This window comes from Eleutherodactylus coqui, chromosome 10 (assembly GCF_035609145.1).
Source record: "Eleutherodactylus coqui strain aEleCoq1 chromosome 10, aEleCoq1.hap1, whole genome shotgun sequence".
NCBI lineage: Eukaryota > Metazoa > Chordata > Amphibia > Anura > Eleutherodactylidae > Eleutherodactylus > Eleutherodactylus coqui.
In genome coordinates, this window is record NC_089846.1 from 125,659,746 (window position 1) to 125,731,834 (window position 72,089).

Below are 72,089 nucleotides of genomic sequence, written 5' to 3' on the forward strand. Positions count from 1 at the left end.
ATTCTAGTTCTTGATCTTGTAGGTACAGATGGAACAACAAGGGTTCTTCCATGTGCTCCACCTACAGTACTTTCCCAAAAATGTCTAAAGGAATAAGATAGAGCTGAGAATATAAGTCCCTGTAGTAAGCAGTTACCCTCCATACCTGTCAAAGTGGCTGTCATAGTTCCCTGCCCAGCCAACAAGTTCTACTTATCACTTACCTTCTCCTCTGTTGGTTGCTACTTGCTGTATACTCTTCTCCTTTTAAACATTTTAAGGCCATGCACAAGAAATTTCAGTGCCTGTCCAACAAATAAGGCAAGCCTTCTCTTAATATTTTGGGTCCTGAAACCATTTTGGTGCCTGAAAAGGAAAAGTCACAGCATTTATGAACGTTTTCATAGATGGTCACATGATGAAGTCCTGCTGTAAGAGTATTAGGGCAGTGTTAGGGCAGTAAAAATTGTATCTTGTATCCATTTTATAACCTGTCATGTCATATTGCCGTCATTTTCCTTTAACAAGTTCTAAAGGACCTTGATGGTTTAGAACATTCCGTATAAAGAGATAAAGAAAGCAGACTCATGAGCTGGATGTTGGAGCAGCCTGTTTTCATGCTCCTAGATATCTTATTGTTTATACATTTCTGTACATTTTGCTTAAAGAAATCTTTTACCCATAATTCCAAACTGCTTGAGAGAAGGCTGCCTTGCAACTAAGATATTAATACTCTTGTTAAGTTTTATGAACTAATGATAATAAATGAATTATAATAAATTATAATTATTACAAGTGAGGCGTGTTCTAGCCTCATAGCAAATGTGTTTATATATATATTGCTGCTTGTTACTGGAATAAACAGATAACTTTTATTGAGATCCAATGCGTGTGTGGTCAGCAAGTTACTTAGAGCTTGAAAATAAAGAACTAATTTGGAACCCCAAATACGTTCCTTTTTAACAATCTTTATTGCTACCACTAACAGTGTGTTGATCGGACCTGTTTGTTGACTTTGGCAGTGGTATAGCTCCTATTTTAGAGGGACAATGGGTCCCCATTGCTACCTTAAGGCTTCTTGCACTGTCAGTCATTAAAGAATGAGCTCCTTATTTTCATTATGTGCCATGCAGTAGTGTGTGTATCTTTAATCGTCCTCCTTTGCCTCTTACGCTATGGTTCATCCTACTCTGAGGCACTCCAGTAAAGGAAACAGAGGCAGAGGATATGACAAGAAGATTCAGGGATAGAGGATACCGTGACAACATACGTACTGAGGCACTTGAAGAGACCAAAAACAGAGACAGGAGAGACTAGCTGGATGTCAAACAAAAGCCAGAATCAAAAAACTTAGTGAGACTGATAGGCACATATGATGATCATTCAAGAAATATGAACACAATTTTACAGAAATATTGGTATATTCTACTTAAGGAGAAGGATCTGGTGGAATGTCTGGGAAACAGGCCCTCTATTACATATCAAAGAGGGAGAAACCTGAGAGCCCACCTTGTTCACAGTCACCTCGCTCCAGAAATACCAAGAGATACCTGGTTGATCTCAAAGAAAATCAAGGGTACATATCCTTGCTCTGACTGTAAGGCTTGTGAGTTTATAAGGAGGGGACCCACTTTTGCGAGCATGAACACCGGAAGAACATACACGATTCGTGACTTTATTAACTGCAAGGCATCAGGAGGGGTTTATCTGGCAACTTGCCCATGCCCCTTGAAATATGTGGGCAAGACAAAGCAACAGTTAAGGAGGAGGATATTGGCCCATGTGGGGAATGTACAGAGGGGTGAGCATACAAGTCTGGTGAATCATATGAGAGACCACCATGACAATGACCTGAGTGTTCTGAAATTTCAAGGCATTGAACTGATTAGGTGCAACGGGAGAAGGGGAGATATTGATAGAAAACTACTACAGAAAGAATGCATGTGGATTCACAGGCTAAGGACTTGTTCACCTACTGGCCTGAACGAGCAGATATCCTACACCTCTTTCATTTGAATTAATCATGGGAGGATAACTATTGACTGAATTATCTCCCCAGCAACCAGAGGAGATAGGTTACTACCATCATGAAGCATTTGTTCTACTTTGTTTGGTGGGCAATAGCCAAAAGAGCCAGGGAGACTACTCTGCATTTTTCCAGGCTTTTCTGCCCCCCTCCCCCCCCCCCCCTTACACACACACACACACACACACACCTTTTGACCAAAGACTGAGGAACATACTCTTCTTTTTTTCTTTTTTTTTTCTTCCAACTTAACTAACTGAATTTATCCCTCTTGGGTATCTACCCCCCACTTGAAATAGAGCCAGAGACAAATCCGTTTGGAATATAGGATTTAATTACCTTACATTAAACTCCCCTATTGAACAAATGCCTTTAGAATACTTTACAGGGCTCTAGCAAGGAGGAGGGAGCTGTCCAGTGCTGATCCCTTCACTTATACACTACTGCCCTGCATCACGACAGCAGGGAGCTATCCAGTGCTGAAGTGTCTCAGCTAAGACTGCTATTCAGCACACATCGCGGGAGGACAGGGGGAAATGACTGAATCCCAACCTGGATTTGGGATTGGCTAGGATAAAAGAGGAAAGGAGGAGCTTTGCATGTATAAGCGCTGTCTGTATCAGATGCGCAGCTCTCACTATCAGGATGTTGCTCCCAATTACACTTTATAATTCATCTTGATGAAGCAGTGTATTTGTTAAAACACTGCAGAAACGCATCGATGACGTAGTTTAGTAAGTTAGTTCATCTTATTTCCAGATAGTCAGTCTTAGTGCAGTGTTAGCCGATACCATCTGTCGGGCTGCCGCACTGATGACGATTTAGTTTGTTCTTTATCACAGCGGTGATGTGTGAGGTAATAGGGATATTCAATTAGGTATTGAGCCTCCCGGAGAGGTTTAGGTCACCTGAACCATAGGAAAAGCTGGCAGCAGCACTTTAAAGCACATGGGCAATATTAACCCTTAGTGTGCTGGTTCAAAGCTGTAAAGGGGCAGTTACCTTTTGGTCTGTAGAAACCCATACTAGGGGGTTTGATTTGGGCCAAATGTGTGCTAATTGTAAGAGTTCATCAGTCACTATTTAACCCTTTTCTCTCTGTCTCTGGTCTACTAAACATCTAGTTTTAAAGGAAAAATTAAGGAGGAAAGCAATTGACTAGTTTCTCGAGGAGCCAGTTCACTTCTTTAACACCGCTGACCTCCTCTTACTCATATACATATGGCAACTATTAACCCCTTCCTATTATGCGCATTATTGGGGGTTTCCTTCGGGATAGTATTCCTTTTACCCTGGAAATACTAATCCCTGGTTCTTTAAAGTAGCCCTTACCTTCATTTAAGCCTTTCCTCTCTAATTGCACCCTCCTGTGATTAGTGGTTATTTCTAGCATCAGACATCAGCTAAGTTACCACACAACACAAAAATAATAAAGTAAAACCCAAGGAGCGAACATTGTGCACCTAAAACCCCCCTCTAAAGAATATGGATGGGGGACTTTATTCAAACTTATAAGGTGCAGTCCTGTGTAATCATAACACTCACAATATTTTTCTTTTTCCGTCTATCTGAAATCTTTGATTTACCCTGGAGTCCCTAAACTAGGGGAGCTCCTTGAATTTGTTATTATCAAAATAAAGGCTAAACCCTATCCGACCCAATAACTGTGTCTGATAAACGATGGAAGGTTATCATCCCAAGCATTGTTTACACATGAACTTAAGGGCTTGACACCAAATATCCATCAGTTAGCGGGATCATTGGTAAACGGATTATCTGATCGTGGAGGGAAGGGTTTTGTTTCTAACATTCCCAAAAGCTATCACTATCGTTATATATGTTCTGTTCTGTCCACCTTTGATTTTAAATTTCTTTAATAAAGTTAGTAATTTTTAATAGATTCTTCTTCAGTGACTATTTTCGGATTTATTTGAAGAATTACTGCCTCGGTGACAAGATACACACACAGATGCATGGCAAATAGTGGAAATAAGGAGCTTATTATGAAATGATTGAAAGTGCAGTGAGGACTTAGAGTGGAGAGAGAGGGACTTGTAGGGGCACAACGCAAAAACTATAATTGAGGGGTATTAAGAGGACATTATTACTTTGTGTGGCACAAAGGACACACTATAACTGGGGCACTAAGAGGGCACTATTGCATTGAAGTAGGTGCAAAGGATGTACTATTACCTTGTGAGGGAACAAAGAGCGATTATTACTTTGCACAAAAGAAGAGTACTATAATTTGGGGACACTTAGGAGCATTATAACTTTTGTGGGGATGCAGAGAAAGAATAAGAGCACAAAAGGAAATTTTTCTCTATATAGGATCACAAAGGCAACACCTATCACTTTGTTGATGAACAAAGGTGCTATTATTTCTGTGTGGAAGCATAAAGGATACAGTATTGCTATTGGGCAAAAACCAGGCATTATTATTTTGTGGTGGGCATGGTGAGAAAATTATTGTTCTGTGAGGACACTATTACTTTGTGGAGCACAAAAGGGGGCACTACTACTGTGTGGCACACAAAGGATGCACTATTACTGTGTTGGGGAACCACGATGGGTGGAGGTAGTAATAGGATAGGGAGTTTGTGCTCTGAGACAAGACATGACTTGAAGAAGACATAGTGATCTGAACTCGGATAGAGAAGAAAACCAAAATAGAGTGACTCAAAACAGAGAAGATCTCATCTGAGTCACTGGAGGTAACTACTGCAATCACTTTACATGGTGTATATCTGCTATCTATTATTGGTGGCTGCGTTATTCAGAGACATTGTCTCTGACCAGCGACTCAGGATCTACATGTGGCTTGCAACTCCCCACTGTGTGGCTCACAATAAGATCTCTGAGTAGTGACTGGCAACTTATGCACTGTCAACAATAACTTTGACAACATTAACAACATATCCTATACCAGGAATGGCACTAGTTTAGTGGTATAAAAGCATTGTGTCACATTTCAAAGAAATATCAATCAGCAATTTGAACATTTCATGTTTTTATGTTTCTCCATATCTATTAACATGTTTACAGCAGTGTGGTTCTCACCCATCATTCAAATTTATCTTTGTGGCTCTATATGTGAAAGTGATTGGGGACTTCTGATGTGCATCTGTAGAAGTGCCTCCTGAACTCTGAGTAACTGTTCACTTTATTTTCTATTTTGGACCTCATGGTCTATACTGACTACCTCTACTGTCATAAGAGAAACAGTCTTCTTTCTCTTTTCATTCTTCTTTGCACTTTTATTATCTGTAGTCTCAGTAGACATTTAGTTGCTATGAGCAACTACCTTAGTTTCAACGGAAACTACACTGGCAACACCTCCCTCTAGTTTGCCTTCACTTTGAGTCTTTTCATTATTTCTACTCTCTACTACTAGAGGCACATTTGAGCTAATTCCCACATAGGTGGTTTCTAAACTCCATGTAACAGCCTCTTCATACTCTGTATCCACCTGTGCAGGTTTGGGAATATTTTTTACAATTTCTAGACATTTCATACACAGAACAAAGCATTTCATAATCCTTCTCACATGAGGCTTCTGTGTCAATAGAAAGATTTTTCTCCAACACATTTCTATCAATACACTTTTTAAGTTTGAATAACACAGTCCCAACACTGATTTTAACTGTCTTGCTAGTCTCCCAACATGTCGTATGAAATGGCAGAAGCTCCAGCATGATCCTAGACACTGCTTGCTTGGGATGAAGTTTCACCAGTAGTGGGATTCCACCCACCAACAATTCTTATGTCCTTGCCAGCCTCCTGAGCATAGGACACTTGTGTGCACAGTGCTCCGTACTTTGACACCAACACAAAAAAGTCCACTGACTTGTTTATAGCCATCCTCTGCTGCACAAAACCCTCATTGTCTACAGGAAAACACTTTCTGGCCTCCTGACACTTTAATTTTCTGCTCTCTGCAGCAACACACACATTCAGCCTACCTGGCTCTTTACCTGCAACATGGCACTCTTTGTGACTGCAATTCCTACCATAGCATTCCCCACCAACTACGGTAACTTGGGGTTTAGTCACCAAATAAGATCACCATCTTTTCCACCAAAGATAGTATGTACCACTCTCACATAAACTTTAGACAACCGGACTTCTTGAAAACTCTGGCTTCTGCCCGGTTTACTGTAAAGGTTTACACTACATCAACACACTGCATATACACTGGAAAATAACACAGCTTCTGGATTCACAACCTGTAGTGTATTTGTTTCTATACCCAATCCATGGTGTCTAGGTGACGTCCTCCCCTGTCAGACTCGTGATAGACACAGTCTGGTCTGCACTGGACCTCAAGCTTGCAGCTTCTGTAGCTGCTTCAGCAGCCTCTTTCCCCAGCTTTCAGCTGCCTGCCCCTACAGCTCTATATAAATATAGATTTTTTTGGATGGATAGGCAAAAGCATGTCTTAAGATTTATGCTTAATACTTCAACAATACCTCTGGCTGCTAGTGCTGGATCAATGGTTCACTTAAAGGGACCCCTCACACCCAAAAGTATATAAAAATTACTCACAGTGGCCATACACTGCAGCATCTGACAGGTGATGTCACACCAGCCAGAAGACCTGGTGATGTCCCATAAACCTATCTTGTGGGTTTCTAATGTAGAGGTACCTAGAAGGTTTACAGGACATCAGTAAGGTCCCCATTGGGCTGCAGCGGTTATGTGGGTAAGCAGCCCATATTACTGCTGCAGAGCTTGTAAACAGATGACTGAAGCATGGCAAGTGGCAGTGGGGGACCATCACGGCAGCAAAAGGTGAGCATTCTGTTTATTTTTTTATATGTATATTACATCTTGCCATTGCTACCAATTCCATTCACTGCCATCAATAACTTGGACAATCCTTTTAAGAGATCCAGTAATGCAGCTAAAAGTTATGGATGAGCCATTGGTGACAATGAAGCAAAAATGTGGTGTAAAGGCAAGCTAAACATTCACACCAGGGCTCATTACCTTTTAGCTATGCCCATGGACCTTGGTAATGAAATACAGCTATCTTGACCTGTACTCAACATGCGATCAACCGTTTTCTGGCTTAATTCATACCTGTCTGGAAAAAAATTACAAATTCCATAACAAATTCTGTTCCATAAACTATTGGTCTGTCTAAAAAATTCTTCTTGCTTAAATACCATACGTCTAGATTTATTGCATCACCTCTGCCAGCTGTTACTATAGAAGGCTATCCAAGGAACAATAACATTATGATTCCCTCTAACAAAGTCTATGGGAAGGGGTGGGTTAAAGGCAAAGAACCAACTCTGCAATCTATTCTCGCTCTGTGCTAAATCCAACAGCAACTTACTTGGTCCCATTCAAAATAAAAAAATAAAGCATTTTAGCATCAATTCCATGTATTCCTAAAAGTAAAATTGTGTTGGATTTGAAAATATATCTTTTAACTAGAATCCATCTACAGCGCTTTATAATTTGTTGCTTTTATCAAGAACGTATCAACATTTCAACATAGAAATGATCAGTTTACCAAATTCTTAAAGGACAAATCAAGCGTGAAATAATTGGAGTCATTTCAAGCCATTAGAACAAACAAATCTTTTTCTCTAAATGTACCTTTTTGCTGCCTTCAGGAAGATATCATATCTTCAAGAACAACATGAAATGTATGATTAGGTGTTGTTTACAGTGGAAGCCTGGGTGATCTATATAGATTAATATGTCAAGAAGTGTCATATCATTTTACAGAAGTCACAATTAATTGACACTGTACAATATGTAGAAGTACATTTCTCTGTGGTTATTAGTGTTAAAGGACACCACATACTAAATCATTTTCTGCAAAACATGAACTATGTGAACCTCGGGAGCTTAAAGGTACACTCTAGTGACTACCTAAAGACTGATAAAGTCAATGCCCTTCAGGAAAATTGACTGTTTAAACAAGATTTTTGAAAGCTGCTAACCTACTTTTTAAAGCTGGATATCAGAATTAATAAAAAAGAACTACTACCAAACAAAGTACAGCATTACCTTTACCACATCATTTTAAGAAATAATAGCTCTGCTCTGTCATTCGCTGTGATGCCCTGTACAGAGGCTGCTGCAGCCTGCAAGCAACATGTCAGTTTGGAGTCTCTGAACTGTCAGTAGGGGACGTTCAGGGAGCCAATAGAGGTGAGAATAAGCTTGTTTGTTATTTTATGCCATGAAGAAGATGATTCTACAATAAAGATAGGTGAGACAACCCCTTCAGAATCTGTTTACTTAAAGGATCCAAATCCAACATTTAAGGCCCCTTTGTATGCAATGATTAATTATCACTAAAGTGCCTGAAAGACTGAATGATTTGACAACATTTTTGCATAAAATGACACATACAGATGATGGCTTGAATAATCTCTTTTTCACTAATTAGCTAAAGTAAACTCAGTATGTTTTGTTTGCTCTGGTGGGTGTGTGTTTATGGGAAGGATTATCTGGCCAGCAGGATTTCATTGTCTTCTCCTGGCATGAGTAAACAATGTATTCATTGTGTATGCAAGACAAACAAACACTTTCCCTTCAAGTCAGCAAGCCCCTCAAAAGAATTCCATTCAAGTGGACCGAATTTTGAGTGGCTTGACAACGGTTTTTATGCAGGCTAAAAACCAGCAGCAAACAATAAGTGAACAAATAGTGCATGATTGCCCATGTTTATACATAATGATATTGGCTCACTTTGAACAAATTTTGAGTGACAATTGTTGTGTGTAAAAGGGCCTTTAGCTTCTGATAGCACAACTAGAATGCAGATGCAAAACCCTATTGAAAAACTTGTGATAATGGGTATAATTGTTTCCACAGGCTGCCTAATCAGTTTAGCTCAAGAGAAGAAATATAGCAAGAGCAAGAAGAACATATAGATAAAAGACTCTATCTGAAACTTTGCTTCAGAGAGTTTTGAGGTAGCAGTTTCATCTGGCCCCTGGTGCCAGAGGATACCTCTTTTACCGCATTAAAAGCACCAGTATTATAAAAGGCACACAGTCGCAATGTTACATACATGTCTGTATTAGGGCTCAGAATCACCTTTGGGTTCTTAAAGAAGTTGTTCCTGGATGCCACACAATGGTCACCAGCTTGTGGAAACCCACCCTAGGATGGTAAAACCATATGTAGACCAGAAGAGGGAAGAGGCAGGACCATAGTGGGGCCATACTCGTGTGGAGCCTAAGGCTACACAATTTGATCCTGTTAGGCTGAATGGTAAGCCTGACAGGAACAAGCAGTATGGTCTTAGCTCTGTCCTACCCATTGCCATGCCCTGTCCCCCTTTCCTCTTTCTATTTACAGATGTCTTCTTCCATTCTAGGATGGGTTTTCAAAGGTTGAATAGATGTCTGCCATTTTGTGGCATTCTTGGATAATCCCTTTAAGATGCAAATCCAATCTGGGACATCATATGCCACATATATGACCTATGTGTATGCAAAGGTTTTTTAGGAAGATTCATCTTTCAGGAAATGTTACCTTCTATATAAGATAACTGTTAGGAATGCACAACACTGCCATTCTTATAATACTGCATCTGTATATTTCAAATACCCAAATCTTAACTTTCTAGGAGAGGGGCAAGGATGCCTGACACCTGGATGCCACACAGTTCTACTGAACTCAATGTAGATCACTATAGAGCACTATAGTGATATAAGTTCAATCAATAGCACTTCAAGGAGTGCAGGTGTTGTTCTCATAATACAGACAATATAACGCGGTCGTATTATGACCATGTAAAGCCTAACAGTAACAATTAGCCCACACAAGCTAGTGCTGGTTATTTTTCTCTTCCTTCACAGCGCTCTAGCATATGTTGCAGTTTAATTGAAAGGATTTTATGGGGTTGTTTCAAAAGTAACAGCTGCTCATGGCTGCACATTGATGGCCATTGGTAAATTAATAACTGATCTTGGAATATCACCAAGTTAAAAATTGTGGAAAATTGCAGTATGTGTGTACAATGCTATCCTAGCAGTCTGTTAGAACGTACTGAAGAAAATTATACAATATCTCATGTTAAGAGACAATGGGGTCATTATAAAAGCTGGTCCTACCTTATACTTTGTGTTTAAAATGGTATACACCCTACACCATATTTTAAAAGTATATTTGATAGTTACAGAACTGTTAATTTTACTAGAATAATGGATATATTAACATACAACTAGAAAACATAATGACGAATATCACCCAGCCACTAAGTGCCATATCATACACTCCTTTCATTGACTATGTTAAGCCATTTCTTCATTAAAGAAGCCACCTATATGTCATACTAGCTGATATACCCGGCTTCGCCCGAGTTAATTTGGTACTGGTGTTTATCTGGTGTTCACACGGAAAAGCTTATGAAGTCGTGGTTACTTTATAGATACTGAGGAAAAAAAATATGTTCACCATTTTGCATAGTTCTCTGCGTTACCCAGGAAATACCACGGGGAGGCAACCATGCGACGTTTCCTATAAAATGACATCAGAAAGTGAGAGAATTAGATTACATACGTAAAATTTGGACACTAATTCTTTTGCACTTAGAATTGAATAATCAAGTTGGGACACATTAGCTTTTCCTATTTATGACATAATCAATGCTCGTGCCAAATTTCCCGTTTCTATGACACCGGAAAGTGAAAAAATTACATTCCGCACGTAAAATTTTGACGCCAATTCTTTTGCGCTAGAATTGAATAATCGAGTTGGGACCAATTACCGTTTCCTATTTATGACATAATCAATGCTTGTGCCAAATTTCACGTGTCTATGACACCGGAAAGTGAAAAAATTACATTCCGTACGTAAAATTTCGACGCCAATTCTTTTGCGCTAGAATTTAATAATCGAGTTGGGACACATTAGCTTTTCCTATTTATGACATAATCAGTGCTTGTGCCAAATTTCCCGTTTCTATGACACCGGAAAGGGAAGAAATTACATTCCGTACGTAAAATTTGGACGCTAATTCTTTTGCGCATAGAATTGAATAATTGAGTTGGGACCCATTAGCTTTTCCTATTTATGACATAATCAGTGCTTGTGCCAAATTTCCCGTTTCTATGACACCGGAAAGGGAAGAAATTACATTCCGTACGTAAAATTTGGACGCTAATTCTTTTGCGCATAGAATTGAATAATTGAGTTGGGACCCATTAGCTTTTCCTATTTATGACATAATCAATGCTTGTGCCAAATTTCCCGTTTCTATGACACCGGAAAGTGAAAAAATTACATTCCGCACGTAAAATTTTGACGCCAATTCTTTTGCGCTAGAATTGAATAATCGAGTTGGGACCAATTACCGTTTCCTATTTATGACATAATCAATGCTTGTGCCAAATTTCACGTGTCTATGACACCGGAAAGTGAAAAAATTACATTCCGTACGTAAAATTTCGACGCCAATTCTTTTGCGCTAGAATTTAATAATCGAGTTGGGACACATTAGCTTTTCCTATTTATGACATAATCAGTGCTTGTGCCAAATTTCCCGTTTCTATGACACCGGAAAGTGAAAAAATTACATTCTGCACGTAAAATTTGGACGCTAATTCTTTTGCACATAGAATTGAATAATCGAGTTGGGACCCATTAGCTTTTCCTATTTATGACATAATCAATGCCCGTGCCAAATTTCCTGTTTCTATGACACCGGAAAGTGAAAAAATTACCTTCCGCATGTGAAATTTCGACGCCAATTCTTTTGGGCTAGAATTGAATAATCGAGTTGGGACCCATTCGCTCTTCCTATTTATGACATAATCAATGCTCGTGCCAAATTTCCCGTTTCTATAACACCGAAAAAATGAAAAAATTACATTCCGCACGTAAAATTTGGACGCCAATTCTTTTGCGCATAGAATTTAATAATCGAGTTGGGACCTAAGAACTTTTCCTATTTATGACATAATCAATGCTCGTGCCAAATTTCCTGTTTCTATGACACCAGAAAGTGAGAAAATTAGATTCCGTACGTAAACTTTTGACGCCAATTCTTTTGCGCATAGAATTGAATAATCGAGTTGGGACCCATTAGCTTTTCCTATTTATGTCATAATCAATGCCCGTGCCAAATTTCCCGTTTCTAAGGCATTGGGAAGTGACAGATTTAGATTATGTATGTTAAATTTCGACGCCAATTCTTTTGCGCTAGAATTGAACAATCGAGTTGGGAACCAATTACTTTTCCTATTTTGGAGATAATCTATGCTCGTGCCAAAATTCATGTTTCTACGATATCGGGAAGTTGGAGAACTTTTGGCGAGTCAGTCAGTGAGTCAGTCAGTGAGTCAGTGAGGGCTTTCAGCTTTATATATATAGATTCCTCCTTAAATTGTACTGTGCCAGACTACTCCTTATGCAAGACCATTTGCTGTATGTGTTAAACGACTCATTAATTAAAATAATATGTAAGCAGCCCAAAGGAAAGGATGACACAACTCTTGCTGGATGTTTGAAGATTCCCCAGATGGTTGAAGAACATCAGATGGAAAGATAGTGGTATACAAACACTTTATTTCAAAAACATCACAACATGTTTTCACTCTATACTAGAATCAAACCATAAATTGTGCCTTTGGGATGCATAAATTGATGTCTTCATGTTAACCACCTGGATGAACTGCTGATGCTGACAACAATGGCTCGAAGCTTGGAGCTTCCACACCCTCACAGTCTGGAGTTGTGCTTATGGTTTCACAACTAAACCATGTGAGATTGCATCCATTCATTTTCCTTGCTTCTATTTATTGGATTAGTTTGAGGTTTGGAATTAACTACGCTTAGATAACATTCTTAGTTCATTTTTCCTTTCTTCTGAGTGGTCCAGCTATTGTCAATTTAACTAAAATAATATATATCAACTGTTCATGCATAAATAACTCATTAAAATATTGCCATTTTGTTTAGTCCAACCCAGCGCTTGGTCTGGGACTTTAATCCTTCATAAATATAAATTGCAGATTTATAGCTTGTACCCCTGCAATCCTGCAGCAGCAGATCGGGTGTTTGGCTGTCAGAGATAGCCAAGGACCTGGAGTAGAAGACACAAGAGGTTTATAAGCGCTTCTGCCTTCTCTTGTCCAGCCTACATAGTGAGCACTGTGTAGAGAATAAAGTAATTGGCAGTAACATTTTCCCTGTTAGACACAGCCATCATGTTTGCTAGCCTTCCCTGGCATGGCAGAACCCGCTTTGTTATGTACTACTCTTACTGTAAGGGGATGATTTGCCCTGAGACTAGGGCTCCTATGAATGCCCCAGGTACAGTAGAAAACAATGAAATAAGAAAAAAAAATGACTTTCTAAATGTTCCCCAGAGGTCATACATGATATCATGCTGGGTATAGATGTATAAAAAATAGTTGCAAAAGTAGGTACAGAAAGTTTACAGAATTAAATTTATGTGTGTGTATTGTGGCGAGGGGGTACTCGCCTGCGGATTGCTGACCACAGCATCAGGGAAATGGCACACCACACATGTAGGTAGATTTCCGAACCAGAGATTTCTTTAAAATCTGACGCCTGCCAGCACTTATTCCAGTGCACAACATACAGCAAAACTTGAACAGCACGTCATACACAGTCCATAATTTTAGGATCCACAAACCCACTGGCCCACCCTCACTACCCCTTCTGGGGCATCTGGAGGGCATCCTCCTCTGTCAGATGCATCATGGTTCCCAAACAGATCCCCACAGGATCTCACTGGTCCAATTTGGACCACAGGCTAGCAGCCCTCCTTGCTCCACTGAGCTGGTACTCTCTGCCCTTGAGTGTTGCAAGACATGACACTTTTAACTTTTGTTTCTGCCACATCCACAGCTGTTAACCCTTTCTGCAGTAGCAGAACGCCTGTCTGTAACCCTACACAGACCATTCTGATACTCCAGGCCCACAATATATCTATATATATATAAAGGTGATGTCAGGTCTGGCGGCTCTGGGGGTCTCTGTGGCCGCACTAGCAGTCCTATTACCTGGCTGCAGGGGTGTGGCGCAGAGGAGCCCTGGTCTTGGTGACCTCCCCTGGCCGCTGTGATCCGGTACGCCAGGTCAGGGCGCAAACTTCCATGCTGCCGGATTGCTAGGAACGCACCAGGTTCCCTCCCCGCGCCGTGTCCCCATTGCCATGACACCCAGGTGTGCTTGCTCTGCACTCGTTGCTGGATGTCTGCTCTCTGCTCTGCACTCACTACTTGATGTCTGGGTCTCTGCTCTGCACTCGTTGTTTGAGGTCTGGGTCTCTACTCTGGACTCTCTGCTTAATGTCTGGGTCCTGCTGCTGTCAGGCTCCTCCCCCCAATCAGCTGCTCGGGCAGGAGTTCTGCTCAGTTCCTTCAGACCTTTGCCAGTATATGTTTGGTGTCCAGCTACACCCGCGTGTCCTGTGTTTGATTCCCTGCTGTGACTTGCTTGCTTCGGAACTGACCTTGCCTTTGCCTGACCCCTTTTACCTCGTTCTTGTCTGTTGCCGACCCAGATTGCCTTACCTGTCTTTGTGTTTGTTTGTCTCTTGTTTTTGTCTGTGTGTCTGGCTCCTGCCCCTCGCATCCCTAGCCAGTCTAGGGACTGTCGCCCAGTTGTCACCCTAGGGTTTAGCCTAGGGGGCAAAGAGGTAGGGACAGGGGTTGTGGGAAGTTTTCAGGGACTCCCAGTTTCCCAGACCCCAGTTCCCTGACATGTGAAAGCCCTCACTGACTGACTCTCCACTAATTCTTCAACTTCCCGGTGGCATACAAACATGAAATTTGGCACAAGCATTTATTAGGTCCTAAATAGAAAAAGTAAAGGGGTCGCAACACGATTATTTAATGCTAAGTTCAAAAGTATTGGCACCCCTGTGTAATGTATCTAATCTAATTCTCTTACTTTCCGGTGTCGTACAAACATAACATTTGGCACAACAATTTTTTAGGTCCTAAATACAAAAAGTAAAGGGATCACAAATCGATTATTCAATGCTAAATGCAAAAGTATTGGCATCCCTATGTAATGTACCTAATCTAATTCTCTAACTTCCTGGTGTCGTACAAACATTAAATGTGGCACAACTATTCTATGGGTCCTAAACAGGAAAAGTAAAGGGGTCACAACTTGATTATTCAATCCTAAGCACAGAAGTATTGGCACCCCTATGAAATGTACCTAATCTAATTCTCTAACTTCTCAGTGTCATACAAACATGAAACTTGGCACGACCATTCCTTAGGTCTTAAATAGAAAAAGTAAAGGAGCCACAACTCAATTATTCAGTTCTAAATGCAAAAGTATTGGCACCCCTATGTAATGTACCTTATCTAATTCTCTAACTTCCCGATGTCGTACAAGCATGAAATTTGGCACAGCTATTCTTTTGGTCCTAAATAGGAAAATTAAAGGGGTCACAACTAGGGATGAGCGAACGTGTCCGTTACGGACACATCCGCACCCGGACACCGGCTTTGCCGAACACTGCAGTGTTCGCGCGTAAGTGTCCGGGTGCCGCCGGGGGGCGGGGAGATGCGCGGCGGCGCGGGCGGCAGTAGCGGGGAACAGGGGGGAGCCCTCTCTCTCTCCCTCTCCCCCCCACTCCCCGCCGCACCCCCCGCGCTGCCACGGCGGCCCCCGAACTTTTTCGCCCGAACACTGAAGTGTTCGCAAAGTTCGGTGTTCGGGCGAAAAAGGGGCGGAGCCGAACGTGTTCGCTCATCTCTAGTCACAACTTGAATATTCAATACTAAGTGCAAAAGTACTGGCACCCCTATGTAATGTAACTTCCCAATGTTGTACAAATATGAAATTTGGTAGACCATTCTTTAGGTCCTAAATAGGATAAGTAAAGTCCTAAATAGGAAAAGTAAAGGGGTCACAACTCGATTATTCAATGCTAATTTTAAAAGTGCACCCCTATGTAATGTAACTTCCCGAGCTTGTACAAGCATGAAATTTGGCACAAGCATTCTTTAGGTCCTAAATGAGGAGCATAGAAGGAGTGGCACATTTTGGAGAAGGACATCAGTATATGCAGCCTGAGGAGAATCTAACGCTCCTTTATGTGTATCTATGTTTTATTCGTCAGTACCTCTAAAGTTACTTTAACTTGATAAAATTTTATGTGCGAACAACACGTAAAGACCTGTATAAAATTAACTCAGGTGAAGCCAGGCATATCAGCTAGTATATATATACATATATATGTTAAAGAAAACACTGCCCAAAACAACCTAAACTTTTGCCATAAAAGCCCAGTAATCTGAAACTATACACATTTATATAAAAACACCTGAAACAAAATGGGGCACCAATTTCTGTATTTTATTTTAGCATTAATGTACTAATTTAAAAATAAAGAATTATAACGTTACTTTGTTTAACATTTTGTACACATTACTCTTAATAAATCAAAAAAAGAACAAATTTAAGTGAAAAATTGTATTAAAATAACCTTATATGTCGTGAAAATAATCAAAAATTATTTGGGGAGCCCAGGCAAAGAAATACGGACATAAATTTGCTAAAAAAATGTCTGGTCCTTAAAGACCAAACGAAAAAAAGGTTTGGTACCATGCAAGCCAGTAGGGCAAAGTGTGATTTTTCTCAGTGAGAGAAACCAGGTAATTTTGTAGATATGATACCTTTTAATGGCGAACAAAAATACATGATGTTACCACAAGCTTTTGGGTCTTCTATCGATCCTTCATCAGGCTAGAATGGAACTGGTTTGGATGGGGCACATATATAATATAGAAATGCAGAGAGAATACCTCCTCTTGATTGAAATACAAATTTGAGACTGCTTTGAACTCAAAACTTAAAACCCCAGCAAACTGAGCTGAGACATAAATACTTGGTCAGTTTTATGATGTGTCTTATCTCTTTTTCAACCTGCACATAGAAGGAGATGCAGCACCACCTATTGGATGGCAACATTATTACAAGTCAAGTTCTGAATTTATATGAAGTTTTTTTTTTTTTTAAAAAGAATACTTTTGACTAATAAATTCACATCCTTATTTTAACAATGTTCAGGGCTCAAGAGCTTCAAAACTGATGACAGGTTCCCTTTAAGAAGCTCAATTAAAATAAAGGTCTAAACTATCCCAATTTGTCTTCACTAATCGAATTCCATTGGCTCAACTTCCAATACAGTAAAGAAAATATAATTTTGTGATAGACCTACACAGACATTTCCAAGAAGCCTGCTGTTATACTGCACACAACGCTGCTATAAAGCATAAGGCCAATACATAGATGTGCACCTGTTTAAAGATTAACAGGCTTGATTAACTAAATCAATATGTTAAGGACCTAAACAGTCTATAATTAATTTCTTTAACTGTGTTAGTACCTTGGGGATTTTTAGCAAATGTGCTACTTGTTTGAGAAAGCAGAGATAATTACACCTTTACAGCTAGAACTTGTTAGATATCTGTTTTCTCTGATAGGGCATGGTAATTGTTTCGGCTGCATCGGGTAAACACTTACGCATTTAATCTTAACAATTTGGTGGCTATTTATCTGTTTTCTTTATCCTGCTGCCCCATCAAACGCGGCAATATTCAATTCTAATTATGGAAATGAGGTGCTATTTGAAGATAATGTCATGCTTCATCCTATTCTATTCAGGTGTAATGCCAGATGGCAAAAGCATGGATCTCGTACAGCTAACCAAGTGAGATGATGCTAGTCATACTTGGTCTGAGGTGTATTTATTCTCTGCTTTGAGGTCTTGACATTCAGTATGTCCTTATGCTATCAGATTGTAAGGCAGCCAATATCCTCTTATCATCTATGTACAGACACTCAACTTTGACTGTAACAAAGACAGTTACTACTTCCAGGTACATTTAATGTATCGACAATTATTGCTACAAAGTTTACATTTTGATGACTACATATTAATCACATCTCTGATCTCCTTACTATTTAACACCTTGGTGAAAATATTAACCCCTTAATGACACGGCCTATTTTGGCGTTGAGGACCAAGCGATTTTTTGGTATTTTTCCATCTCCATTTTTCAAAAGCCATAACTTTTTTATTTTTCCGTGGACGCGGCCGTATAAGGGCTTGTTTTTTGCGTGGCGATCTGTAGTTTTTATCGGTGCCACTTTTGGGTATATAGACAATATCGTAAAATTTTTTTTTTTTTTTAATGATAACAGGGAGAGAAAACGCATCAATTCTGCCATAGATTGTTTTGTTTTTTTTACAGCGTTAATCATGCAGCATAAATGACACACTAAATTTTTTCTGCGGGTCGGTATGGTAACAACGATACCAAAATTGTTATATTTTTTTTAGGTTTTTACACTTTTTTGCAATAAAACCCCCTTTTTTTGGAAATCTTTTTTTTTTCTCTATAGCTGCATTCAAAGTCATGTAACTTTTTTATTTTTCTATGTACGGAGCTCTTTAAGGGCTTATTTTTTGCGAGACGAGCTGTAGTTTTTATTGGTACCATTTTGGGAAATGTACGGCTTTTTTGATCACTTTTATTGCATTTTTTGTAAAAAGCATGTTCAACTTTTTGTACACATCGTTACGGACGCGTCAATATCCAATATGTGGGGTTTTAGTTTTTTTTCCCTTTTTTTATGCTAATATTAGAAAAAGCATAAAAAAGGGGTTTTTTACTTTTTTTTTTTTACATTTTTCTTTTTTTTACACTTTTCTTTTCTTTTTTTTACACTATTTGAGTCCCTCTGAGGGACTTGCAGCACTGTGCCTATGATCGCTGTCATAAGGCATCGCAGAGCTACTGCTCTCCCATGCCTTATCGCTTGTACAGCGATTATAGGCACAGGTAATACAGGACGCCAGTGTCTGGCCATGGTGACAGGCCGGGCTCTCGCGATAACACACAGGGATCGCGATCCCTCTGTGAACTCTTTCCCTGCCGCGATCTACTTAGATTGCGGCAGGGAAGGGGTTAACAGCGGCGGGCGCATCTTCGATGCCCCCCCGCTGTTGGAGCGGAACGCCGGCTGTGACTGACAGCCGGCTCCCGCTGCGGGATAGCGCGGGATCTTATGTGATCCCGTGCTATCTCCAGGACGTACCAGGTACGTCATGTTGCGGGAAGTACCAGGCTGCCATGACGTACCAGGTACGTCCAGGAGCGGGAAGGGGTTAAATAACCTTCTCATTGTTAATATATACATTTTTCTGCATAATTTTAAAATGTATTTCCTAAAAAAAAAGGGAAAGTTAATAGTTTTTTTTATGTTAGTGTATACATCCTTTTATACATTGTTCGTAAAAAAAAAAAATCAAGCATATAGAAATAGTTGTCCTTTGCTGTGAAACTCAGCATGCAGATACGTCTCAGGCAGATATGCAAATGATTAGAGTTGTGGGGTGATTAGATGAACGGTCTTGCCAAGTGAGGCCCTAAAAGTGGTTCCACCCTTGGCCTATAAAAAGGCTTTCCAAAGGCTACTTGTATGTAGTCGACTTCCTTTTCCACGTGTGTAGAGCTTGTTGTCCACTACCCTGTTTCCCCGAAAATAAGACGCGTCTTATATTAATTTTTGCTCCCAAATATGCGCTACGTCTTATTTTCAGGGGGTGTCTTATTTCGCCGCGGCAAATCCGTCTGTGGCCGCTAATCCCTTAATTGGCCAGCTTTGTGGATGAAATTTCTCAGAAATCTTGTCCACATGGGACAGCAAATCTGTCACGGCAAAGCTGGGAGAAGCTGGTGTTGTGGTGCGGATTCACCGGCCACAGAAATGGAAAAGCGTGCAGCCAGGTCGCTTCAAAACGAGCGGCTGAGTGCCGTGGGTTTTGAAGCAGCGCTTTCCTGGCGGAAATCTCGCTGTTTATCGCTGTGGCCAAACCGCGACATTTCTGCTGGAAATACACTCTGTGAGAACCCAGCCTTAAGAATGACACACAGGTTGCGTGACTCACACACAGAGCCATAAAAAATAAGGGCTGTAAAGTAACGTACCTGTCTGCAGACAGAAGTTCCTGTACTACTTGTAAGCAGGGATGGTATTGCAGCTTCCGGCCACCAGGGGGAGCTCATCACAGCAGACATGTACAGCAGGAACAGAACGTACAGTATGGACTTTTCCAGCCAGCAAGGGGAGCTCACAACAGCACACTCGTACAGCACAGCAGGGACAGGATAACAGCAGACTGTCTGCAGATCTACCTATACATTTGGAGGTAGGAGACAACGGGGATGGCAGCAGGGGACAAGCCTCTTGACTTGCCTGCACACTTTACTATGCCTTACTATTGGGGGGTGCCTTATATTTGGGACTTCTGCAAATTTCAGGGGGTGCCTTATTTTCAGGGGTGTCTTATTTTCGCTGAAACACGGTAGATGCCTTTATGATGCAATAAAATAGATTTCAACCAGTAAACAGAGTTAGAGAGGGGCGCATTATTGGAATGGAAGAAGTCGGATGGCCACCTGGGCCGTTCTGACCAGACTGTTAGGAGATGCTGCTATGAGTGAGAACCATTCATGTTTGCGTTTATGACTTGTTAGTGCATATCCACAAATTGGATTTTTAAACTTCTTTTTTTTGCTGGTGCTGGACTTCTACCTTGCTATTACTTCAAGTTTCACCTAAGATCCGGCTCAGTGCATGTCCATGCATCAAGATGCACTCCCTGGATGGATGTTGTTTTAGAAACAGGCAGTGATCTGCATATTATTTTATATTTTTTCTTACATAAATACAGCACCATAACCAAATTCATATCATAAATGCAGAACTTGAACAAAAGTCAGAACATAGATGAAGCACCAGAACCAAGTCTGCAACATAAATACAGCACAAGAACCAAACTCATAACATAGATACAGCACAAAGCAACTTTTGTATATAGATACAATATTATACCTAAGGCCATAACATAAATACAGCCCCAAGCTCATAACAACTGTCGGCTAACCGTGGCATAGAGGAACATCCAAGGAGAAGAGACAGAGCCAAAAGGATTATTCATGTATCTTCATAAGATGCTGCTGCATAGAGGAAAAAGATCACCTGCCCAGGCGGACCTAAGGGGGTGATCGCTCCCAGCCTATACCCTTCTCCTACAAGCTGGTGGTCACTGTGCAATCACACAAGTGGCACGTATAGTAGCTAAAGTTGGCCATGCCAACCTTTGTTCATTTTCTTGCAGCAGTGACACACTGTCCATCTATGTGATCAGGCCTCTTCATGTATTCAGCACATCCCCACCAGGTGTACAATTCAGGCATAATTTACGCTAGTTTCCAGCGCAAATTATACAGAAGTCTGTCGGCCAGGGTAGCAATGCTCTCTCCCAACAAGCCATGTCGACTTTCACAAAAGGCGGGGGAGTAAAATTGCTAAATTTTTGAGCAAACATCCCTTGCAACAAATTTTTTGACTTTTCTATATCAGTTTTCTGGCGTAAAGCCTTCTTAAAAGTCTCCCTTGGTCCCTTTCTTTGAGAACAGAAAGACCTTTTCCAAAGCTTTGCCAATGATTTTCTGATCTCATAGTAGAGGATCTGATCACATCCTTGGCCCAAAGTAAGGCTCTTGCATAGGGCCATAAGACATACTCTATTTTTCTGAATTTGTTGGGGTTAAAGCCAAAAAGATCTGGGCTTTTTAAGGGTGGTTTCACACGGGCGAGAAAATCGTGTGATTTTCACCTGATGCAATAGTCAGTAAAAAAGCAGAATATGAAACTAATGATTTCCAATAGTTTCATTCCCATCTGCGATGTTTTCACTGATGCGATGTTGAGAGAACAAAAAATTGCGGCATGCTCTATCTTTCAGCGATGTGCGATTTTTTTGTCTACCATGTTTCCCTATGGGGGCTTTTTTCATTGCATTGCAACCCAACAAATGCATGTTCCGATGTAATTTTAAAATTAGAAAGTCCTATTGACTATTGCGAACAAAAATAGCGTGATTTTATCACGCTACCTTATTGTGCGTGGCAGCGATGCGAGATTATTCTATAAAAAAAAAAAGCATCGCTGACACTCAAAAATCGCAGAAACAAAGACGCAATCACCCGTGTGAAACTAGCCTAAGTAATAAATGCGTTTTTTTCCTTGGTATTCTTTTTCCCATAGAAGTGTCTAAAGAGAAATGACAGAAAAAGTGTCAAACTCGATGCTGCAATTTACAGAAAAAAGTGACAAAAATGGCACTACAATTTTTGTATAGTACTTCCTATTTTGCAGTTGACCAACCGCAAATATTTGGCATGTTTTTCCATTTGGCAAAAAAGACTATGAGGCAGATGTACTAACACTGTCTAATAATTAAACAGTGCAAGCTTAGAAAAACACTCTTACGGTGGCTTCACACAAGCATGTTTTTGTGCGTACATAGGTCCGTACACAAGTGCGCACCCATGTACGTGCAAAAACACGCATGAATGCAGGTCCGTGCACTGTCTTCAATAGAGCCGCGGCTGCTGCCGGTGGCTCAATTGAAGGCAATGGTCTGCTGGCACCCCCGAATGGTTTTTCAGGGAAGAATTTTACATATAAGCTCTTCCCTGAAAAACAAGAATTTTAGTGTAAAATAAAAAAAAAATACTTACCTGTCCACCGCTGCTATGTCCCCGCGGGGATGAAGAACACATCTAACGCATGCAGCATGTTTCCTTCATGCCTGCAAGGAAAAAGAATTCCCTGCTGCACCTGCCACATCTGTGACAGATGCAGCAAAGGAATTCTTCAACCTCGAGGGGAATAAAGAAATTCCTACCACAGCTGTCACAGATGACAGCTGCAGTAGGGGCTCCAGCTGCTGGCATCCTGTAATTGTTTTTCAGTGAAGGGCTTTAAATATAAGCCCTTCCCTGAAAAAAAAGAAAAAATGGTGATAGAAATAAGAAAAAATCTATAATCACCTTTCTTCAGCTGCCGGGGCTCAGCCGCCTCCAGCTGGCTCTTCTCCTGCCTTGCTGTGAGGAGTATTCAGCAGGCGTGGATTTAAAGCCCTTAAATAAGCCCTAGCTGCAGAAAAAAAACATCAATACATCACCTAGAAGCGCTGTTGGGCTCTGGCACATGTTCTCCCAGGGTCCGTGGGGCTCTTATTCATCATGTTCTTCTGGCTGTGATTGGTCAAAGCGCACAGCCAATCAGAGGCAGCACTTCCAGGAGGCTAAGGCTTCTTCTCTTGGTAGGGCTAATATTTCAAGCCACCCCCCCCCCCCCCAAACAAAAAAATCCCTGCGGAAGTTGACTTCATCCCATTGCTTTCAATGGGGCAGCAGTAGCATCGGCCCCATTGAAAGCAATGGGATAGCATTGCACTCCTCTGCCACAGCTGTAGCAGGGTATTCCTTCATCCCCGTGGGGAGTCCCATCATCACTGAACACTGTGACAGCACTGCCACAGCTGTGGCAGAGGAGCACTATCCTCTCCCTTTGTTTTCAATGGGGCTGGCACTAATGCTGCAGGCCCCATTAGCTACAAGGTGAAACCCCTTGATGTGACAACATCCAGGGGTTTTATATCCAAAGAATCTCCTGCTGCAGCTGTCACAGCCGCAGCAGGGGATAGCAATCCTCCCCCATTGCTTTCAATGGGGCCACACTATATGTGTGAATTTTACCTTTGTGTAACCGCACAGCAAGTGCAAATAACATTCGCATCCGATACTTCGGTCGCGTGTTTTGCATTTCGTTTTCACAGATCTATACATCTATGAAAAAAAGCTTGTGTGACTGAGCCCCTAAAATGTGTCCCATTTATCACAGTGGCTAATGCTGGATGATAAATGTGGCACATGGTTAGACTGTTTAGTCTAAGTTTATATCACCTATTAGATGGTTCGAATTTCCCCAAAATTCATCGCACAGTGTCCCATTTAGGCCACTTTCCGTTTCTCACTAAGCTTCTAAGCCCCTTTGTTGAATGGGGGGAAAAAAATGTCTAAAACACATGAGAAATGTACAAAACTTGTAAGACAATTTTCTGGTGCAATTTGTGCCATAAAACTGTCAAATTTCCAATAGTAAATCTATCTCAATATGTGAAATCAGCCTTTGGGCAGTCTGCACAAGCACTAAGTTAACTAGGGAATGATTTTTCATCTGTTCCATGTATGTTATTATAATGGGACAGGGTGAGATGGACACATCTGGGGGTCATTCCTATCAAAAGGGTGCAAAAGGGTTAAAAATCTATCCTGGAAATGCAAATCACGAAAAACAATCCCGTTCTTGCTGCTCTAATTCTTGCAGTCATACCATTATGTACATGAAGCACCACGACTAAGCGAAGCAAACGTGTCCATTTGCAAAAGACAAAATTATATAGAGCAAAACCATGTGCAGAAAAACAAAGCACAAGATCAATAGGTCCAAATACATTTGCATGGCACTGGAAGAAAAATGACCTTGGTGCTTATTAGTGATGCACTGTTGGGCCTGCCAGGAAATGTAATTTTCAATCTGCATTTTATGAGTAAATACTACTTTTGCGTATATTGCATATCTCCAGTTTTATATGCACCTTCTATAAATTTTAAAGGTATAGTATTTACATGGCCCTTAGGTATTGCCATTATTGCTCCCCAGATCCGTTGATGTTTATTGAAAAGAAGAGTGAATCATGTTCACACGCTTGAAATCTGAATTTTTCTTCTATAAATCCTATAATACGGCACATGAAAAGGCTTAGCTTGTAAAAATATTGGTTTTATAACTACATCTCATCTCATTCCATGTAGATGCTGTATTTGCTTTCATAGAAAGTCAATTGCAGAAAGCTGAATATAAGAATACATTGGTATTCCATGGGAAGATTTGTGAGCTAGAACAGGCAAAAGAAAAATGGAAATAAAAAGATAGCGATCCATTATCCTGAGTTAGTTCTTGTTCATAAATTCCCACAAATCCTCTGGCAGAAGATGATAGGTTATTATTACAGTCATTCATCACTAGAAACAACTAACTCTTATTGTTATGAAAAAATAAAAAAATCTCCATTGATCTGGAAAACAAAAAAATGTAAATAGGCAAAATGGATGTGTAGCAAAAAAGCCAGAAGAAACCGTAGATATCAGAGGAAAAAAGAATCCACCGACAGTCACAGACTCTGACATTATAGTGGGGCCATTTTGGGGAGTTGAGATTCCTTTATCCCTTTCCAATCCACTGTCTGGCGTCTTCCTACATTCTGATTGAAGCTTGTAGAGCTCCAATGTCAGAAGACGTCCAACAGGGTATTCTTACCGATTATTGTCAGCCACTCTGCTGTCGGAGCCTCTCTGGCACACACACACACACACACACACACACACACACAGGCTTTAGCCAGCAGATGGCATCATTGTATAACTGCAAAAAGAGAAAGCCTGAATCCAAAATGGAATTGGAAAGGGTTGAAGTTCTTCTCATTGCTCCTCCCCTCTAGGGCAAAATCAGGGGAGAAGAGGCAGGACATGGCAGTTTCAACTGCCACTGCTAGAGGATATTGTGTGATAGTAGGGATAGAAAACCTGCTACTGAGGATGGTGTCACACAGGCGTATGCGCAGGTATCCTTGTCTTAGCACAACGTATTCACACTATGAACGAGGTTGATTAACTTGTAGAGATGAGCGAGCACCAAAATGCTCGGGTGCTCGTTACTCGAGCCGAACTTTTTGTAATGCTCGAGAGCTCATTGCGAGTAACGAACCCCATTGAAGTCAATGGGAAACTTGAGCATTTTTCAAGGCGACCCATGCTCTGCATTATTTTCAATGGAGCCGTGCCTGCTGCCGGCTGCTCCATTGAAAACAATGGTCTGCCGGCACCCCTGAATTGTTTTTCATGGCAGGACACATAAGCCTTTCCCTGAACAACAATCATTTTAGTGTAAAAAAATAAATACATAAAAAATAAATGTACCTCTCCGCCGCTGCCGTGTCCCCCGCAGGGATGAAGAACACATCTGCTGCATGCGGCAGATGTTTTCTTCATCCCCGCTAGTAAAAAGAATTCCCTGCTGCTACATCTGCCACATCTGTGAATTCCCTGTCACACATGACAGCTGCGGTAGAGGATCCTGCTGCCTGCACCCCATCAATGGATTTCAGGGAAGGGCTTTAAATATAAGCCCTTTTCTGAAAAAACAGTAAAAGTAGTGTAAAAAGCAAAAAAAATACATACTCACCTCCCTTCAGCTGCCGGGGCTCAGCCACATCTTCTCCACTCTGTCCACAGCTCTGTAGTGCTGATCTATCAGCAGGCAGGGATTTTATATCCCCTCCTGCTGAAAGAGCTGATTGTGATTGGCTGAGGCACTCAGCCAATCACAGGCAGCTCTCGCCGCAAGGCCATTTCACACAGATCCGTTCCTTGGTTTAAAAGGCTATTTAGCCTAATGAGATCTAGATGCGTTCTTTAATAAATATTTTGCATTTGCTGCATATTAAGTGCATATTTGTGTACCTCCCATAGACCTCTAGGGAGATCTAGCTGGGTCTCGGCGAAGAGGCATGCATTGTGCAGCAACACCATCATCGGCGGCAGCTTCTTCATCTTATGGCTGCCCCAGCCAGGCCAGCCAATGAACTAATCTCCATTATTTAGTTGCACCATTGACGGTACTTTTATACTAGACGAACGTCAGGCACATAGGCAATCAACAGCTATTACACAGGAGCGATAATTACTCCCTGAATGATAGATGAATGACTGCCAATAGTTGATTGATTTTTAGGTAATTCAAAAACTGAGCGACTTCGACAAGTGAGTGATTGCGGCTCGCTTGCTCCATCGGGTCCCGTGTTTATATGGGTCGACAGACGCCCATAATCAGTCGTTTGATTGATTGTTCATGCAACTATTAACCTGTGTTAAAATATTCTAAGCTAGGAAATTGGGGCTATATAAGTATCCCCTGTCCTGCCCCTCTAATAAAGTGTAAAGGGCAATTTTTCACATGTGGTGAATTTGTGGAAAAATTAGTAGAAAAATTTGCAGCAACTCCACGTCAAAATCAGCACCAAATGGGTCTTGATGTGAATTTTCTACAGATTTGCTGAAGATTTTTCCACTGTAAAAAGTCAGCAGCAAATATATCACATGATACCCTTAAGGGAGCTTCACTTGTAGCGGATTTAGGACTTATCAACATCAATGTGTTTGCTTGCGATACGCAGAGAATCCATTTTTTTCAATGGGTTCATTCTCACTATTCTTTTCCCACGCATTTCGTTCACACGGAAAAAAAAAACGTGAAATGTTCTATTTTTGTGTACATTTACGCACCAAGGTCCCCATAGGAGTTTATGGGGGTGCGCAAATATGTACGTGCAGATATATGTAAAACACTGCGCATACCCATTAACCCCAGCACCTAATGTGGTTTAATAGCCTTTTAAGTCGGGGTGGAGTGATTCTCCCACCCATGTTGACAAGCAGTGCCTACATTAATGCGCACAGTATTTGCGCAGGCATGCACACAAAAAAGATTCCTTAACTGCACACACAGGGTGCGCAGGAGCAAGCATTTTTGCGCTTACACAAAGCATGGGAGATGCAGGGATTCCACAGCATTGCAGATGGAGAGGTTCCCCTGCAGGGAGATGAAGTGATTCCCCAGCATCATGGATGGAGGGGTTCCCTTTGCAAGGGAGATGGAGGGATTCCCTAGCACCATGGATAGAGGGGTTCCTCTGCAGGGGAGATGGAGAGATTCCCCAGCAACATGGATGGAGGGGTTCCTCTGCAGGGGAAGTGGAAGGATTTTCCAGCAGCTTGGATGGAGGGGTTCCTGTGCAGGAAAAATGGAGGGATTCCGCAGCATTGCAGATGGAGACGTTCCCCTGCATGGGCGATGGAGGGATTCCCTAGCAGCATGAATTGAGGGGCTTCCTTGCAGGGGAGATGAATGGATTCTCCAGCATTGTAGATGGAGGGGTTCCCCTGCAGAGTAGATGGAGGGATTACACAGCAGTGTGGATGGAAGGGTTTCTCTGCTGGGGTGATGGAGGGATTCCCCAGCATTGCAGATGGAGGGGTTCCCCTGCAGGAGAGATAAAGGGATTCCCCAGCAGCATGGATAGAGGGGCTCCCCTGAAGGGGAGATGGGTTTCCCAGCTGGGGAAAAAGAGAGTGCTTCTGGAATTGCTGGCAGCCTGAGAATATCTTTATCTGTATCCTTGGTGATTCAACAACTTTAAAACACAAAGTAGCACTTATCTCCTGTTAAAAAGAAAATGCCTCTTTTATTAGATGCTAGAAATCACTAGTACACAATTATAAACTACTGCGCTGTACTTCAGGACCACAAAACTCTTCCTCGGGCAGAGTCAGAATAACTAAGGTTAGTAATCATTTCCAAAGACTTATAAAAGAGGCTTTCTGCTCCTAAGACTGTAAATGGTATTTTATCTTGTACATATTGGCAAAACACTAAGAATATTAGAAGGAGGCATCCTCGCTTTCCTCCTCTGTCTACATAAAAAGAATTAGCCTCTGACTGTATGGCTTGTGTGCATTCATAACAGCAGAGTTTACAAGGAGATTAAAGAGGATCTGCATTTCTTCTGGTGACCCCAAAGGTACATCCTATGTATAGCAAAGACTTCTTCAATGCGATCAGTCTATTACATATACAAAGTTACATTTAGAGGGCCGGTTCCCACAGGACTAATTTAAGGTGCTTTTAGACGGAATGATTATCGTTCAAAAAAATTTGCTTAAACGAGAGAAAGTGAAAGATAATCATTCGGCTTAAAACCGAGCCAACGACTGAACGTCCAATGAGAATCATTCGCTTTTCACTTGTCATTCATTTTCTGAAGGCATAAAAGTCTGCATTGGCTCATTCACTTATTGCTGAGTTTAAACTGCACTCATTCAGTGTTTTGCATTTGTGCTGCGTCCAACCGGACATGCAATATCCAAAACAAACGAAAAGGCACACCTGTGCAAAAGAAACATGAAACTACGGGAAAACCTCTCCCTATAAACCCCTAACCCGGGAGGGGGCCCTGCCTATTCGGCGGGCCGATCGCTCCGATAGGTGCGGACCCGCACGCGTGCCTGGGCCACTGACAAGTCCCTATCAGGGAGCCCTAGAACAAAAGAAAGGGAAACAGAAAACCAAACAAAGCAGAAATAGGAACTTAGCTAGCACGGAGGAGCTTCAAGCAGGATGTGTTTCCTCAGCAGCTGTCCAGCGGCAACTGAAGCATTGACCAGCACAGGAGTCAATACTAGCACTGCCTAAATAGGAGCAGAGCTATTCAGCACCAGGTGAGGACTGACATTACTCTTGCAACCACCACACCCCTCAGCTCCAGGAGAGGTAGGAATACTGCTAAACCCTGGTCTGGCCTGAACGCAAGGTGGGAACCTCCGAACGGCTGCAACAATTTGCTTATACGTCACTGTGAAAGACTAAACGATACTGAACAATGCTCATGTGAATGAGCCAACAATGTATCTGCCTGTTAGACCAGTTGAATGAAAATGAATGAGACAGCGATGACATCACTCAACTGTTCACTCGTTCAAACAAGAATTGACTCATCTGAGAGCAACCTTAGGCTACATGCACATGGCGAGCATGATATAGGTCGAGAAACCCTACCCGATATCGAGCTTGTCAGCGTGTCACATTGATTTCAATGGGAAACATCACACCACACGGCATGAGATGTGTTTGACTGTCCCATTGAAAACATTTCTTTTAATTCACAGTATCACTGCGAGTGAAGACATCGCTCATGTATATGACTCCATTCAAAAGAATTAGTTCATATTTGCGCAAATTTTGTGTGTCCCGCAATGCACAAAACGTGTGTGAGATTCGCACTCATGCGAATATAGCCATACTATAAATCCATAGCCAATCTGCATAAATTCCTCAGCAGCAAAAACATACTAAAGTGTGTCCACGCACTGCGGAAATGCTGCGGTTCCACTGCAAAATTTTCGCTGCCGAAACGCAGCAAAACCGCAGGTTATAGTTACAGTACAGGTACAGAAGAAAATCTGCATCAGTTTTTCTTTTGTGTAAATGCGAACAGTATTTGCTTCAATCGTATTCACTTTAAGGCCGCTTCCATAAGGGCGATTTTCTCGCGTGATTTTGTTGCAATGTGACAGTGCTACACATCGCATGTATCTAGAGCCCATGCTTTTCTATGGGTTCTTCCACACGAGCGATGCTTTGTAGCCTGCGACATTGCGAGACTACAAAATCGCAGCATGCTCTATGCAGCCGCGATTTGCGATATTTTGTAGCCCATGTTTTCCTATGGAGCCTTCCTATGTGTTGCATCGCATAAAAATGCGGTTTTCATGCGGTGGGATGTAACTTTTACAGTAGGAAATTCTGCTGTAAAAACATTAAAATAAGCCCTAGCTGCATCAAAAAAACAAAAAAACATCACCTAAGAAGTGCTGCCCGCTCCGATATGTCTCCTCCTCAGTTCCCTGATGCAGCTGGGGCTTATTTTTCAGGGCAGGGGTTATATTTCAAGCCCCCCACCCGAAAATCCTCACACATGGTGCAACATAGTTGTGCGACTTTGTAGTGAAACAAAATTGCATTACTGCCGCAAGAAAATGCAGCAATATCTCACAGACCACCAGTGCAAAATTGCTCTGATTTTCTCGCATCCATATTGTGTCGCCCGCGTGGAAGTGGCTATTAGTAAAGGTTAACGCTACGGTTTTTCCGCAGAGTGTTCACTGCTTTTGCGCACACCACCCTAGGGCCTGTTCACATCTGTGTGCGGCACATCCCTGTCCTGATTAAAAAGGCTATTTAGCCTAATGCGGTCCAGATGTGTTCTGTTTTTAACAGAATTGCGCGGAGTACTGCACATGTTCTTGCATTTTGTACGCATTTGCACACCTTCCATAGACTTCTATGGGGAAATACGCAGGAAAATAGAGAAGCTCCTATTTTTTTGCGTGCACGCAAAATTCATTGATAAAAATGAACCCATTGACAACAACAGGTTCTATTCCCTGTGTATTGCCCGGGTTTATTTTGCGCATGCAAAAACGCACGCAAATATGCCCAAAAATCAGCATTTCCATCACATGGGAACATACCATAAGAGCTCTTTCATAGAGGCTAATTTCCTGCCCGGTAACAAGCGCTGATCGACACTTTAGCATGTTGATTGACGTTTGTTACTGCCATTGTCATGTCGCAGATAATCGAATGGGATGAATGATCTTTACAACAATTGTTCGTCCTCAAACAGTTTGCATTCGTCGGCAGCATATTTCCACGGAAATCCGTGCCTCCATTGAGCTGGCGTTATTTTGCCCGCACAAATGATGAGATCAGGCAACAAATGCGCAAGTTGGCTGACATTTCACATGAGCCAATGATCAGGAAATGAGCAATCATAAAGATGCAAAGAACTTTGTGGTTTTCCAGGTTCTCTGTGATCATTAATAATTTTCTCGTGTACATAAGCGTTTGATGTAATCCTGGGGCTGGGGAGCGCCGCTGATCCCTATGTAACCATCGGGGCTTTGCTTCCGGACACTCATTTTTAACCAGCAACACCGGAGGAAAAGTGTACAAAATATTAGTCTGCTTTACACGGCTGATCTTCAGTTCAGATCCGTCCCTGGTGAGGAGATTATCACTTGTTAGAAAACATTGCTTCCTTGGAGGTCAGTGTGAGGTTTTTCAGTAGCAGAAGGAAGGGTGGGAGGCTTAATAACTGCATTGGGAGTAAGACTTAGTACAATCTTGTGCTGCTATAAACATATTGAGCTCTACTCAACCCTTTCATCACCAGCGATGATTTAGGTTTTCATGTCCACATTTTCACCTTTTGGAATGAGACATTTTAAATTAGATTTTTATTTTATTTCTCACTCTACCCAATTTTTTCTGTTTTGTTACAGTGATCTGTATACACAGACATGCAGAGAAGATGCAGATTATGTCTTCTCCGTGTGCTTGCAAGCCTTTTTTTTGCACAGGGAATCCCTGTGATGTCATAGAGCGCTTCTGCATTCCGGGGGAAACAGCACTGAATAGGAGGAGCTGATTATTGTAATCAGTCAATGTTACAACCACTGGTGTAACTATAGGGGATGCAGTTGCACCCGGGCCCAGGAGCTTTGGGGGGGCCCATAAGGCCTCTCTTCTCCATATAGGTAACCCAGTACTATGAATAAACTTTATAGTTGGGGGCCCTGTTACAGGTTTTGCATTGGGGCCCAGAAGCTGCAAGTTACGCCTCTGGTTACAACTTGAGGCCTTAGTCACACGGGCGTTTTTTCACGCGATTTGCGAATCGCATGACGGATGCGCATGCGCAAATCGCGTGACCGGCGCCGAAAAATCGGCCGAAAAATCGCCCGAAAATCTGCTCCTAGCCGTGTTTCATTAGAAACGGGCCGGAGCTGTCCAGCGCATTGCATTCAATGGAGCCGGCAATACAGCCGGCTCCATTGAATGCAAGCGCTGCGGGCAAGTGTGGGATGAATTGTCGGGAAGGGGTTAAATATATAACCCCTTCCCTGCAATGCATCCTGAAAAGTGAAAAAATAAAAAAAATGTATGTACTTACCTGCTCCTGGCAGCTGGAGATCCCCGCGGCCGTCCTGCAGTGGGTGTGAAGGGGGTGTGACTCAGGCTTGCCCCTGATTGGCTCAGCGCTGAGCCAATCAGAGGCAAGTCTCAGTCACACCCATTCATGAATTCATGAATGGGTGTGACTGAGATCAGCCTCTGATTGGCTCAGGCTGAGCCAATCAGGGGCAAGCCTGAGTCACACCCCCTTCACACCCACTGCAGGACGGCCGCGGGGATCTCAGGCTGCCGGGAGCAGGTGAGTACATCCTTTTTTTTTATTTTTTCACTTTTCAGTATGCATTGCAGGGAAGGGGTTATATATTTAAGCCCTTCCCGACAATTCATCCCGCGCACGCCGGCAGCTCATTGCTTTCAATGGAGTCGGCTGTATTGCCGGCTCCATTGAATTCAATGGACAAACATCGTTCTTCTCTGCCACAGCTGTTCCAGCTGTGGCAGAGAAGAATGATTTGTCTTCTATATGTTCTCAATGGGGTCGGCGCTGCTGCCGCCGGCCCCATTGAGCGCATATAGAGAAGAGAACAGGAATCGCAGATCGCAGATAGGTGCGATCTGCGATTTCTGTTCTCTAATTTATCGGACGAGCGCATAAAAAGCGCTCATGTGTCCGATACCATTGCAAAGCAATGGTTTTAAAAAATCGCCGGACGCATGCGCAAATCGCGGCAATAAACGCCCGTGTGACTGAGCCCTGATCCTGCAAATGGTGCTGCAGGCAGGAGTGTGCAGCGCCATGGGAGGGAATGTGTAAATATTTTTTTCTTAACTCTTGATGGGGGCATGTTATTAATACAAAATACCAGAAGAAAATGTGCTGCATGCAATGCTTTTTCTTCTGGCGAAATCCTGGGCAGCTCAAAAAGAAAACAAAAACATTATAGTCAATTGGGTCCATTCGGCTCCATCATAAAACGGTCCTATTCGGCCGGAGGATTCCCTGGCCAAATGGGACCATTCCGAAGATGTGAAAGGAGCCTAAAGTATGCATAGTGGGCTTTGGATGGTTATGTAAGATATATTTTGGCAAAATTTGCTATAGTGACTATTCGGATGATAGTTGTCCAATGAAAAGCCCTCAAATGGAGGTGCAAACCAAGGTGTTCGGAAGCTTCAACTAAAACTTTTTTTTTATTTTCCTTGTTGGCAAGTTTCACCATTAATTTCTTGCTCTCCATGTTGGCTACCAGCCAGTTGTGCATTAAAGGAAATTACCTGCCATTTAGGGTGGCTTTAGACTAAAAGGCTATTGGGTATATAAGCACCCAACAATCGTCCCAACAATTATTGCTCTCATCCTTTCACACGGGAGGGATGGTCTTTCAGTGAATGGAGGCGGAAGATGCTGGAGATCCCTACCAGCCACCCGCCTCATTCACTGTGAACAGGCAGTCATTCATAGGTGAATGACTGCCTGTTTACCCTGAGTGATAGTTGCTCACTAGATGCTTTGTCTCAATGAGCTGAAACAAAATGACTGACAACTACTGAGCACTTTCTCGATGAGTACCCTAGTCGGGTCCCATGTTTATATGGGACTACCACTGAAAATCACTTGTTTGAGCCATCCTTAGCAGATGGTTGTTAACCAAATAGTGCATCATGTAGAATCCCCCATTTCTGTGAACTTGTCCTTAGCTGTGGAAGTCATCTCCACATTATCCTGCAGAGCTCTCTTAGTTTTAGCAACAACCCCTGTGATATCCTGCTTTCCAAATCAATAACAGGATACAACTATATACCAGTTAATGAAGAAGTCAAAATTAGTGAGTCACATTGAGAGACGTAGATGCATGGATCAAAGTGGTTTTGCTTTGCAACACCGAACCAGAGAGGAGGCCAGCAATTTTTTATTTCTTGATTACATACAGATTTCGGGAAGAGTTAGGTCTTTTGTGTTCATATAGTCAGACAACAGCATACCATAAGTTGAATTCAGTAATGTGATCTTAATCAACTTGCCAACACCTTCTGTGGCTGCTGTTCTGCCATGTCAGCCATATAGGTAATTACACTGCCTGTAGAGAGGAGCAAAAAAAAAACAAAGCAAAGCCTAAAAAACCGGCAAATTAACCCCTTTATGCAACAGGATGTAAACTTATGTCCTGTGGATATCCTGAGCTTAACTCTGCCCCTGCCTGGCCCCTCCCATTGCAAATAGCTGGCTGCTGCATTTATATCTGATCCAGCCCAGTGTGGGCTTACTAAGGGTGCCGCTAGTACATTGGTTCATTGAGTGCTGGCTCTGATTGGCTGAGCCGCAGCACTCGAGGACCAATCACAGACAGCGCTTCCTGGAGGTGGGGTTTTTCAAACTCCTGACCAGAAAGCCTTGCCTGAACACTGAAAATTAGTGGCAGAGATGCAGAGAAGACTTGTGCCGGAGCCGGACAGTGCTGTTTTGGTGATGTATTTGTTTTTTTGTGCAGCTAGGGCTTATTTTAGGGTTTTTACAGTAGAATTTCCTACTGTAAAGTTGCATCACACTGCAGGAAAACTGCATTTTTGTGCAATGCGTTGCAACAGAAAGGAAGGCTCCATAGGGAAACATGGGCTACAAAAAATCGCGGCTGCATAGAGCAATCCATGATTCTGAATTCTAGCAATGTCGCAAGCTACAAAACATCACTAATGTGAAAGAACCTATTTAAAACAATGGGCTTCTCATACATTCTTTTGTAGCGCTGTCTCATTGCTACAAAATCGCACGATTTTGTATAGCTCGTCTAAAAACAGCCTTCTGCTTATGTTATACTTACGTTAACATGTTTTTTCAGTTCCTGATTTTTTAAAAATGCTGTCGGTGAATTGAAATATTCTGCTTTCCTTTCAGAGGCTGAAAATGTGTTCTGACAGCTTTTTAAAGCACTGTAAGCAATCCTCTGTGAGATTAACACACCCGTGGCACAAATCTATTTCTTGTCGCAGACTGCAGCTCAACAGTTCTTATTTAAACTGATAGATTGTAACAAACCCTCAGCTGTGAGTGAGCGAGACAGACAAGTGACAGAAAGGAAAGATCCCGAATCCTGATGGGAAGACATTGAAAGACAAAGTATATTAGAAAGTTGCAAACTTTTCTACTACGCAAAGTTTTTTTTTTTCTTTCCATAGGGCTGATCAACTGCCTAACACATAATCAATACCAGAATGCAAGATACTTTTAACTATTTTTCCTTGGACCCCACATTCCCGTGTCCAATATTTGGAGCAGCTTGGCCCTTATTGTTATAGGATGAACCCACCATAATGAAATTTCGCATTTCAAAATTGCCTTTGCGTTCTTCCTTCTAACATTGTTATTACCCTTTTATTGAACAGATAAGGCGCTTAGCATCTGCTCAGATAGGAGATAATTACAAAAATTAACATTTTTTTCTTATTGCCAGGCTTTATGTCTTGATTCAGATTATAATACGACATACATTGGTCTCTATTACGCTATGCAAATGCCCTTTTATTGATTATTAAACAGCTATCTAAATGTTTGTTCTGCATATTATAATGTTGGAAAAGTGCTTTTTCTTTCAAGGCATAAAAACAGTGTTTAATAAGTAACAAAACGAAAAGAAAATACATGTGAGAATCAAATTTGTAACATAATGTCGATGACTCCCTGCGGCAATACAGTCTGTTATGTGGACATATAGTAGCTGTAATGCGCTTTTAAGGAATTATAAAATGAAGAAATAAAGAGGTTCTCTGGGACTTTTCCTATTGATCTACTATGGAGGAGAAAAACTGAGTGGCACAACCTTGATTTAATGCCTAGCAATTATAGGTGGCTCGATGTCCATGAGAGGAAAATAGAGGGGAAGTTAGAATGGAGATGCTGCCAACCAGGTAGACCTGGTCTTACCCAATGGGGTAGGAAGGGAAATTGCATAGAACAACCGTAAGAAGCCTGGCACGTCTCGTGAAGAACTCTTGACCAGTAGATAAAGGGTAATAACTTTATTACTAAGGATGAGCGAGTATATTCACTAAAGGCGATTGCTCGAGCGAGCATTGCCTTTAGCGAGTATCTCCCGGCTCGAGACTGAAGGTTCGGGTGCCGACACTGGGGAGCGGTGAGTAGCGGTACGCAGCAGGAGGGAGCGGGGGGGAGAGAGGGAGAGAGAGAGATCTCCCCTCCGTTCCGCCCCGCTCTCCCCCGCAACTCCCCGCCCGCCACCGGCACCTAAACCTTCAGTCTCGAGCGGGGAGATACTCACTAAAGGCAATGCTCGCTCGAGCAATTGCCTTTAGCGAGTATACTCACTCATCTCTATTTATTACATAAAGTACCAGCAAAGAAACACGTTTCAAGGCCAAGGGTCTCTTCCTCAGTCAAGATAGAATACAAACATAATGGACTGCAATTTAGTACATGGTTTGGTTAGACTGAAAATAGTGGGTCAATCATCCATTACAGTAGTTGTGACTGTTGTAGTTTGAGGAATACTGGCAGGAACAACATCACTTGATGAAATTGTGCAGAGGTACAACACTCCAATATGACTGTCAGTTAGCAGCAGACATCCTAGACGGTAAGGCAGAATCCTCCATATACAGATAGTCAGCCTAAGAAAAAAGTAGAGGCTAAACAGGATGCGAGGCAGGGGACCTCAATTTGGAATGCAGGGCTTTATTAGCAATGTGTTTCTGTGCTGAAATAGCGCCTTCATCTGGCCTTTAATTACAAGTAAAGAGTAGCAGAGAATTTTTTTTAAAGCCAAGGACCAAGTTGGGGGCGATGTTATTAAAGGCCAGATGAAGGTGCCGATTCAGTACAGAAGCACATTTCTAATATCCTGTATTCCAAATTAGGGTCTGCTGTCCAGAGTGCCGTTCATCATCTACTCTTCTTCTCAGTCTGATTATCCTTTGGATAGGTCATCAATATCTGGGGTCCACTGTTTGGGATCCCCACTGGCCTCCTGATTCTCAGCACTGCTGTCAGTGTGGAAAGCGCAGGAAGTAGATTGTGCTGTGTATATTGCACTGGCCCTGCTTGGTACTGCAAGCACAGCTCCCATTGAATTCAATGTTAACTATGCCTGCAGTACCAAACCAATGTTGACAGCCCTATCTGCTTCCAACACTTTCCACATCGAAAACAAGCCTGGAGATCAGTTGTTCGATTGGGATCCTGTTGCAAAAAGATGTGCTAAATGTATTCCAAGGCATGTGCATCTTTATAAGTTTGTCACATCTTACTTCGGAAAACACTTAATATTAAGACAGATGTAATAAACTTATTAACTGAGAAAATACAATTAAACTAAATCAACCCTGACACTGACAAATGTTGGCTGCGTACTCTGATTGGCTCATGGGCCGTAAATCGATGAATTGGTGGCAATTATATTCTTGGTGCCTCCCTGTAGTTTTACGCTGCAGGAACAATAGTGCTTGATGTCCTGAATTTCCTTAAAGAGATTAGTTTTCAATAAGGAATTAAACACAAGATTTTATAAGCCCTAAGGGACAATTATTTTGTGGTTTGTTAAACTCTAATTGTGTGCTTAATTGAAACCCTGAATGACACATTCTGCAGCAAAAGTCATCCAACAGCTTTTAACTTACAGTTTTCCTGTTATCACCTTAATAGACAATCCTAGACCTGCTTTTAAGCCCAGGATTTTTTTTTTCCCCGAAGGATTATTAATGGGTATCAATTTGACTCCTAGATAGCATTCAGAATAAAGGAATAACCATATGGACAGTTTTTAGTTTTACTGAGCTCTGACTGACATCATGATTCCTCTTCTTCAATAAAGCCAGTCAAGCTAAAAGCTAAAATTCTCAAAAAGAGTTAGAAAGATAATTCTAGGCTCAAGACAACTCTTAGGATGAGTTTAAGAAAATGTACCGCAGTAAGTTTTTGCCTATACTATTCCACTGAGTACCAATGCCCATCATCTCCTGCAATATTGATATGGCTTGCCTACTGTGTCAGATTAAGTCTGGGTGAAGTCCTGGCATTAGCCCCGACCCATGTGATCTACATGCTGGTGCATACTCAGTGTCATTTCGGCATTGGACGCTGAGATTAAGACTTTTCTACTGGTGTGTTTATGGATTGTCACCTGGGAGATGTGTGTCCCAACCAGCCAATCAGTGTGTTCCTCATTTTATCAGCAGCTCCAGTCCTGTTCCCCTATCAGATAAGTCAGTTTATTGTTATCGGTTAATGGGGTCTTGTAACATCTTTTTCTTGATTATTAACTCTTTATACTTTTGGTAAACTTTTGGTAACTTTAGGTTTTAGTGTGCAACTTTATATCTTTACCGCATGTATTGTTATTTAATGTAGCATACATTTCCCTGTTTCTATCTAGGGAGAGTCAGAACTGTCTTATGTTTCTGTCATGGGGTTGCCCTCATCAGGTTGAGTGCTCCACTTGTAGGTAAGCTCTCACTGTATTTATAGGCTAGGGTCAGATTTCCCTTTTCCCTATTTTTCAGTTTCATTATTTATATTTTGTGTTCTGTGTGTTAGTATATTGTGTGTATATTCACCCTTTAGGCATCATAATTACATCCGATCAGACAAGGTGATCTTGTGTCCAGCATAGACATAACAAATATACTGTACAGTATGACCCACACTCATTTACCTACTACCTTGCAAGGTGATCCCCAAAATCTCAAAGAGGTTGTCTTCCAGGGAAGTTTCACTGTATTTTCCTTTTTATAGAATTATCATGCTCAACTTCTACTTTTTACGCTAATTATGTTGGAAATTAGGAAACGAAGCAAGTCCAGAACTATAATTGCTAGTGTATCTGCAGTTGCTGTATGCTGTTATCACCAATGCATTTGCTTACTGCTTATTTATGCTGATACTATAAGATTCATTCAGTACATTTCCTGTACTTACATATTCAATACATACTTTCTTTGTATGACTGTGATTGTTGGATTGTTTTAGTAGACATTGGTGGTGAAATTAGAATTCTACGTAGTTTACACCAGATGTTTGCAAAGTTTTCTATTATAAAAGGCAGTAAGAACATACAGTTGATCTGCATACTTTGAATTTTATTTACCACAGTAAAAAGCCATATGCACACATTTCTTAAATAGACGTCCCGCTGAGAACTTTAATTTAAATTTGCATTTATATTTCAACATAAAGGATGAAATATTGTTTCCTGTTCATTTTCGTTTTGCATGATAATGTTAAGCCTTTCACGGTGGAGTAAACATTCCATAAGTCCTGATGATTGGAAAAGACGTAGGACATGTAAAAATAAAAAAAATATATAAAATACATAAATAACAATTCCCCTAATCTCTATTTTGTGTGGCAGCCAACCATTTGGACACATGCCATTAATGTTTCAATTGGGAATAAAGTTTTATTGCAGCCCTTTGGAGTGGTTCAATCTAAACATTTGTCCCTCAGACTAGAAAAGGTTCTCAGTACAACAGAAGGTAGTAGTAAGTCTTGGGGTTGGTAATGAACTAAAATACACTCCAGAAGAGCACACAAGAACTTCTGTTCTGCTACACATATAAAGCAGACCATATATACTATATCTTTATTTTTTTGTATTGGAAGGGGGGATAGCTATCTTCCCTGAACTCTCCATTAACCCTTTCCAATCCACTGTCTGACATCTGAAGACATTTCTGTTTGAAGGCTGTACAGCTCCGATGTCGGAAGACGTCAGTCGGGGTATTCTTACTGTTGATTACTGGCCGCTCTGTTGTCGGGGGGCCTTTCCAGCATGTCCCATTGCGCAGTACTGGCTCTAGCCACAGACGGCGCCATTGTATAATGGCAGAAAGAGAAAGCCCCCTAGGAAACCCTGAATCCGAAATTGGATTGCAAAGGGTTAAGAAAATAAACACCTCTCTTGTATGGGCATTTATGTTAAATTGTCAACAGATCTGGCTAATTTTGACACTAATGTAATACTTAAGAAGAGCTGCTGCCATGTCGGATAAATGAAGAGGGGTACCCCAAGAGAAGTGGATTGGCTAACAAAGTGGGAGAAAAGAAGGCACGGGGTAATATAAATACCCCCTCTAGTCCCTGGGGCTGAAGATTTGCTTTAATTGATTATGTCTTAAAACCCCTATCCATAACTAGCATGGAAAGACTCCAACAAAGAGTGGCTCCAACTCTGGCGATTCTGCAGATTAAAGGTCCCCAGCCTTTCATAACTTATAAGCCACTTTCAATTTAGAATGATGGTTGGGAGCCATGAGGATGTGAAAAATATTAACATAATAAATGTAGAGAAAAACAAAATCATGAACTTTTAATTTGTAGATTAATAGTTCAGTTTGAAATCCAGTAAATCAGTACTATTCTTTGATATGTTGATAATATTGTTAATATGAATGTAGTCAGTGCTTATGGTCAAAATTCATAGATCCTGGTATGCCACTCAGCGAGGGGTGAGAAGCCACATGTAGCTCCAAAATCACTGCATTAAGACCAGTGCTCGAGTCTAAAGCAAGGTGGCTCAAGGTCATGTGTGTACCTTGAATCAGTTGTAGGCAGTTCTAATCGAGGCAAAGCATATATTTTCTAGTCACCTTAGTAGCATAGTCAGTAAGGATGAAACTAGACATAAGACCATACAGTTTAATGCATTATACATGACTGATACAGAAGAAGATTCACTTCTGAGTGCAATATAGGCAGTTGACATTTGCTGCCAAGACATCAGAAGCAGATCGTTTAATTTCTGAAAGTTGTGAGGTGGTGTCTCCAAAAATCAAAAACGTGGAATACTTCAGCAGTGCTGATAGCACTTGCAGCTTCGTGAGAACATAGGAAACTCACAAAGAATCACTCTTTATGCAGTTCAGGTCATTGTAACCCTTAGCCATGGCATATAGGTCAATATACAGGTGGTTTAAAACAGATAAATCCAGTGTCGGCTTAAGCTTAGGTGCTACAGTGTGCAGAATTTCTTTTCGTTCCTTGTTCTCGTAGAACAAGACGGAAAAATAAGGGAATGATTTGCATGTTTCAAGTCTCACAAACCAAGTTCTTACTCTTGCCATTACCAACCACATGCCTCTGGTTAAAAACAAACCACATCTACACATATGGTGAATATCAATCAATCTGACCTCTAATCTACAGTGTGGTATACTAGAGCAAGCTAACGCAAAACATCAATAAATGTAAAGTACATCTGAACAGTAATTCAAACCACCAGGATAGTGACTGTTCAGAACAATTACCCAGAAGGCTTCTCTAGTTCTCAATTTTGCCTCCTAGTCACCACCTCTATGAGGCTTGTTAATAGAGATGAGCGAGCCTACTTGGCCACGCCCCTTTTTCGCCCGAGCGCCGCGATTTTAGAGTACTTCCGTACTAGGGTGAAAAGATTCGGAGGGCGCCGTGGGTGAGTGGGGGGTTGCAGCGGGGAGTGGGGGGGAGAGGGAGAGAGAGAGGGCTCACCCCTGTTCCCCGCTGCTACCCCCACTCTGCCACGCCTCCCCTTGCCCCCCAGCGCCCCCCGAATCTTTTCACCCGAGTACAGAAGTACTCGAAAATCGCAGTGCTCGATCGAGTAATTGCTCGAAAAGAGTATACTCGCTCATCTCTACTTGTTAACCCTCTCAAGACTCAGAACCTGAAATGATGTGAAATTTCCCAAGTTCACAGATAAATAAAGTGTTGCGAAACTGCAGAGATTCTTCAGTTACCAACATGAGAGGAATCATATACATGCTCTGCAATACATATTTTTAGTGGTCTTCTGGTTGATCCCATGTATTGTAATTCACATGTGGAACAACTGATGACATACACTGCATGTGAAGTGGAACAGTTAATAAAAGAGAAGATTTTAAAATCCTTTTTTTAACATTAGAAGAACACATCTTACTGGACAACATATCCTTGTAACATTCACAAGTGGACATGCCCCATTAATATGAACCTTAGATTGTTAGTCATGTGTTCACTTTAGATCTTGTTTCCATATCTGAATGAGAAACAATATTTTCTATGGCCATACCTTTCTGGCAAAAAAATTACATCTTGCCGGTAATATCATCTTGAGCTTATCATCCGTGTGCAGGGTAGGTAAATATTGTGTAATTATAGAGACAACTCTCTTGTTGTTCACCTTGCCTACACGAACACAATCTATTTAGGGATGGAGGAAAAGGATATAGGGAGATACACACAATTGGATACCGTTCACACCGAACATAAACTGAACATGGACGTAACAAAGGAAAACATCCTACACCACACCAAGTGGCCAAATACTTACCAAAGTACTAGAACAACAAGACAGATGGAAATATCAATTAGTATGAGGTGATAGTTAATATTTTGGCCAAAGTGTATAAGCTCACAAATCCACGACAAGGGTCCTCATTGTCTTGTGAGTCCCTACATTAACAAGACAACTAAACCCAGTGAAAGGAATCCTGCCTACAAGTGGAGTAGTTGTCTTAGTAAGGACGGCCCCACGCTGGAACCTAGGGACCACCTCTGTCAACCTAGATTGGAATAGGCAGGCAGGAACACCAGACGAGGATATAACACACAACAGGCATCTGCGCACCTACAGATGCAGGGGATCACCAACACAAGACCTAATACACACCAGGTATCTGCACACCTACAGACACAGGGAATTCTAACATACAGCATAACACACATCAGTGGTCTGCACACCTACAGGCATACACCGAACAAGATATCCTTCACACCAAATGTCTGCACACCAAATAACAGACACTGAAGAAGTCATTGTTCACATCAAGTATCTGCACACCTACAAACAGACACTGAACAAGATCATAGTTCACACCAGACACAGGGGAATCCCACACAGAAATTCAAGCATGCATACATACACTGAAACAGACATAATTTAAACATACACAGCCGCACACAAAAGGGGCAGAACGTTAGACATCACCTATCCGACGGAGAAGGGACAAGGCATCAGACATCACCCATCTAACAGCACAAAGAACATCTAATGTCTGAAACCACACCTAACAGGGGCAACAGGGGACCCTCAAAACATGTGAACTAGGGAATCAGGTGTCCAGACCATATTCAGGGAGTGTGTGGGAGAACAACTCAAACTAGCCGTACAGCGTGCATGAATCCAAATACCACAGTTTTGAGAGGGAAGGATGAGGGATAGATAATGACCAGCACCCTCTAGCAAGAGGAGCTGGTATTTATATATACAGATGAATGGAGATTGTCTGGTTGCAGAACTCCACACCATCACATCAGCCAGCCAAATCAACCATACCTGCAGCAGTATGCTTGTGGAAACCCATAGTACAGCAGATTCCAGGAGCACAACGTGACAGTTGTAATCTGTGAAATATTATGCTGTAAACATTGGCGATACCTCACTCATGTAATCTATTCTTCTTTCCTGCAGATGATTGTAATTGACCCTTACTGTAATTTTCCAATGCGGTATGCTGTCCATGTTGGATCAAAAGATCCAAATATCCTCTATTCTACAATCATCTAGCAATGTAATGACTTTCCTGTGTATACTCCTTGTCATCACTATACAAACTCCTTGTCCATGTAAATTTCCCCACAGCCAGGTTCTTTACAATCTGAACTGGATGACTACTTTTCGCGTGTAACCAAGAATTTCTAGTAACCGATTTTCTGTATAACTTTGTTGAAATTGTATCTCATTGAACATTGCTGTTAGTAACAAATCAAGAAAAGTGAAACCTTCTGCTGACATATTATATGTATAATGGAGATTCATATCATTGCTGTTCATGTGGGAAATTAGGTCCTATACAGCAGACAAGCGACCTCCCCTCCCAAAATAAATAAGAGGTCGTCTATGTATCTCGCATACCAGACAATGTCCCCCATATGGACAGCACCATCCAAATATATGGAAAACCCCTCCCTCACTGCAACATACAGATTGGCCAGGGGAGATAAGATAGAAGAGCTCATAGGACATATTATATGTATAATGGAGATTCATATCATTGCTGTTCATGTGGGAAATTAAGTCCTATACAGCAGACAAGCGACCTCCCCTCCCAAAATAAATAAGAGGTCGTCTATGTATCTCGCATACCAGACAATGTCCCCCATATGGACAGCACTATCCAAATATATGGAAAACCCCTCCCTCACTGCAATATGCAGATTGGCCAGGGAGGATAAGATAGAAGAGCCCATAGGACAGCCGCATACCTGGAGGTAAAACTTCCAATCAAACATAGGAAAATTATTCTGTAACAAAAAAGTGACAGAAATGAGATTTTCTTTCAACTCATTTGAAAAAGTGATATACTTGTTTAGGAATGTGACATAGCAGACGATGCCCTGTCATGGAGTATTGACTTATATAATGCTGAAATATCATAAGTAACTCACACATAAATGCTATATTATGTTCTGCAAGCTGTTAAAAAGATCAAAGGAGTTCCCAATAAATACAGGCAGCTTCTTTACTATGACTTGCAGAAAACCATCCAATCACATGGATAATCTCTCAAGGAAAGACGGCATGTAGGAAACTATGTGCTTCGTTAGAGGAAGGAATTTGGGTTTATGTAATCTCAGCAATGCATGAAAAATGGGAATAGATGGACATTCTAGAGAAAATCATTTTGTTTCAGTGTTTAAAAAAAACACATTCAGTCCCTCCTCTAGTAGGACCCAAAGCTTAGATTGAACTATCGGGGAGGGGTCTTCCCATAAGCACCAATATAAAGAGGTATCATTCAACATATTGTGGAGATGCAGTGTGTAAAAGTCCCAATCCAGAATAGCAATCGATCCACCCTTGTCTGCAGGGCGGAGAGTAATAAAGTTGATCTATTGTACTCTTGCACAGCTATTTGTTCTTTTCTGGACAGTTTATCATGCCTATTGTGTTTAGCATTGCATAAACAGTAAAATTTACATTCCAGATTATTTTGGTTATCCTCCATGACCGTTATGTCATGTTTCTTCCCCCTCCTTCCATGAAGATGGTCTAAACACCTGATCTCCCCCGTCTACATGTTTTGTGGGCCCATGTTCCCTTCCCTTTTATCAGGTGCGGCCTCCAGACATCCAATGTCCTGTACGTTGTCAGGTGGGTGATATCTGACATGTTCCTTTTATGTCAGTTTGATGTCCGACACTCTTGTCCCTTTCTCATTGGGTGAACAAATAAACTAGCTTTTGTTTAATCTATGTAATATAATAAATCACGGTTGCATCTCACAACCAGCAGCACACTCTCTGCCGCACAATCAATCCAAAAATAATAGATCAGCACGCAAAGCTTCCATAAAAAAACTTCTCTAGATTTTATTCATTACAATTAAAAAGATGTTTCAATACAACAGAGATCAGTCTCCAATGTGCAGCAGACAGGGGAAGGAAGGCATACAACAAGTTCATAGAATTAAATATATGCTCAAAAAATGCATGTATGCAAAATTATATATCAAAAAAACATTTAATTCTATAAAATGGCACATCAAGCATACAAAGCATTGAATCTATACATATAAGCAGCAGTACATAATGTATAATGTCTTTTTCTGTGTGGTGGTCATTTTATGTTACAGTTAGAGATGAGCGAGTATATTCGCTAAAGGCAATTGCTCGAGCGAGCATTGCCTTTAGCGAGTACCTGCCCGCTCGAGACAGAAGGTTTGGGTGCCGTTTTGGGGGGGCGGTGAGTAGCGGCAGTCAGAAGGAGGGAGCGGGGGGAAGAGAGGGAGAGAGAGATCTCCCCTCCGCTCCGCCCCGCTCTCCCCCTCCGCTCCCTGCCCGCCGCCGGCACCCGAACCTTCTGTCTCGATCAGGCAGGTACTCGCCAAAGGCAATGCTCGCTCGACCAATTGCCTTTAGTGAGTATACTCGCTCATCTTTAGTTACAGTCACTTAGCATGAACAAGGATGTGTTCTGGCTGTCTGTAGGTGTTGACTACTAATAAACTGTCCTGTATGTTGTGTTTTCCTCTAGAGGGGATGGTACAAATCAAAACCTCTGGTACAAAGTTTAATCCTTTTTTGAGTAATTTAATTTGTAAATCAGTTATTGTGTTCCGCAGTTTCTTTTTCAAAATAGACCTAGGTAAGCTCAACAGGATATTACATGCAGGTTGTAATTATTTTTTTTTTGCAAAGAGAGGTATGACCATAGGAAATGTCCTTTCTCTTTCAGTTATGGAAGCATGGTCTAATGTGAACACATGCTAAATATCAAAGGTTCGTACAAATGCGGCATGTCCATTTATGGATGTTGCAAGAACATGTCGTCCAGTAAGATGTGTTCTTCTAAAGCTAACAAAAAGGTTTTTAAAATCTTATCTTTTATTAACCCTTCCACTACACATGCAGTGCATGTCATCAGTTGTGCTTGTAAGTGAAGCAGTCTTCAAGCTAAAATTCAGTTATTGTGCAGCCTGTCAACCTTGATCAATTGTGCTTAACCTAAGCTGATGAATACAGATATTAGTAGAAATTGCAATGATGTGCTGTAGCATTACCCAAATAACATAATCATGGCACCAACCTCTGATGAAAGAAATTGACTTACATACCGACAAACTGAAGAGTCAAGAGTTATCGCATTAGGTCAATTTCATTAACATGGCCTGTCACACATACAGTATCATGAGTCATATGGTTGTATTATTTAGTTGTCATGAAACATTAAATGGATTTTTTCACTGTAAAACTTCAAGAAATATCGATAGGAACGAGGTAGAGGTCATAGTGATGCCTCCTCTGCAAATGAGAACCCATTTTTGGATTTACTGAAACCCAATTTTTGGGATTAACCTTTACCAATCCACTGTCTGACCTCTGAAGACATTATGATTTAAGGCTGTACAGGTCCGATGTGGGAAGACATTTGTCAGGGTTCTCTTACTGTATATTGCCAGCCTCTCTACTGTCGGAGCCTATCCAACGTGTCACCTCATGCAGTACTGGCTTTAGCCAGCAGATAGCGCTGTTGTATAACAGCAGAAACAGAGTAAGCCCCCTAGGAAACAAATTGGATTGGAAAGGGTTTTAATGTGCCATGAATGTTTGGCAAAACATGTGAAACTTTTTATAGGACCCAAGATTGAATTATAGCAGAGCAGATTGGCCATATTGGCACAAGAGCAGTCCCAAGGGGTCTATGGTTTAAGTGTAAACCATGTATACAGTAAAGCCTTGTGATAAAATATGGTTTTGGCGCTTACTCATAATTTTTTTGTGTGCAAATTACTGCATTGTGTTTTTGGTTATTTGCTGTTGAAATACATGTTGGAAACAATAAAATGAAAATTATAGAGAAATTACCATTTGGGTCTGCTGGTTAAACTGCACTAACAGTCTTATTACCATAATATATGTATCCCAAAATATACATATGTTGCCGTTCTACTGTTTAGCTTATGTGTGAGGCATCATTGCATATATTCTATTAACTGAGGATAAATTTTTATGGTTACTAACTAAAGAGCTCTCCATATGGCCGTATACTATCTGCAGATTATGAAGATGTCTGGTTAACGTTGATATTTATTTCCTACCTTTTTTTACTGCATATTTTCAAAAGTATGTCAGAAATGATCTTTTGTTAGTATTGGAAAAGTATCAATGTACCATTTACATTGCATTGACAAACATAGTAACATAGTAACATAGTATTTAAAGGGGTTGTCCCGCGCCAAAACTGTTTTTTTTTTTTTTTCAACCTCCCCCCCCCCCCGTTCGGCGCGAGACAACCCCGATGCAGGGACCTAAAGAAAAATCCACACAGCGCTTACCTGAATCCCCGCGCTCCGGTGACTTCTTACTTACCGGCTGAAGATGGCCGCCGGCATCTTCTCCCTCCGTGGACCGCAGGGCTTCTGTGCGGTCCATTGCCGATTCCAGCCTCCTGATTGGCTGGAATCGGCACGTGACGGGGCGGAGCTACACGGAGCCCCATTGAGAACAGAAGAAGACCCGGACTGCGCAAGCGCGGCTAATTTGGCCATTAGAAGGCGAAAATTAGTCGGCTCCATGGGAACGAGGACGCTAGCAACGGAGCAGGTAAGTGAAAAACTTCTTATAACTTCTGTATGGCTCATAATTAATGCACAATGTACATTACAAAGTGCATTAATATGGCCATACAGAAGTGTATAGACCCACTTGCTGCCGCGGGACAACCCCTTTAAGGCTGAATGAATATAATGTCCATCTAGTCCAGCCTGTCTATCCTCCTGTGTTGATCCAGAGGAAGGCAAAAAACCCCAAGGGCAGAAGCCAATTTAGCCCTTTTGGGGAAAAAAATCCTTCCCGACTCCCTAATGGCAATCAGACTGTTCCCTGGATCAACCCCTAATAGTTCCTACCTGTCTGTATATTCAGACAAGGTATTGAGAAACCCACCAGTCCTGTGTTTTCAAGCAAAGGGGATATGCAATTTGGATGTGTGAGCAGTAGGTATAAAGGAGAGTATATCCCAGTACAGAAACCATCAGATTTCTCTGTGGGGGAGAGTTGGCAGTCTTCCAGTGGGATATGGTAGTGGGATGTCACCTGAGCAACCAATCAGTACGGGACTTTGCAGCACTTTTGGAGCTTTCGAAGTCCACTATCGGCAATGTCATTCAGAAGTGGAAAACATTGGGTGTTGCTTCATCCTTATGTCATTTGTGTGTACAAAAAAATGTTAATGATGCAAGGATGGCTTGGGTTCTGGAGTTACGCACGTGCCATCCACAGCCGGTGTAAGCAGTAATTTACAGCTAATACCCAGCTGCAATGTCTTGGATTGGTAATACGTGAAATCCCAGCTGTTTAATCCTATAGATAGCAATAACAACAGCATCTACCATATTTTTCAGACTATAAAACGCACTTGATTATAGGATGTGTCTCAGATTTAGGCAACAGAAAATAAAAACAAATATATTTCATACTAAGTAAAACTTCCAGGAAAAAAACTGCAGTTGCCTATTCTGGCTTAGTAACACTGCCAAGTAGACTGGCACAGGACCCTGATGCTCATGGCTGCTATAGTCAATAGTTAAGTATAGAAAATACACCTGGATAATAACAGTGACAGGTTGAAATGAAGCATGGAGAATCTCATTTGCAATAGTTCAACAAATTAGCCCAGTTATCCACTTTGGACATATATCAAACTCTTGGATTTTAAGGTTCAATCAAAACATGACTTTTAGAGCCAAATCCCCAGAATATGCTATAGTCAGTACATCAGTTTGAAACCAGGGAGAGAGAACTGGCACATTTCGTATGTACATCATGAATTCACAATGGTAAAAGATGGAAACTCACATGCATGCATTTATGCTTGCTTTACATTTTCAGATTTGTTTTATACTTTCAAGGAGACAGAAAGAATAAGCAATTAAGGCTTTCGAAATGTGGTGGGAAAAAAATCTATTAAAAAATGAAAAAAGAAGCTGCTTCAATAAAGTGTTATTGCTATTACAGAAAGTTAGCCCCTATACACAAGATATGGGTTAACTTGTTGACCGGTTAGTTATGACCTTTGGGGCCCCCACTAAGTCAAAAAAATCAAAAATCAAATCATGGTATTTGTATAGCGCCAACTTATTCCGCAGCGCACCACACGAGGCTCATTTCAATGATTTCAAGTCCATGATTTCAGTCCCGATGCCTCCCGAAGTTCTGGCAGTGGAGGCAAATCATGTGTGCCTGCACTCCGTTCACTTTAGTGGGAGTCATGAGAGACTGAGTTCATTTGCCCGGCTATGTCTGGTGCTCCCATTGAAGTGAATGGAGCAGAGGCATGCATATGTGCTGCCCACACCTTGGGGCACACTGGGGCTGAAAACTCAGGATCAGTGGGAGTCCCAGCAATTGGATCCCCACCAATCAGCAAGTTATCCTCTATCCTGTGGATAAGGGATAACCTGTTATGATGAGAATACTCCTTTAAAGCCTAATCAGGGCCAAGACCTCTGGCCCTAATCAGGGCTAGGATGCATTTTGTCCAGGATTATTGGACACATCTGCACTGGAAGCTGCAAACAGAGCATTCAGCGCAGATATGCATAGAGCTTTAGCTGTAGCAGCCACATCTATGTGAGTCTGTCTCTCTCTCTCTTTGCAGCAGCCTCCTCCCCCTCCCATCTCTATGGACATATATATGCACCATGAGTCATCCTTCGCCTCTGTTTCCTATGTTCCACCTTAGTTTCTCTGTTGCTAGAGACAGCACTCTTCGACGCTCTCATTGAGATGAATGCAGCGCTGTGCACCTGGCTGACCTGTGCTTCCTCACTGCATGATCTGTGCTTTCTTCATTCAGGGACCGACCAGGCTCTCGTTCTCATGATCAGTGGCAGTCCCAGTGGTCAGACCCCAACCAATCAGCATAGCTACATAGGATAACTTATTGGAACCAAAATACCCCTTTAGCTGTTAACAGTCATTTAGTACTTTTAGTATAAAAATGATTCATAGGATAACATTTTTCAATATTTTAATGATAAGCTTGCATAGACCTGTGTGTTCTGACACCTTTGTGTCAAAGCTATCATCCTATGCTGCTGGTTTACCAATTGTCCTTCCTTGGACCACTTTTATTAGGTACTGTAGTAACACTGCAAAACATTAAAGACACCCAGTTCCTTACTGTTACCCATTTTTTCCTGCTTCCAGCATATCAACTTCAAGAACCGACTGTTCGCTTGCTGCCTAATATATCTGAATCCCTTGACAGGTGTCATTGTAACAAGATAGTTAATGTTATTCACTTCACCAGGTTTAATGTTGCAGCTGATTTGTGTGTGTATGTGTATTTCTTTTATGTTTGTTTATTTATTTTACTTTTTTATGCTTGCATACAGAACACAAAAAGTCAATATATGTTGCAAAAACAATTTTCAAGTTGTTTTTTTTTTTTCCCACATAGGTGACTCACCAGACTGAGGATGCAGAGAGGGGAGCTTTGTATTTCAGCCTGTGCTCATTATGCATTATTCAAGACAGGTGTATGCAAGTATGGTTCTAGAATTTATTTATGACTTATTAACAATTGTGTTTTCTCTTATTCATTAATAATATAATTATTTAATTCTTACATAAAAATATTAATTTAGTACAAATTACTAAAATTAATATTCATTTAGCACAAATGTCTATGACCAAACTTTAAATATGAGGCTATGGGAAAGGATAAAACATTTTTCCTCAAGTCTCAATTCTAATTTCCAGCCCAGGTTTATTATCCCATAAAGCTACTGCACAAGCCATAAGGAGAATGTTCAGAAAAAGTATTTTTTTAACATATTCACAATTATACATAGAAATGTCCCTGTACAACAAGATGATTACTAAAGGAAGGCAAGTAGAATCAGATTCCGCTACCCAACCAAATCTTTAGATCCTCTGAATGTCATCTAAAAAGCGGAATGCTGCATTACTGCAGAGAATATTGTTTTAGGCCTCATGTCCATGGGCAAATTATGAATTAAAATCCGGAGCACTTTTCCTGCACGCAGATACGCGCCCCATAGGGATGCATTAGACACCCGCAGGTAGTTAAATACCTGCGGATGTCATTTTTCCCTGCAGGCGCGGGTCCCGCGTGCAGGAAAAAATCCGAACATGCTCCATTTAGGTGCGGGTCTCCCGCGGGGAAAACGGCTCCCGCACCAGAATTTAACTCACCTGCTCCGGACGGTACGGATTTTCCCTTCTTCGCGGCTGGATCTTCTTTCTTCGGCCCGGTGGATGTGCCCGGCGCATGCACGCGGCACGCAGCTGGCGTGCCGAGCACATCCGCCGGGCCGAAGAAAGGAGATCCAGCCGCGACGGAGAGAAGATCCGGAGCGTGCGGAGAGGTGAGTAATTCCTATTTTCAGCCCTCATGTCCGCGGGACAGGAGGGACCCGCTACAGATTCTTGATGGAGAATCCGTAGTGGGCCTGATTTTCCCCGTGGACATGAGGCCTTAGGGATATTTTGGTATGAGCCTCATTTTTGTGAGCTTCTTTATTAGTTTATGGATGATTACTGTTTTTCTTCCTCTTTTTTTCCTTTTATTTGCTTTGAGCCTTCATTTTAGTCACTGTTTTCTATATTACTTTTACAACAATATCACTTTGATATGGATATGCCTGTCTCATAGCGTGGCTTGTATTCAGAACAAATATGAAATTTTGATGAAAACGTTGTATTTTCATTCTTTCATTCCTATTGATTCTGCTTTGATGTGATGTTGTATCTGTGTTTCTTCTTAAATATAAATAAGATCATATTAATAACATACTTTCATTTCCATTTCTGACCATTTGTGTCCAGTATAAGAATATGTTTCTTATAGAAGAGATTTAGTTTGAGCTAGGGTTGCTTTACAAGGGGCAACTATCATCTAAATCAGTGATGGGCAACCTTTTGAACTCGGTGTGCCAAAATTCGCCAAAAAAACGAGCATAACTCGGGTGGTGTGTCACTTCGAGAAAAAACCCACTTTCACTGCTGGGACGTACAGCGGCCCAGCAGCGACAGCACCCCCCACAGTGGCCCCACAGCAGCGACAGCACCCCCCACAGCGGGCCACCAGCAATGACAGCGGACCCCCAGCAGCAACAGTGCCCCCCCCCATAGCAGCGACAGTGCCCACCACAGCGACTCCCAGCAGTGATAGTGTGCCCCACAGCACCCCCCCCCCAGCAGTGACAGCGGCCCCCCAGCAGTGACAGCGGCCCCCCCCCTAGCAATGACAGCGGCCCCCGCAGTAGTGAAATTGCCCCCCCAGCAGTGAAAGTGGCCCCCCACGCAGCCTCGCCAGCAGTGACTGTGGCCCCCGAGACCCACGTACTTACCCCATCCACATCCTGGAAGGTCTGCAACTCCGCTGGCCTCCGCGCTGCTAGCAGCGATGATCTCCGGCGCACACTGACGTCAGTGTGCTGCTGTACTCCTCTTCCCCCGGACGCTCCTACGGAACCAAGTGGTAAGAGACGTCGGGGGAGGGGGGAGGAGGATCCTGACTGCACACTGACACAGTGTGTTCCGGGATCAGCGTTGCTACCTGTAGTAGCGCTGGTTAGTGAATACCAGCAGGGGAGCCGCGGCCCCTGCTAGTATTCACTAACGGGGTGAACGGCCGACAGTGGCCGCGTGTCAGCGACTATGGCCATGCGTGTCAGTGCTGACACGTGTGTCATAGGTTCGCCATCATGGATCTAAATAGTTGTGGGAAATAGTCAGTAAATCATACAAATGTGCTTTTACATAGAGCGATTGTTTCCTTTTTCTTCAATTTTGTGATCACTGAACAAATTGTTGAAAGCAGTTATACTGGCTAAATTATCGTTTGTCAAATAGTTAGGAGGCTGGAGGTTCTTTGTTGGGTGTATGTTTTAAATTTTGGCCCCTTCCCAAAGCACATAAATTGGTTCTGAGTACACTGAATGTGCCTAAATGCATGCGCCCGATCTTTGAGTAAACACTTTCTCATTCTTTTTGAATGCAAGGACACTTTTTTGGTTTGAGCCTTGGTTCATTGGAGGATCACACGCATGTATTTACATTATTTTCACGAAGCGATGAACGTTAGGTGGAATGGCAAAAAGTTCAAAAAAAGGCAGGAGCCAAACATTGTTCTGTGGGAGGCACACGCTGCCACAAGCACATACCTCCCTGCAAAGTTGTTGGCTATTCAGTGAAAGAAAACAATTACCTGTTTACACCACATAATAATTAATCAATCAGTAGCTGTTTATTAAGGCCCATTTGGACACAACGATTATCACTCAAAATTTGCTCAAAAGCCATCTGTGTCTAAATGGGCTGCCATCGTCTACTTTTCATGCACTATTCGTTTATTGCAGATTTTTAGCAAGCTAAAAGTCAGCAATAACTCTTATCAGCGCCGCATGCTGAGTTCTCAGCGCTGATAGCATTCTTTCAGCTGGTATCCCGCTCGGACTTCTCAGCAGGATACCAGCTGAAAGCTCTGAGAACAAAGCAGCTGTTTGCATATACTTTACAAAGCAGCTGCATCTCTCAGAGCTGTCAGCAGTGCCCTGCTCCGTCTTCATTTAACTCTTAAGTAGCTAATTAGCTACTTAAGAGTTTATGCAAAGATGATCGCTCACAATTGTCACTCAAACAATCGTTTGAGCAATTTTTGAGCGATCATCTTTCAGTGTAAATGGGGCATTAGGTGAGCTGAAACAAACTGACTATTACCTGTCTCACAAAGTGAATGTAAACCAATAATGGCAGAATTGAGTGCATAACTCCGCCATTTGTGGCTGGGAAATTGATCATCTATGAGAAATGTCACTGGTGCCGATCATATGACCCTCTGTTGGCATCTTACGAGACAATCACGTAATCAGCAGTTGTGATGTTTGTCACAGGTGGCCAATCCCCTAACCATAAACAGCAGAGTGAGACACTCAATGCCACCACTATCATCTGTATTCTCTTCCTGAGAAAGACTATAGTGACTAGTGAATGAATTATCACTTGTCATTTGATTGATGGCCATGTTTACATGGAACATATGTGCTTACATTCAGGCTATTGAGTGACTATTCAGACAATAGTTGTCACATATAAAGCCACCTTTATATGTAAAAAGTTCATTTGGCTTACCTTCTCAAACGGGACCTCCAGCTGCCTGATGCAGATCCTCCCCAGAGCTCAGACTTAAGCCTCCAACTTCAGCAGGGCAAGCAATGTGCAAAAAAAGTTTCAGTAAAAGTCGGCTTCACGTGGGATAATCTTCTTTGTTAACGTTACTTTTAAAATAGAGACATGACAACCTCCAAAGTGCTAAACACTAGAACTTTGGAGGTTGTCATGTCTCTGTTTTAAAAGTAACATTAACAAAGAAGATTACTCCATGTGAAGCCGACTTTCACTGAAACTTTTTTTTTTGCACATGTTTAGATGTGTTTTGTAGTCCAGCTTCTTCAGAGGGTCCCCAAGAAGTGATGAATCTTTAGATGACAATAGATTTTAGAGGAAAATCATTTTCTTTATTATACCTTCTCACTTAATTGTAGGGTGGAGTCGGCAAAGATACAGCAGCTCGTTTAGTCCAAATACAAGTCTGAATAACTTAATTTTTGTAATTTTCAGCAATAGCAAGGAAATCCATTGGAGAGACAGAGCCACTGGCAGCACATACACTTAGTGCTCAGTACATTGACTTTGTGCTATAAAAATAACAAACGCTTGCTCGTCAAGGCACTAACTCAACAGTAGTTTCCTCACTCACTACTAACACAGTGGCTTAGCGCCACTACACATCACTATAATGTCCATACACTTACCCAACTGGGTGTCAGTCTGGGGGCATCCTTCCCCATCAGACTCATGGCCATACCACAGTCTGGTCTACCATAGACATCAGGCTTTCAGCCTCCTCTTAGCTTCCCTCTCAGGGATTAGTTCCAGCTCTCTCTCCGAGACTTGCCTAGCTCCAGCTCTTTAGGAACAGCTCTGGTCTCTCTCAGCAATAGTTCTACCCCGGCTTTCAGCAGGGAAACTCAATGTGTCTGGAGGTTTTAACTCCTCCAGACACAACCGCAAAACTGTCCCTGCTGATCAGCACAAAGTCAAGTCCCCTAAAGGCCATCTTGTGTACTGCATACATAATGTATTTTGAAACATAACATACATATACAGAATATGCTATACAAGTATGTAGTAGAGCCAGAAAAATGACATTAAAAGCCCGCACATGCAGAATGGAAAATTAGAAATTCTGGAAGCTTTTCCAAGTAATGAAAAATGAAGACTAAAACAGTCAATATAATAAACCTCCCTTTTATTCCTCGTCTCTGAAAGGGGTATTCCAGCCATGGGTACTTATTAATAGTTTGGGGTAGCACGTTTCAGAGGTCTGGTGCTGCTCTGGAGAAGTCTTGGAGGCAGGAATGAGAGGTTCGAATTAAATGGGGGCTTAATCTGATTTTGTTATTGGAGCGGAGGGCGCGGACTGGGTGGTGGATTGAGATGAGGAATGCAATATAGGGCAGCGTGGTGCTGTGGAAAGCTTTGGAGATGATGGTAATGAGTTTGAATTGGATTCTGTATTTGATGGGCAGCCAGTGCAGTGACTGGCAGAGGGCAACTGCATCCAAGTAGTGGCTGGGCAAGAAGAAGAACCTGGCTGCCGCATTCAGGATGTATTGGATGGCGTAGAATCTGGTGCAGGGGAGGCCGATCAGCAGCGAGTTGCAATAATCGAGCAGAGAATGGACGAGGGCAATGGTGAGCATTTTGAGCCTGTCCGCAGTGAGAAAAGAGCGGATTTTTGCAATGTTCTTGAGGTGCAAGTGACATGTTCGGGCAAGGGATTGGATGTAGGTGGTGAAGGAGAGATTGGAGTCAAATATAACCCCAAGACAGCTGGCGTGCTGTCTGGGAGTTATGGTGCCACACACTGAGATGGAGATCTCATGATGAAGTCGGCTAGCAGAGGGCGAAAACACCATGGGGTCAGTTTTTGAGATGATATGCATTCAAGAGACACAGGAGCAAAAGTCAATATGATGATCACAGCTACAGCGCCTGCCCAACAGCAGCTCAAACAGCTCATGGGAGACCTAAAGATAAGCATGGGAGGGGAGCATCAAGGAAAGTATGCCTTTACATCAGATAACCAGAAAATTTCAATACACATTGTACATTACAAACTTTATTGATATGTGACCAGGAAAACAGTGCCAATTAGAATACCCTTTAAGTCTCTTCCATCCTTCCTGCCCAAATTTATGTCTTCTTTTCTTCCCATGGAGATACAAATAATTAAACTGTATCGTTTATTAGAATGTGATCCAACTTATTTCTGCTGCTGTTAAACCGCACTTCCACTAACCCACTGGGCCTTTCACTGACTGCACTGAATTCTATAGTTTTCATTAAATCTACATTTACTTAGTAAAATTCTGTAGTATGAAATAACACATGTATTCATCGAATTTCAAGCCGTGCTAGCAACAATGGAAAAGTGCCAACGACTCACAGACCATTAAATCATATTGAATCATACAAGTTAGAGACTTACAATGGAATTTGGCACACAGAGTTGACAAAAGAGATCTTGGCTTTTGCAATTGCTGTTTTGATAGCAGAGATGATGTAAGCACCTTGCTGTAAAACAGCAATGACACATAGAATACTATGACTAAATCATATCACTGACAGGTAACATCTGATTGTTCAAAATAGCCGAGAGCGGTGTCAGGAGGTTAGGGGAGGAAAGGAAGCATGGCTACAGAAGACATCTGCAAAGTATCCTTGGCAGCAGATTAGGTCAGCTTATATGACAATGTGCAACCTGCAGTTTACTTTTCATCTCCAGGTGTCATTTGTATAATTTATATCCTCGGAGTGAATAGCACATCAGTAGATATGGATGTGTCACAGCTATGGAGATTTGTGTCGAATTTGTCTCTCTCGGTTCACAAGACAACATACAGCTACTAAATCTCCTATACAATTAAATCCATTTGAGCTCATCACATGAAAGTAATATTTTTGAATCAATTCCTTTGAACAAAGAAGTAAATAGAGAACTGAAGGCTCCTTTTCCTTCAGAGAGATGAAGAAACTGAGTATTTTCTCTTTCGACTTCTGTTTGCAGAAAATATAGGACTCTGAAACTTGTGTGATTCATAATCTTAGCAGAGAAGACGGAGAAGAAGGGAAGAAAAGATGAAAAAGAAAAGATGCCAGTAGAGGAAATGGGGAAAAATGAAAGCAAAATCTGTAAGCAATCTAAGTGTGGGCTATTTATGTATGTGATTCATGTGGTCCAAGGCCATATAAAGTGGCTGGTATAGTATGTATCATCTGCCGCTCTACTTACCATCTGCATCAAATGGTTCAACTCAGCCACCTACTCCTACTAGAGAAGGCTTAGTGCCCACTTTCAATGTCTGGACATCACTGTCCTGGCAGCAGTGAGGGTTTTGTTTACTCATAGTTAAGGAGTAGTGATGAGAGAACTTTTCAAAAGTTTGGTTACTTCGGTTTGCCGAATTTGGGCAAAAAGTGGGGTTAGTTCAAAGCAAAAGTAAAAAGAGGCCCACCAATTAATCCTCTTTGGTAGCAGATGCCTGTTGAGAGACTTAAAGTGGTATTCCAATGCTTAAGAATTGTTCTTATTATTTTCCTGATCACATATCAATAAAGTTTGTTCTGTACAATGTATATAAAATTTGCTGATATTCTAATGCAAAAGTATACCTTCTTTGATGTTCCACCCCGCCCCCACTCATGCTTATCCCTAGGTCTCCCATATCCATATGCCAGATCCATATCCAACCCATTTGAGCTGCTGTCCAAATGGTCTGGCAGGCGCTGTAGCTGAGATCATTATAGCAGAAGCAGCAATGTCTTTTTCCAATTGGCCCAAAAATTACCAGTTTTTTGGTGCAGCAACATGTTTTGCAGCTGCAAAATGAAGATAAAGCAATGGCTTTATATAAGCTGTCAAACAATTATCCAATTTTAGGGAGTAGTGACAGAATTGGTAACCTGAAAAGGGAAAAAGAAATTACTTTTTTTTTACAAATGCAAAGCCAACAAAATTATCCCTTTTTTGGGATCATCTGGTTGATTTTCCGTTGAGTAGGCCTGGTAGTAGCAACAGCAGCAGATAGAAGTAGTGGCATCAGCAGAGGTACAGTACTAAACAATGGACAGGGCAGGAGAACTGTGGTTGTATAGTCCTGGCAGTAGTGAATGGCTGCAGATATGGTGGTAGTATTAGTGAGCTAACAGCAGAAATGTCAAATTTAATCAATGGCATTAGGCACACAGGATTTTAATCAATGGCATTAGGCACACAGGATTTTAAAATCCTCATCAATTCATGCCTTATTAATTTTTCATTTGCAGTTTTCCAAGCTTTTGTCGGACTATCTCATTCGCTTAGGTGTGACAATGCCACCTGCCATGCTGAATACCCTCTCTGATGCTACACTGGAAGTTGAAGATGGATACACATGGAAAACTGGGACATTTCTTGCCAATGTTCCAATCTGTTGACCCAGAAATCCATGAGGTCTGGGCTCAGGGTAAATGCCAGAGGGAGGGCTCAATCCAGATATGACTGAACCTGGTTGTTCAGGTGGTGGTAGTGATTAGGGATGAGCAATTAGTGGAATAGTCAGTTTATGTCAGTATCAGGTCAATTTCATGAAAATCATTGTGAAATGGGACAGTTGATTCTGACTCCTAATAAAGTAAAAATTGGGTTCATTAATATGCCCTCTACAGGGTTCCCAATGCAGCCAAAGCCCCCAAATTGCTTAGGGATACAGCCTCACATCTGGGGAACATTGTGCTCCTCCCAAAAATTGGTAAAAATAGTGTACCGTTGTGTAGGGGTTAATCATTGCACAGAACGTAACTGAAAACAAATGGTCCACATAGGGTCTCATAGATCAAAAATTGTGTCAAGCAGGGCAACAAGTGTGCTTCTTTTTTTTTTAAATCAATGTAAAACATTTTACAATGAGAAATTCTGCCAGGTGAAAACAATACTCAAGCACGGGCCTTCTCCAAGGAACAGCAGTAGAGCTACCAGAAATTTTACTACACAAGACAGCAGGCATGCTACTTGTTTTAAATGCAATGTCATTACGTTTGCCAACACAAGTTCTACCAGGTGAGCAGAGCAGCTAAGGAGGGTGGCAACACAGTAATGATCTAATGTTTTGATGTTGGCTATGCAACATTCCTTCTGCAATCACTGCAGCACAAAAGCATCCATATGCCTCAAAGTACCTAATAGTGATGGCCCATATTCCTCGGGGTCAGGCCTAAGAGTGCCCCCCGGCTGGTCCCGCCATCCACATTAAATATCTGGAGTTAGTGATGGATGGAAAGAACATTGCGTAGCCCCCTCCCCAACCTATGGCCCTATATTATCCCCCTCTTCTTCTTTCTCCTCTATACTTCTATCATGGGTGGAGAAATGTGTTGGAGAAGATGCCCCTTTTCTTGCCCAAAGCCATGCCCTACAGTATTCAGTAATAGTGGACTGGCCAGACAGTTGGGAGATTGGTATCCCCTCCTCCTTCGCCTATGACAACAACACATCTTTTTCCCTGAGGCCCTGTAGAGTCTGTTCCAGCAGGCAGACAATAGGAATCATCATACTGATTAGTGCGTCATCACGATTGATCATTTTGTTTGCATTCTCAAAACAGGTTTTGATCTCAGCCACTCCACCGTTGTTGTGACAGACCACCATACAGTGTCTGCTAATGGCCTACATCAACTAATACTCTGTCATCGCTCTCTGCTGCTGGCTTAGCTTCTGCAACATATGCAATATGGAATTCCACCATGTACGCACAGATAAGACGGTTGGGTGGTAGCCTGAACGGATGTTTCACCTCTGCCAGAGGTGGCTCGGTGTGAATATCAAAAGTGTGAGCAGTTTCCTGGGCTTATCCAACAGTAAATATAAACTTGGGTAATTGTTTAAGAAGCACTGCACTGCAGATTCATCATATGGGCCAGACTAAGTATGTGTGTGAGCTTTCCAAGTCGAAAAGCTACTAGCAGGTTGGCCCCATTGTCACACAAAACCTTGCCTGGTTTCAGACTTTGCAGGTTCAGTCAGCTTGAGCCTGCAGATTCGTCAATAGCACTTTGCCTGTGTAGCCGCGCTCCTCCAAACATATGAATTTTAGGATAGCATATTGGCATCTGAGTGTACTGTAGTACAGATGTTGGATTTTGTCATATACAAATATCTGTACTAGAGATGAGCGAGCGTACTCGTTTAGGGCGATTTCGCACTCGAGCACCGCTTTTTTCAAGTAACTGACTACTCGGGCGAAAAGATTCGGGGGGCGCAGGGGGTGAGCGGGGGTTGCAGAGGGGAGTGGGGGGGAGAGAGAGCTCCCCCCTGTTCCCCACTGCTACCCCGCTCCACCACGCCGCCCCCCGCCCCCAAATCTTTTCACCCAAGTAGTCAGTTACTCAAAAAAAGCAGTGCTCGATTGCGAAATCGCCCTAAACGAGTTCGCTCATCTCTAATCTGTACCAATGTGGAGGGTGTTGAAAGTTGGTATGAAGAGTTGGAGGTAGAGAAAAAAAGAGTTGCAGGAGAACGGGTTTGAGGAGGGGACAGACTAGGATGAATGTTCCAAAACGCTTTGGGGGTACCATGAAATGAAAGGGAATCTGAGGCATATCACTGAGATCCGACCTGGAGACATGGCTGGATAACTCAAAGATTATGTTCCAAGAAGGATAAAAACCTCAGTATTCCCTCCATACAGCATTAACCTCACGCTGTGAAAAAAAGGTTGGAAAGAAAAACCACCGCCACCAAAATTACCACAAGCACTTCCTGAACAAATGTGTCCTCATTTAAATGACATCAAGTCTTCTAACAATGACGTTTTAATACAGCCATCTAACAAGGCTAATTACGATTGTGTCTACTCCTCACAACTGTATTGTATTGCGGAATGTACTTTGTTGCATTATTTCTCGTTTTGGAATGTATTCGATTACAAACAAAATGAGTGAAAAGTCTAAATTGCTAATAAAATGTTTCTGTACCGGAATGTAAAATGTTTTCCAACACAATGCTGTAAGCGCGATACATTTAATGGGGTCAGAGCTGATTCTGTAGACTGTGGTTTGTTGTGCCATTTAAGTTTGACTCACCTGCTTTAAAGGTCACCAGGCTCTTTGGTGACTTGCTAAGGTCAAATACAAAAGAGTTCTTCCAAGATTAGACTTATAAACGATTTCTTATTAGTTCCTTTCATACCTCACTATTTCAGTCCAACATTCAAATACCTTCTGAGACGCCTGCTCAAACAAATAGATTTCTAGTACCGCAATATTAAAGCCAGGTTTCTAAATTAACAGCTGGCTGAAACTTGATTAAGCAGTAGTGGTGACAATGGCTTATCACCTTGTGTTGCCAGCACTGTTTTAATGAACATGTCTGCTCTTTCCATTTCTGCATACTTTTCTTCCACAATACTCTAATCTTTCACATGTGAATTAATATCGCCTGCACTGCATAGATCGACTTCAGAACTCCACAGCTTGATTTACTCTTGCATAGCGCGCTTAAAACTGTAAAGCCTTCCCTTCTCAAAATGATTTGCAGCTTAAAAATGATTTTAAATAAAGTCACCTTCGATTTATCCTCTATCCTATCACTTGAAAATTAAGGGCTTATTCACACGAATGCATTTGTATTACGCAGCAATGCGCAGTGAATGGAATTGATTTCAATCAGTCCGGTCACATGTGCCTTCTTTGGGCACGCATTTTGGTCACACAAAAAAGTGCAACATGCCCTACTTTCATGCAAAATGTGATTGTTCCCAGCAAGAGAAACCACGTAATCTTGTGGATATGATAGCTTTTAATGGCTAACAAAAATACATGATGTTACAGCGAGCTTCCGAACCAACGCAGGGCTTTTCTTCAGGCTTAAATGGATTGGATCTGAAGAGGCATGGATATTTATACACACTTATAACATACATGCTTATGACAAGGCACAGATATGGATGTGATTGGTTCGCACTTAAAGGGGTTGTCCCGCGAAAGCAAGTGGGGTTATACACTTCTGTATGGCCATATTAATGCACTTTGTAATGTACATCGTGCATTAATTATGAGCCATACAGAAGTTATTCACTTACCTGTTCCATTGCTAGCGTCCCCGTCGCCATGGAGCCGTCTAATTTCAGCGTCTAATCGCCCGATTAGACGCGCTTGCGCAGTCCGGTCTTCTCCCTTCTGAATGGGGCCGCTCGTGCCGGAGAGCTGCTCCTCGTAGCTCCGCCCCGTCACTTGTGCCGATTCCAGCCAATCAGGAGGCTGGAATCGGCAATGGAACGCACAGAGCCCACGGTGCACCATGGGAGAAGACCTGTGGTCCACCGTGGGTGAAGATCCCGGTGGCCATCTTCGCAAGGTAAGTAAGAAGTCACCGGAGCGCGGGGATTCGGGTAAGTACTATCCGTTTTTTTTTTTTAAACCCCTGCATCGGGTTTGTCTCGCGCCGAACGGGGGGGCTATTGAAAAAAAAAAAACGTTTTGGCGCGGGACAACCCCTTTAAAAGGAATTCTGCAACAGCAAACAAACTTTTTTGTCTAGGCACTGATAGCAGAGTGAAAGTTTTATGGTCCCTAAATTACTGTTGGGGGGGGAAGGTCGTCAGGCTAGAAATGCTACGAGAGGTGCACAAACATTCTTAGCTAAACACTGATAAGGGAGTGAAAGTTTATGGTCCCTGAATTACTGTTGATGGGGGTCTTATCTGTGCAATAAATGTCTCACACCTCCCATTCACGCATAAATCCTGGGGAATAATTTAACTCAGTATTCAGCGTGTCAAAGGTTGTTATCAATTTATATTCCCAAATTCTTCTGTGGTTTTGTGACTTGAAACCACCCTTCAATATCAAAACCCTCATATCTCCTATGTTATGTCCATGGTTAGAAAAGTGCTCGGCCACAGGTAATTCTCTTTTTCTGTGTTTAATAGTGTGGCGATGAGATCTCATCCTTGCTTTCAGTTTCTGTCCTGTTTCTCCAACATAAAGACCCCTAACAGGACATTTACTGCACATGATCAGGTACACAACATTGGACGTGGAACATGTGAATGTCCCGGGATCTTATAGTCCTGCTGTGCGTTGGGGATCCGTATCCTGTCCGCAGTCAGTACATGTGAGCAGGTCTTACAGCTCCTTACATTACAGGGATAAGTTCCTTTTTGTGTGTCAGAGGGTAATGCACTCCTGATTATAAAGTTCCTCAAGTTAGGATGTTGCCTGTAACACAGAAGCGGAGGGTCCGGGAATATGGTTTTTAGACGGTCGTCCTTGTGTAGGGTATGATTGCGTTTCTTTGCGGTTTTCAACAGTAATTCAGGGACCATAAACTTTCACTCCCTTATCAGTGTTTAGCTAAAAATGTTTGTGCACCTCTTGTAGCATTTCTAGCCTGACGACCTTCCCCACCCCCAACAGTAATTTAGGGACCATAAAGCTTTCACTCCGCTATCAGTGCCTAGACAAAAAAAATTGTTTGCTGTTGCAGAATTCCTTTTAAGTGCAAACCAATCACATCCATACCTGTGCCTTGTCATAAGTATGTATATTATAAGTGTGTATAAATATCCATTCCTCTTCAGATCCAATCCATTTAAACCTGAAAAAGAACCCTGCGTTGGTTCGGAAGCTCGCTATTATTACATCATGTATTTTTGTTAGCCACTAAAAGGTATCATATCTACAAGATTATGTGGTTTCTCTTGCTGGGGACAATCACATTTTGCTCTACTGGCTAACATGCTACCAAACCTTTGTTTTCATTATACCTACCTTCATGCATATAGCACACAAAAATAGCACATATTAAATTAATTAAACTTAATTGCCCATTCAAATCAATAGGAGAGTGCTTGTGTGTGTTTTTGCCTACCCAAATATGTAAGGCATGAGTGCGCAAAGAAAACAGTAAAATATGAGACTACTAGAGATGAGCGAACGTACTCGTCCGAGCTTGATACTCGTTCAAGTATTAGCGTGTTCGAGATGCTCGTTACTCGTAACGAGCACCACGCGATGTTCGGGTTACTTTCACTTTCATCTCTGAGACGTTAGCGCTCTTTTCTGGCCAATTGAAAGACAGGGAAGGCATTACAACTTCCCCCTGCGACGTTCAAGCCCTATACCACCCCCCTGCAGTGAGTGGCTGGCGAGATCAGGTGTCACCCGAGTATAAAAATCGTCCCCGCCTGCGGCTCGCCTCAGATGCGTTGTGACAGAGATCAGGGACAGTGCTGTTGGTGCCGGAGCTGCTATAGGGAGAGTGTTAGGAGTTAGTGTAGGCTTCAAGAACCCCAACGGTCCTTCTTAGGGCCACATCTAACCGTGTGCAGTACTGTGGAGGCTGCTTTTTGCAGTGTTGCACTTTTTTTTTTTTGGTATATCGGCCGTGCAGAGCATTGCACCCTGCAGTAATACTACAGGGACAGAAGTGGTGGTTAGGCAGGGAGAGTGTTAGGAGTGATTGTAGGCTTCAAGAACCCCAATGGTCCTTCTTAGGGCCACATCTAACCGTGTGCAGTACTGTGGAGGCTGCTTTTTGCAGTGTTGCACTTTTTTTTTTTTGGTATATCGACCGTGCAGAGCATTGCGCCCTGCAGTAATACTACAGGGACAGAATTGTGTAGGCAGGGCCAGAAGACATATATTATTGACTGAATATAGTCAGTGGGCCTTTTCAAAAAAATATTGGGCAAAAAATTTATTTGGCCTGCCTGTCACTGTGCTGCTCAGTGTTCTGGGTCCGTGTGTGCTGGGTGAAGTAGTTCTACAAATAAATACGCAGGCAGCTAAGTGTTACAGCAGGCGTGCGCCAAATTATTTCCTGGCTCAGAAATCACCGCTCTGTTGCAGTTAATAACAGTGTGACACTCTTTAGTTCTGTCACACACTCCAGGGCCAGAAGACATATATTATTGATTGAATATACGCAGTTGGCCTTTTCCAAAAAATATTGGGCAAAAAATCTATTTGGCCTGCCTGTCACTGTGCTCAGTGTTTTGGGTCCGTGTGTGCTGGGGGTAGTAGTTCTACAAATAAATACGCAGCAGGCTAAGTGTTACAGCAGGCGTGCGCCAAATTATTTCCTGGCGTTCCGTAAACGAAGTCAGCCTCCAACCACAGGCCAATAAGTGGCACATTTAATTACAGCGTTCTGTTTCTGCACTACTGCTAATACACCATGCTGAGGGGTAGGGGTAGGCCTACAGGACATGGACGCGGGCGAGGACGCGGAGGCCCAAGTCAGGGTGTGGGCACAGGCCGAACCAGTGCGGTGGCCAGGGGTACAGGCAGGGCCAGACCGAATAATCCACCAACTGTTTCCCAAAGCGCCCCCTCGCGCCATGCCACCCTGCACAGGTCAAGGTGCTCTACGGTGTGGCAGTTTTTCACAGAGACGCCTGACGACCGACGAACAGTGGTGTGCAACCTTTGTCGCGCCAAGATCAGCTGGGGAGGCACCACCACCAGCATGCGCAGGCATATGATGGCCAAGCACCCCACAAGGTGGGATGATGCCCGTTCACCGCCTCCGGTTTGCACCACTGCCTCTCCCCCTGTGCCCCAACCTGCCACTGAGATCCAACCCCCCTCTGAGGACACAGGCAGTACCGTCTCCTGGCCTGCACCCACACCCTCACCTCCGCTGTCCTCGGCCCCATCCAGCAATGTCTCTCAGCGTAGCGTCCAGACGTCGCTAGCGCCACTGTTTGAGCGCAAGCGCAAGTACGACGCCACGCACCCGCACGCTCAAGCGTTAAACGTGCACATTGCAAAATTGATCAGCCTAGAGATGCTGCCGTATAGGCTTGTGGAAATGGAGGCTTTCAAAAGCATGATGGCGGCGGCGGCCCCGCGCTACTCGGTTCCCAGTCGCCACTACTTTTCCCGATGTGCCGTCCCAGGCCTGCACGACCACGTCTCCCGCAACATTGTACGCGCACTCACCAACGCGGTTACTGCCAAGGTCCACTTAACAACAGACACGTGGACAAGCACAGGCGGGCAGGGCCACTATATCTCCCTGACGGCACATTGGGTGAATTTAGTGGAGGCTGGGACAGAGTCAGAGCCTGGGACCACTCACGTCCTACCTACCCCCAGAATTGCGTGCCCCAGCTCGGTGGTGGTATCTGCGGGGGTGTATGCTTTCTCCACTAAACCACCCTCCTCCTCCTCCTACGCAACCTCTGTCTCGCAATCAAGATGTGTCAGCAGCACGTCGCCAGCAGTCGGTGTCACGCGGCGTGGCAGCACAGCGGTGGGCAAGCGTCAGCAGGCCGTGCTGGAACTACTCAGCTTAGGAGAGAAGAGGCACACGGCCCACGAACTGTTGCAGGGTCTGACAGAGCAGACCGACCGCTGGCTTGCGCCGCTGAGCCTCCAACCGGGCATGGTCGTGTGTGACAACGGCCGTAACCTGGTCGCGGCTCTGCAGCTCGGCAGCCTCACGCACGTGCCATGCCTGGCCCATGTCTTTAATTTGGTGGTTCAGCGCTTTCTGAAAAGCTACCCCCACTTGTCATACCTGCTCGGAAAGGTGCGCCAGCTCTGCGCACATTTCCGCAAATCCCACACGCACGCTGCCACCCTGCGGACACTGCAACATCGGTTTAATCTGCCAGTGCACCGACTGCTGTGCGACGTGCCCACACAGTGGAACTCTATGCTCCACATGTTGGCCAGACTCTATGAGCAGCGTAGAGCTATAGTGGAATACCAACTCCAACATGGGTGGCGCAGTGGGAGTCAGCCTCCTCAATTATTTACAGAAGAGTGGGCCTGGTTGGCAGCCATCTGCCAGGTCCTTGGAAACTTTGAGGAGTCTACCCAGATGGTAAGCGGGGATGCTGCAATCATTAGCGTCACCATTCCTCTGCTATGCCTCTTGAGAAGTTCCCTGCAAAGCATAAAGGCAGACGCTTTGGAATCAGAAACGGAGGCGGGGGAAGACAGTATGTTACTGGATAGTCAGAGCAACCTCATGTCTATATCTCAGCGCGTTGAGGAGGAGGGGGAGGAGCATGAGGAGGAGGGGGAAGAGACAGGAGACAGCTTGGCCCACTGCTGAGGGGACAGATGCTGCTTGCCTGTCATCCTTTCAGCGTGTATGGCCAGAGGAGGAGGAGGAGGGGGAGGAGCATGAGGAGGAGGGGGAAGAGACAGCTTGGCCCACTGCTGAGGGTACAGATGCAGCTTGCCTGTCATCCTTTCAGCGTGTATGGCCAGAGGAGGAGGAGGAGGAGGATCCTGAAAGTGATCTTCCTAGTGAGGACAGCCATGTGTTGCGTACAGGTACCCTGGCACACATGGCTGACTTCATGTTAGGATGCCTTTCTCGTGACCCTCGCGTTACACGCATTCTGGCCACTACGGATTACTGGGTGTACACACTACTCGACCCACGGTATAAGGAAAGCCTTTCCACTCTCATTCCCGAAGAGGAAAGGGGTTCGAGAATGATGCTATACCACAGGGCGCTGGTGGACAAACTGATGGTAAACTTCCCATCCGACAGCGCTAGTGGCCGAAGGCACATTTCCGCGGCCCAGGTAGCAGGGGAGGCGCAGAGATCAGGCAGCATGTACAGCGCAGGCAGGGGAACACTCTCTAAGGCCTTTGACAGCTTTATGGCTCCCCAGCAAGACTGTGTCACCGGTCCCCAGTCAAGTCTGAGTTGGCGGGAGCACTATAAAAGGATGGTGAGGGAGTACGTAGCCGATCGCACGACCGTCCTCGGTGACGCCTCTGCCCCCTACAACTACTGGGTCTTGAAGCTGGACACGTGGCCTGAACTCGCGCTGTATGCCCTGGAGGTGCTTGCCTGTCCTGCGGCTAGCGTCTTGTCAGAGAGTGTGTTTAGTGTGGCTGGGGGAATCATCACGGATAAGCGTACCCACCTGTCAACCGACAGTGCCGACAGGCTTACACTCATCAAGATGAACAAAGCCTGGATTTCCCCAGACTTCTCTTCTCCACCAGCGGACAGCAGCGATACCTAAGCAATATGTAGGCTGCACCCGCGGATGGAAGCATCGTTCTCTATCACCATCCAAAACGGGGAGCTTTTCGCTTCATCAATCTGTGTATAATATTCCTCCTCCTGCTCCTCCTCCTGAAACCTGACGTAATCACGCCGAATGTGCAATTTTTCTTAGGCCCACAAGGCTCAGTCATATAATTTTTCTAAACAATTTTTATACGTTTCAATGCTCATTAAAGCGTTGAAACTTTCACCTCAACCAATTTTTATTTTAACTGGGCTGCCTCCAGGCCTAGTTACCAATTAAGCCACATAAACCAAAGCGATTAATGGGTTTCACCTGCCCTCTCGGTTGGGCATGGGCAATTTTTCTCAGGTACATTAGTACTGTTGGTACACCAATTTTTGTGGGCCCTCGCCTACAGTGTAATCCAATTAATTTTTTGCCCACCTGCATTACAGCTGACGTAACATCAGCTGTGATGGGCACTGCAATGGGATATATTTATGTACCGCCGGTGGCTTCCTGGCACCCACCCATGCTGTGGGTCCACAGGGAGTTGTAAATGCATCTGTTTCCACTTCTAAAGAACCCCAGTCTGACTGGGGCATGCAGTGTGGGCCGAAGCCCACCTGCATTAAGCACGACTTTACATCAGCTGTGATGGGCACTGCAATGGGATATATTTATGTACCGCCGGTGGCTTCCTGACACCCACCCATGCTGTGGGTTTACAGGGAGTTGTAAATGCATCTGTTTCCACTTCTAAAGAACCCCAGTCTGACTGGGGCATGCAGTGTGGGCCGAAGCCCACCTGCATTAAACATGACATTACTACCTCAGCTGTGATGGGCAATGCAATGGGATATTTTTATGTACCGCCGGTGGCTTCCTGGCACCCACCCATGCTGTGGGTCCACAGGGAGTTGTAAATGCATCTGTGTCCACTTCTAAAGAACCCCAGTCTGACTGGGGTATGCAGTGTGGGCCGAAGCCCACCTGCATTAAGCACGACATTACATCAGCTGTGATGGGCACTGCAATGGGATATATTTATGTACCGCCGGTGGGTTCCAGGGAGCCACCCATGCTGTGGGTGCACACGGAATTCCCATTGCGGAGTTGTACCTGCCTGTGACTATATATAAAAAAACGCGGTCTGACTGGGGCATGCAGACACCTTGACAGAATGAATAGTGTGTGGCACATAGGTTCCCCATTGCTATGCCCACGTGTGCAGCTCCAGATGGAGGTGGCACAGGATTGGATTTCTCATTGCTTCTGTACAGCATTGTGGGCTATCGCCCAGCCCCTTTTAAAGAGGGTCGCTGCCTAGCCGTGCCAACCCTCTGCAGTGTGTGCCTGCTTTTCCTCTGGCAGACGCACTTATAAATAGACATGTGGGTGGCGTGGCATGAGGGCAGCTGAAGGCTGGGCAGGGACAGTTTGGTGTGCGCTGTGGACACTGGGTCGTGGGGGGGGGGATTTGGCAGCATGTAACCTAGGAGAAGTGGCAGTGGAGTGTCATGCAGGCAGTGATTGTGCTTTGTTGGAGGTAGTGTGGTGCTTAGCTAAGGTATGCATTGCTAATGAGGGCTTTTCAGATGTAAATGTTGTTGGGGGGGGGCCCACTCTTGCCGCTATTGTGGCTTAATAGTGGGACCTTTGAACTTGAGATGCAGCCCAACATGTAGCCCCTCGCCTGCCCTATCCGTTGCTGTGTCATTTCCATCACTTTCTTGGGTTTTGCAGATTTTCACAAATGAAAACCTTAGCGAGCATCGGCGATATACAAAAATGCTCGAGTCGCCCATTGACTTCAATGGGGTTCGTTACTCGAAACGAACCCTCGAGCATCGCGAAAATTCGTCTCGAGTAACGAGCACCCGAGCATTTTGGTGCTCGCTCATCTCTAGAGACTACCCATCTCGGAAATGCACACATAAATAGGCCCTTGATGAGTGATTCCAAAGAGTCCGCTATAGTATCTGCCATATTTTCTGTGTTGTCTGTGTCAGATTGATAGTAATTAATATTATTATAAACAATTATTTTGTATTTTGCAACACAACTTAGGTCTAAATCAGAGCTGCTGGTCACAAAGGGTCACATTGTCAGAGACCCGAAAGTAGAGGAGAATGGGACAGTAAATGCAATTAATTTTAACTTTATCAAAGCTCTACTAAAACATAATGTGGGCAACATTTGGGACAGGAAACCCTTTGTCAAGCAAAACAGATATCAGATGGGGACAATAGTCTCCAGAGGAGTGTGATTTGGACAGCTAGGTTGGACAACTTTAGGCCTCTTTCACACGGACGTTGCGATTTTCAGCCGCCCACATTGCGGATGAAAATCACATGAATCGAAGAAAGCCATGACCAAGTTGCAGCTAAATCTCCCATTTTCTCGCATGGAATTCCATGGGCCGGGGGGAGAGACCCTAGCATTGCTCCCCTTGCTGGCTGATAGCAGCAATAGAAGCTCCCATAGAAGACTATGGTAGCTGCTGGCAGGAGGAGGGGGAGGGACTTTAGTAGCACTTGCCATGCTAAATTCCCTTCCCCTCCCTACCCAGCCTATGGGAGCTGTCAATGAGGGGATGGGAAGGGATTTTAGCAATGTGAGCCACTGCTAAACACCCTCCCACCTCCCTTTTCCAGCAGCTCCTATAGGAGTCTATGGGAACACCCGGCAAAAGATAGGACAAGTCCTTTTACTTTTGCAACCGAGATACAACACCAGTCTGCCAATGCAAGCAAAGAGACACAGCTTGCTAAGTTTTCCAAGACTGCTCTGACTATGACTGAATAATAAAGCACTGATGGACCTGCGCTATAATGCATAGTATTTAAGTGTATTAATCAAACAAGTCCTGCTTCTATGAACTACGGGGTCGCCAACCTGAATTTTTCTTTTTTCTGAACAACGTATCCAAAAATCAGACTACATTTTTTATGGACACATTGAAAAGAACAATATATGTTAAAGATTATAAGAGGTACATGTTTATAGGTCAGAT